Source organism: Medicago truncatula, chromosome 3 (assembly GCF_003473485.1).
Source record: "Medicago truncatula cultivar Jemalong A17 chromosome 3, MtrunA17r5.0-ANR, whole genome shotgun sequence".
Classification (NCBI taxonomy): domain Eukaryota; kingdom Viridiplantae; phylum Streptophyta; class Magnoliopsida; order Fabales; family Fabaceae; genus Medicago; species Medicago truncatula.
Window position 1 is genome coordinate 40895878 of NC_053044.1, and position 72089 is coordinate 40967966.

At 32.6% G+C, this 72089-nt stretch overlaps 7 protein-coding genes across 7 annotated transcripts; 3 read left to right on the forward strand and 4 right to left on the reverse strand.

Moving 5' to 3' along the window:
- Window positions 1-6120: 6120 nt before the first annotated feature.
- On the reverse strand, window positions 6121-7746 carry LOC11432726 (rho GDP-dissociation inhibitor 1). Its single transcript, XM_003601506.2, has 5 exons — window positions 7409-7746; window positions 7019-7085; window positions 6563-6781; window positions 6335-6459; window positions 6121-6192 (listed from the first exon to the last, which is right to left on the reverse strand). Exons 1-5 carry the CDS (start codon window positions 7604-7606, stop codon window positions 6121-6123), a joined length of 681 nt encoding a protein of 226 aa, XP_003601554.1. The 5' UTR covers window positions 7607-7746.
- A 14766-nt stretch (window positions 7747-22512) lies between these two features.
- LOC11438946 (F-box protein CPR1) lies at window positions 22513-24813 on the reverse strand. The gene is made up of 2 exons (XM_003601510.3): window positions 23463-24813; window positions 22513-22898 (listed from the first exon to the last, which is right to left on the reverse strand). The coding sequence occupies exons 1-2, from the start codon at window positions 24701-24703 to the stop codon at window positions 22859-22861; spliced, it is 1281 nt and encodes a 426-aa protein (XP_003601558.3). The 5' UTR covers window positions 24704-24813; the 3' UTR covers window positions 22513-22858.
- A 9241-nt stretch (window positions 24814-34054) lies between these two features.
- On the forward strand, window positions 34055-36438 carry LOC11429063 (uncharacterized). Its single transcript, XM_003601512.4, has 4 exons — window positions 34055-34473; window positions 34573-34710; window positions 34799-34997; window positions 36154-36438. Exons 1-3 carry the CDS (start codon window positions 34063-34065, stop codon window positions 34982-34984), a joined length of 735 nt encoding a protein of 244 aa, XP_003601560.2. The 5' UTR covers window positions 34055-34062; the 3' UTR covers window positions 34985-34997; window positions 36154-36438.
- A 2828-nt stretch (window positions 36439-39266) lies between these two features.
- Window positions 39267-40993, reverse strand: LOC120579608 (serine/threonine-protein kinase rio2-like). Its single transcript, XM_039832084.1, has 5 exons — window positions 40915-40993; window positions 40069-40214; window positions 39867-39920; window positions 39692-39758; window positions 39267-39310 (listed from the first exon to the last, which is right to left on the reverse strand). The coding sequence occupies exons 1-5, from the start codon at window positions 40991-40993 to the stop codon at window positions 39267-39269; spliced, it is 390 nt and encodes a 129-aa protein (XP_039688018.1).
- A 1862-nt stretch (window positions 40994-42855) lies between these two features.
- Window positions 42856-45091, forward strand: LOC11429064 (uncharacterized). The gene is made up of 4 exons (XM_003601514.4): window positions 42856-43189; window positions 43289-43426; window positions 43515-43713; window positions 44829-45091. The coding sequence occupies exons 1-3, from the start codon at window positions 42887-42889 to the stop codon at window positions 43698-43700; spliced, it is 627 nt and encodes a 208-aa protein (XP_003601562.1). The 5' UTR covers window positions 42856-42886; the 3' UTR covers window positions 43701-43713; window positions 44829-45091.
- An 8721-nt stretch (window positions 45092-53812) lies between these two features.
- Window positions 53813-54633, forward strand: LOC120579427 (uncharacterized). Its single transcript, XM_039831567.1, has 3 exons — window positions 53813-54110; window positions 54210-54347; window positions 54434-54633. Exons 1-3 carry the CDS (start codon window positions 53814-53816, stop codon window positions 54620-54622), a joined length of 624 nt encoding a protein of 207 aa, XP_039687501.1. The 5' UTR covers window position 53813; the 3' UTR covers window positions 54623-54633.
- Window positions 54634-64999: 10366 nt separating this feature from the next.
- Window positions 65000-67057, reverse strand: LOC11432729 (NAD(P)H-dependent 6'-deoxychalcone synthase). Its single transcript, XM_003601522.4, has 4 exons — window positions 66661-67057; window positions 66320-66563; window positions 66024-66200; window positions 65000-65432 (listed from the first exon to the last, which is right to left on the reverse strand). The coding sequence occupies exons 1-4, from the start codon at window positions 66984-66986 to the stop codon at window positions 65232-65234; spliced, it is 948 nt and encodes a 315-aa protein (XP_003601570.1). The 5' UTR covers window positions 66987-67057; the 3' UTR covers window positions 65000-65231.
- Between the last annotated feature and the right edge of the window lie 5032 nt (window positions 67058-72089).

Sequence of the window (72089 nt, forward strand, 5' to 3'; positions counted from 1 at the left end):
TATTTGTTGTATAAATATTTTATATATATTAGAATAGAATATTGAGATTTTGGTAGGCAATCTAATATATTTTTGTGCTGAATAATATATTTTTGTACTTAATATAATATATTTTGGTACTCAATTGATATATTTAATTACTAGATCTAATAGGTGCATTACTTGTTTCCAAAGTTTCTCACTTATTAGTTGTAAATTATCTCTATAAATAGAGAACTCACACAGTTCATTCTACACGCCGAAATTCACAGTTGATACTTCATGTGCTTTTCTTCTCTTCTCCCTCTTTTGACTTGTGTTGACGAGTCTTTCTTATTTTTCTACTCCTTTCTGTCCATTCGGAATTAAAAGTGTTCTTGAGACCATAATCCCTCTTCAGTTTAATATCCTTTTAGAGAAGAGAAAGCGGTAGAGTCCTTCGTCGATCAATCCAAAGGTAAGGGTGAGACTAACTTTGCAATTCTATTTAAGTATGTGAATCAATGGTTAGGTTTAAATTGATGTAGGATGAGTTTTTGAGGAATTGAAAAGTAGGTTAAAATTGTAGAATTAATGAATAAACGGTGGAAACTTGTTAAAAAGATGTAGAAACTGTCCTTAGACCTTAGATAATGATTAAGATGATTTGATGATATTTATAATGTTATATAATTAGATATATATTGCATGAATTATGTTTGATGATTGAGATGTTGATGACGTGCATTTGTAATTGTTATATATGATGATTATCATTATTGATTGATGCTATTTTGTTGTTGTGATGAATATGATTTACTTTGATGATATGATTAATGAGAGAATATTATATACTGTGAATTAATGATTAAATGCATTACTTGAAATATTATTGAATGATCAAGATGTTGAAATGAATTGTTATTAAGCTTGATATGAATTGATTATGCTACAATTGTTGTTAAACTAAGTTGCATGAGTTGTTGTTGATTATTATTTGATATGGTTATATCTTGAGATGTTTACGTGTCGCCTATGTTGCTGTTGTTGGTTATGTGAAATATTTATATGACTTATGTGGAAGATGTATGATGTTTAAGTTGTTGATACTTCATATTAATATTGTTATGTTGTGAATTGCTTGTGCTGTTTATGTTGCTGTTATGAACTGCTAAGTTGTTTGTAATGTGATTTAATGATTAAATGCATTACTCGAAATATTATTGAATTATATTAGGAGCTTTGTCCTCCGCACGATTATTAGTATGAATAAGTTGATGATGAACTCCAAATTATTGGATGTATAAGTGATAAGTTGATTAAGGTGTCTTGTCGATAGAGTCCATGCATTAGCATTCATTGAGCTTTGTCCTCACCACGATTAGGAGCTTTGTCCTCCGCACGATTAAAGTATATTAATACTTATGATGACGATTGGTACCACATGCATATAAGTGTCTAAGTTGCATTGTCGCATTTGTCGAGTCAAGGTCGTTGTTGATGAATTATCATCCATGAGTTGTTAAGTTGTCGATGAATTATCATCTATGAGTTGTCGAGTTGTCTTCTACCCATGTGTTGTTAAAGAAGTACCTATGAAGATTATACGATGTGAATTATATGATGTTGACTAAGATGTTGCTATGTTGTTTAAGATATTGATTATGATATTGTTATGTTATTGATTATAATGTTATGATGTTGTTTACGATGTTGATTATATGATGTTATTATGATGCTATATGTTGTGATGTATATAAGTGTTATTATTAAGTGATGAATATGTTGTACTATATATGATTAATTATTATTAAGTGAATATTATGTTATGTGTTGTTCATATCATTATAAGATGATGATTTATGTTGTGTCGTATATGATTATTATTGTAGTGAGATGTTGATTACATTGTGTTGTTTTAAAGTTATTAGTGATGATGATTACATGATGATATCTATGAGTTGTTAAGTGTACTTGATGATGGTTATGTTGTATATGGATTATGACTAAGATGTTGTTATGTTGTATATGAACTATGATGTGATGATCTATGTTGGTTATGATTTGGTTATTATGTGTTATATGATGATGTTTATAATGTGATGAATATGAAGTAAATGATAATTAGAAGTTGGTTGAACTATTAAGAATTATTACATGAAGAATTATTATTACTAATAGATGAAGTTATTTTTGTTGTTAAATATAATTATTGAGTTATATGCTTGATATTATTGTTTTGTGAAATCTCACCCCTTCTGCTTGAAAATGTTGCTCTTCGTATGAGTAACTTGCAGGTATTAATGATTAGTAGGAGTGGTGGCTCAAGTGTCTCTAGGTGCTCTGATACGTAACGGGATGGGAACTTTGTTATTGCTTTCTATTCCTTACGTATTGTTTTTGAAGAATTATGACTGTTTTTAGAATGGATTTTTATGACATAATTGTAAAGAGGCCTTAGTGCCAAAGACTGGTTTTAGTTATTGAATAAATTCCGCTGCGAAGTATTAAAGATTTTGTTATTAAATTTTAAAGGATAAATAGTTATTTATTCAGTTTATGATTTTAAGAAAAGAAGTGTAGCATTCCGTTTACGTGAATAACTTTGATTATTAAATGAAATTTTTATGTTGGAAAAACGGGGTGTTACAGTGGGTTCCCTTCAGGAGGAGGAGGAGGTGGCACCAGAGGAGGTGGCAGTGGTGGGTTCCCTTCAGGAGGAGGAGGTGGCGGCGGAGGTGGCAGTGGTTGGTGACGTGGGAGTATATATATCGTCGGAATAGGGTCACCGATCCTCAAGTTATTCAGAGCCGGGTTGTGCTTCTTCATCGTAGTCCATTTTTTCTGATTAAAAAATAAATACAGTGATTAGCATATAATCATTTAATTAAATACTGACTTGAAATTCAAAACAACTTTAAAACCATCGTAAGTATTTAATTAAATGCTGACTTGTATTTTGTTTGACTGTAAGACTGTGTGTCATTTTTATGACTGCAGTCAATCACAATCCCACAAAATCACCACCAAAAAAACTAACATAACATCACAGGCCAGGAGAAAACAGTAAATTTAAGCAAAAGCTCTCTGATCCCATGAGTCTAACAGCTTCAATGGCAAACCCAAAATCCTCTTCACCGAGTTAAACCAATTTAAAAATCAATTAATGAATGACTCAAAAACCACTTTAAAACCATCGTAAGTAATAATAAATCATAATCACAAAATTACCTCATTCTAATAACAAAAATAGATCACAGATTCTAACAAAAAACAAACAACAGATCACAAATATACATACATGCATTTTCTTATGGTCCAGCCATTCTGAAAATTGGAGGGATGGGTCCGTCTTCATAACCTTCCAATTCTTTCCCACCCGTGTGACTCCCTCAACCAACATGCATTCAACTTCTCGGGGGTAGCGATGCCCATTTCTGGCCATCCTAAAAAGCAAAATGAAAAAACAAACACATTACTTGTTCATATCATCCAAGGGTTGAAATGAAAAGAAAAGAAAAGAAAAGAAAAGAAAAGAAAAGGGTTGAAATTTTAACAACCTAGCAAGGAATGAAATGAAATCTGGGTGAGGGTGAGTTTGTTATAACGAAATGAAATGGAAAAATGAGTTCAGCTATTTATAGAGGAGAGGATGATAGAATAATCTAGAACAAAACTAATGAGGACAAAAAATAACCAACTTTGATATGGATGTATGAAAATCAGGTGTGTCATGTGCGTGTGTGATACAAGAATAATAAAAATATAAAATAAAAATGAAATTGTTAAAAAGGGATAAAATTTTGGAGGCTTCTCACATTTAGCAAAACTCTTATATTATTTGATTTTATAATTTTATTAATACTACTAAAAATAAAGCAAAAGTCTTATCGATGGTTATTCGTTTAAATCAATTTCGATTTGACGCGTTTATTTTCACTTTGATTAGATTTAAGTTTTTTTCGATTTCAAAACTCGAATATATGATACAGTTACATGAATATATATACTTATCATGAACTCGTACCCAAATTCATCAGAATTATAGAGAATTATTTTATTACCACTTTATTCTTCTTTATATAAAAATAAAGACTCAAATCCTAAACTATTTCACTCGTGAAGAGAAAGAGAGTGTGTATCCGTCAAACATTATTCACTTTAGTTCTCTCTTCTCCTTCACCATAACCATCAATATACATTATCTCACGCTCTCGGTCAATGAAATGTTAAAATGAACATATTATTGAATAATACATAACAAACCCTCTGCGGCCAAGAGAAAAAGGAAAGGGGAAAGCGGATCGCCTTGCCTTAACCCCCTTTTCATAGGAAACTCGTCCGTTGGGGACCCATTAACTAACACTAATGATGTAGCCGTGCCTATGCATTCTTTTATCCATTTCCACCACAAAACTGGGAAACCCATCTTGCACATCACCTCATCTAAATAAATTCAGTCTATAGAATCATACGCTTTCTCAAAATCTACTTTGAAGAGAAGCAATTCCTTTTTACATCTGCGAGCATCGTCGATACCTCATTAGCCACCAGGATACCATCTAGAATTTGGCGACCTTTAACAAAAGCAGATTGAGAATCCGAGATAACCAACCCAATAATAGAACGAAGTCGATTAGCCAGGACCTTCGCAAGAATTTTATACATACTTCCCACCAAAGAAATTGGACGAAAATCATTAAGCCGTTGCGGACTCTCAACCTTAGGAATAAGAGCAATGAAAGTACTATTGATGTCTTTGGTCAGCTTCCCATTTCTGTGAAATTCAATAAGAAATCGCATAACATCATCCCGCATAATATCCCAAAAATCCTTAATGAAGCCAAAAGTAATACCATCAGGGCTGGACATTTATAATTATCACAATCCCACACCGCGGCCTTTACCTCTTCCACAGAAAATGGTATAACCAAACTAGCACCCTCTCCATGAGTCAGCGACGAAAACTGAAGGCCCGCGATGCTAGGACGTTGAACATTACTTGCTTGGAAATGAGTAGAAAAATGAGAAAAAACTGCCCTTCTGACATTGTCAACACCCTCAATCAAAACACCATCGACAAGAAAACAAGACACAGCATTACCTCTTCATCTTAAGGCATTCGTTAACAAGATCTTCTAAGAAAAACCTCAAGAAAGACAAGACCTTTAAAAAAAAAACTTAAGGAAATTGAGTGTAATTTTCCCTATTATTTTATTACAATTTTTTCTCGTAAAAAGCCAAAAATAAATCTTATAAAAGGGCTACAAGATGTCTCATAAATAATTATAGTCAATGGGAAAAAGTAATATTTGAAAAATATATGAGCAACATTTACTCCTTAAAAAAAAGTCAGATACACATTTAAATTATTAAACTTTTTTCAAAGCTATAAATATAATAAGGGATTGTCTAACATGTGCAATATTGCACATGTTAAGGCAACTAAAAGTAGTAACTTTTTATTGAAATCAACAATTAATTATTAAAAATCTACATGGTTAATATAATAATATTGTACCAATAATATATGAATTTCTAGATGAGTTGAGCAAGCTACTATATCGAAGAAAATTATCATTCAAACCAAAATTATGACATTAGTTATGGTGAAAATAAGTTGTAAAATTGTGGTGATTGTGACTATAGCAGCAATACTAATGGTTGAGATGTCCATGCCATTAACATTCATTCCATCCTCATCAATGGTGCAACATCGGTATCTATAGTATAAAGAGAGATAAAGATAAAATTGTTAATGACTATAGCAGCAATACTAATGGTTGAGATGTCCATGCCATTAACATTCACTATGTTCTTAAAAACCTATATGCTTTTTTTTTCTCCTTGGCAAAAAAGCCTAATGCCAATCTTTTACAAATTACACCAAAAAAATTTGACTCACAAAAAGATTGTTGTCTCTTATTTTAGATTAGTAAATGCAATGTAGCTAAGAAAGTCACAAAATATAGACAAGCAAGGCATTTTCTAGATACACCAAATAATCTTTTTTCTCTATTGTTTCCTTGAGTAAATTATTAAAAGGAATTCAGTACAAGATGAAACTTGATACATAAGATATCTGAAAAAAATTAAAAATAAAAAATATTGACTAAATATGGTAGAATTACTATTGCAAATTGGGAAACTCTCCATGTATGATCAAGCCCAATCCTTCCTAATATCAAAAGTATAGTTGATCTCCAAGTAACACTTATTGTCATCATCCAGAAACTGCAAAAGAAAAATATGTATCATTATCTTACAACAAAAAAATTACACTTAATATTTTAAAGTTACCAATAAATAACTATGAGGAACATTTCATCTAATTAGTTCAATCAAAATCAGTGCAGTTAATTGTAATCTAAATTACCTTTGTTCTTGCAGAATATTGTCCCCTAGCAAATATCCCAGAGGGTGTGACTTCTTCTGGCATCTCATGTGTGTAAGGCTCTGGTTGAGGGCTGAAAGTTCCAAGCATCTCTTTTGAGCTATCCACTGAAATAATATTTGTTTTAATGCAATTAAAATTGAAAAGCATAAGTGTTACAAAATTGGAAATTTGAAAAACATTAGACTAGATGAATTAAATTTAACATACCCTTAACAGCAGTCTTCCAAACAGTATTGGTGTATTTTAACCCAGAAACAATGTTATTGCTCACAACAAAGTTGAATTTCAGACGGTAAGGACTACCTTCTTTAAGAGTAAACCACAATCCCTGTGGTTTTCCATCTTCAGGAATGGGAAGAACAATGTCATCTCTACCAGGAGAGATTATAGAAAGGCTTGTAAAATTCACTTCAGGTTCAAGGATTTCTACAAATACATAGAAAAAAAATAGTAAATTCTCAAAAGTAAGATCTTCGTCAACCATGTATAAACACATACTCTCTTCGTCCCACACTTGTTTATTTCATACAAATTAAGAAAGCGTAAATAATCATTTTGGTCTCTAAATGTGTATTATGTGAGACCATGTCACTATAGTCTATAGTAACTGTCTATATCGAAATTATAAACATATCCTCAAATGATTTTTTTTTTTTTATATACCTCCAATGTTGTTGACATCGACACTCCCAAGAAGCTGCTCCTTCCATTTCCTTAGACTCTCATCGTCCTATATTCAATCGTACAACCAAAAAACAAAATAATGAATAGAAAATAAAGCATGAAAAACAATGAGCAAATACTCAAATTAGTCTTTGAAATTGTAGGACGATATGTACAACAATCTATTCCTCACATTATTGATATTCTAAAACTATTTATGAAATTGCATAATTTTAATCAAATGACATTAAGATGATAATTTTGAGATGAATTTAAAACTAAGTTAATACTTTATATTTTCAGATACCATTCTAGAATATTGATAATGTGAAGGACTAGATTGATTCAAATATGAACAAAAAAAATGTGTAGTTCCACAAGAAACAAAACCTTATCTTTCTCAAGGTGTTCTTTAATAGTGCACATAGGACCTAGCTGTATTTTTGCTCCATATTCATCTTCTTCCTCTTCAGTTGCATAGACAGAAGATTCACTTGTATGCCTGGTAAGAGGCTCATGATGTTCATCTTTTTCTCCACCAGCCTCACTAGTTTGTCCTGTTTCTTTGTTTTCATCATCAGACCCCATCTTCTTGGAACTTCAACAGCTCCAATATCCAAGGTAGTTAACTCATCAACAGAGATAAAAAGAAATAACAATTGTGACCCAAAACTATGTACTAAAAGAATTTGACCTCAACAAAACAAATTCTATAGACAGAAATTTATGTCAAGAATGAAGAAGATTGTTGAGACAAATTAAAAAAAAAACTTTTGAAGAGAAGGGACTAGTGAAACCAATGAAAAAAACATAAAACAGTGACCGTTTGTGTTTCAGAAAACCAAACAAGAATAAATAAAGAAAAATGTCACATAATATAAACAAATATGAAAAAGTGATTGTTTGTTTTTGTTAATAGCTTTTTCTTCCTATCTATTTTATTCCTCTTTTTGTGGTGCTAGTTCAAAATGGGAGGAGGAGAGGAAAAAAAGATTGGTCATTTGGAGGAAAGTTCTATTGGTGATCCGAAATGTTTGTTAGAAGTGAATATTAAAACTGCACCACAAATATTGTAACATTGACATAGCAGATACTTTATATTTATAGTGGCACACTTATACATTTTTTTTTTTAGGAAATAATGGTACACATATACTTGTTTGTCAAATAAATATTATTTACATTATTTGTAAAATTTCATTTATCTATATCATCGCGACATGATAAATTTTACTTTGACATGATTAATTTGAGTACGAGACCAACAATGCATAGCTTTGCAATAAAGCACAACTTTTTTTTTTTTTTTTGAAGAATAATAAAGCACAACTTGATTAGCCTATATTAAAATTATCAAAGATATGTATAAGAGGCCACGACTAGTGTGAAAACAAAGTGCAGATCACATAAATGTTCTCCATAACTACAGAACTACATTAATGGTCCATTTTGGGTCTTTATCACTTTATCATATTTTGACTACTTGTTGAACACACTCAAGAACCAACATTGAGATTCATACTTTTTACAAATGATATAGTCTTGTTTAAAGAGTCGGGAGATGTTATAAATGGGAGCTTAAGCAATTTGAGACAAATTTAAGAAAGATGTGACTTTCGCTTGAATAGAAATAAAACAAAGTATATTAATATGTAAACCATCATATCCAAGAAGAGTGATTAAAATAAAGAAAGGTCTTGAGTACTTAATGTAATAACTTTATCATAAAATTATAAGATCGACGGTGTTGCATGAAACAAAATATCAAGTAGTTTAAAACAAACATAAGAGTAAAATGAGTGTAATAAAATTAGAATGTTACACTGGATTCACATAAATATCAAACTATAAAAGATTATAAGTTGGTATAGCATTGAAGAGAAAGTTGAAGAGTATCCTAGTATCTATCTATTTGTATAAAAGATAGTTGAATTTTGATGGTGGTTTGAATAATTTGGAGGAGACGTGCATATATTGTAGCAAGGAGAGTAGTTTAGAAGAAAAGTAGCCTAGCTACTTCATGCAAAAAAAGACTTAAAAATCATATAGTAGAAACTATTAGAAAGTATAGTGGTAAATTCTTCTCCACAATTTAATTGTGTGAGCTCTAACCATTAGGCTACTTGACAAAAAAAATAAAAAAATAAAAAATTCTTTGATTAGATATTATAACTCGTGATATAATGTTATGGAGTTATTTAATTTATGTAGCCAATCCCATGCCCAACCTAATGGGAGGTCACAAAGTCTTTGCTTTATGCCTCCCCGACAAATAACTTAGTATAAATGGGAGGTTAATTTAAGATGCTTAACCATATGATTCAATGAAGGGGAGGAGACAAGAGGGAAGGAAAAGAGACATATTTTACAATCGTTTGGAACGAGGGGATGATACATATAGTTGATTTTGTTGGATTCATTGGGGGATTCTAGGAATTCAGAATTTGGACGAGAGATAAATAACGTTAGACAAAAAAATATTCTACTAATGAATTAAATTCATGTTCTAACGATTTGTTTTAAAGTAAACTCATTAAATTACTTGGTTATATGTTTGGTTTAGTTTGGTTCAATAATGACTTGGTTATATGTTTGGTTCGAATTTGACAAAGATATTATAAAAAATGTATCAACTTTTTAAAATTTTATTTTTGGATTTGTTTGATTATTGATTACTCTCTCCTATCTCAATTATAATTATAGTTGATCCATATTACATATCAAATACATTAAATATTCAATAAATCTAAAAAGTGATTGTTTATTTATAAGATCGGAGGAATTAAATACTATGTCCAAAGTAAACGGAAGATTTTTAGAATTTAACATTTTTTTATATGTTTTTTAAATTTATAGTAAATAGTAGATTATATTGTCATTATTGTAGGATTATTGATTTTAATTTTAAAATAGATTTTGTTGAAATTTTAATTTAAATTAGTATTTCTTAAATATTAGAAATAAACTTGATACAAAATAAAACTATATAAGTAATACTATCTCTTCTTTAAAAAAAGAAAAGTAATACTATCTCTTTCTTAATTTATTCTTTTAAAAATAAAATTTATGTCGGTTAAACTTTGAAAGCTGAGCGAGACTAACATATACATTTAATAATCACCCATCAAGGTCATCATCAGGTCGGAAGTTAAACCACATCATATGAGTCAACTTCTTACCATTGAACCAAATTTTATAATTTAATGAAGCTTTTTTATTTTAGTTTTTTTTACAAAAAATTAACTGTATTATTTATTTTGGGTGGAAAAACAGAGCCTGCCCAATTAACTCTCTATTTAAACAGCTGGATTCAAATATTTAGGTTAACTGCGTAGTTATTTTGGCTGGCGGTGTTACAGTACAACGATGGAAGCTACCTCCTCACTAGCAACCACGTCGACAGCCACATTACCGCCGACGATGGAGCCAAAATCGGAGCCGGAGACACCTTGGGAATCGATACGCAATGAAGAACTTATGGAGAGTGACTTTTCTATCTACGACGATCTCAAAGATCCTTACATGTTTATGTGTTCTCGCTTTCAGATCAAAAAAGATGAAGAAATTAGAATCGCCATGGCTGAGCATAAAAAGTGCTCCCGTAATCTAACTGTAAGCATCTATTTATCTATCTCATTTTGTTTTCCAATTTTGCGTTTCACTTAATTTGTATGAAATAAACAAGTGTGGGACGAAGAGAGTGTGTCCTTTTCTTCAACATCACTTATTTTCTTGCTTCATTTGGAAGGTTAATTGTGTGTTTTGATGCTGACTTGGTCACATTTTGCCATTTTTTGCTTGATCCAAAAGCTCCGTGTCTTTGAACTAAAGGCACATCTCTGTAATCAATGATGATACTATCAGTTATAATATTGTTGTTGCTCAATTCATGTCTGGTAATCCTTGATTCTATTATGCTCATTTAAACATTAAGAGATTTTGGTCTTGCCTTTGTGACTTGATACTGGCGATGTTTGAAAAATCTCGAGTCTACGCAGGATTAGGAGGGGGTTGAAAGATTGTAACTCGATGATTGTAGCACGGATCCTACTAATAGGGATAAAAACAATATACTTATATATAGTTATATACACATGCATAAAAATTATGATAGGTGAAGAAAAGATACACACCCTTCCATGGTTGGTTCTCAGCAAAACTAAGGTGTGAGAGAAGAAATGAAGAGGTTTTGATGTTTTGCCTCGCAAAAGAGGACTTGTGCAAGGAAGAAGAAAGAAATCATTTCAATCTCTTCCTTTTCCACCGTTTAAAATCTGGAGTTCACGAAACCGATCTGGAACCATTAAAATTAAAAAAATTGTTTATTTCAAACATTTCTTCTCACTTTTCAAGATTCTTCTTTGCCTTTACATTCAAACTATACTTTATCGGTTGGAAACTTGGAAATACTTTCGCTGATAAATGAGAGCACCATGTTTTTCTCTTTATTTGGAGGTTTCTTCATTGTATTAGAGTTTTTGCACTATCAGAAGAGTAAGACACCGTTAACTAGCATGGCTAAAACCTGTTTTCCTCAGCAACTCTAGAGTTTGTTTTGATTTTGAGCATTGAAATAAATCTTAACTTGCTTTTCTACCTGCCCTTTGTAAAGAATCATGTTGCAGTCTGATTAAAAAAAGCTTTAAATTGTATATTAGTTGCTTTTACGCTAGTTTTTGACAAATCAAATCGTTAGGTATGTCATCAATAATTAGCTAGTCTTAAAAAAAGCTTTAAATTGTATATAGATTTGTATGCCTGTGTAAATTTCTTTTAAAATTTGTTCATGTATTTAATGAACAGATTAATTTCTAGACACTGAAAATAGCACAATGTGTGATTTGATTGGATCCATCTCTCCAAAACAAATTTACAGTGTCAATTTTGCTAAAATTAAATTTTTGAATGAACAGACACATTTGTTGAGTGTCAATATGTATTGAATGACCTATTTATAATCTTTAAATAGTTGATGTACTTCAATAGTAATTAAACCTATTTCTTTTGCTATCATTTTTATCTTTACAATTAGGAAACTATCTGCATAAAGTAATGCATGCATTTTTTCGTAAAAAAAAGAAAGAAAGTAATGCTTAAAGTATCAATGATCCTGTTGGCAAGGGGTATTAAAAATTAGCCTAATTGATAAAGGCAGAAGATGACTTTAAAGTATTACAGTGAAATTTACACATGCCAGGGCGGTGGGAATTAATTTGAAATCTCAGAGTTCCTCCAATGATCAAGAACCTTGTATGACGAGTTTGTCGAGGTTGTTTCCCTATGAAGGCCCAACTTAATAGCAGAGGTGTGTCATATCTATCTGATTGTGTAGTTTGTCGTGATAACTATGAAGATATTCTTCACTTTCTTATGGAGTGTCCGCACACAACCCAAGTGCGCCGCGCATCCACTTTGTGGGAAACGATTGATAATGCACTGCAGGAAAATTATAACATGAATGTTGTTATTTTCACGCTGTTGCACCAACTACAAGTATCACAGAGCGAGCTTTTTCCATCCTTTGGAGGAGCCTTTGTAAAAATACGAACTTGAAACTTTGGCGGCAAATTGAAGAGACAGGTGCTCAAATTTTTAAGTGTGCCACTTGTTTGTTGGAATAGTGGAAGCTAGCCAAGAACGAGCACCACAACAACTCACAGGAGGTTCTGACGAAAAATACTTAGGTGACTTGGGTGAAATACTGATGAATGATGAGACGAGTTGGCAAAAGAGCCATGTAATAGACTGGGCGTACCGAGCCACCCGATGCTGTGAAATATCACCAAAATGTTCAGGTCACAAAACAACATGTCAAACATGAACAAGCCACTGCTTGTCTCCTTTTATCCTCTCTCTCTTTTCCTTTTCTCAAACCCTAGCCGTCGCAACTTTTCTTTCTCCGTGATCTACCAAAGAGGGGTAATTTAGGGTCAATTTTGACCCGAAATCACCAGTTCAAATTGTTTTTCTTTCTCTTTTGGTCAATTAAGTGATTTTTCACATATTTTTAGCTTTTCTTTCGTTGGTTTTGTGATTTCGTCGTCTAACATGACTTTGTTTAATTTGATTTCCCATCTTTGTGCGGTGTGCTTTTGATTTTCCATCTTAGTGCGGTGTTTATTTGATTCAGGTTGAAAAATTAGTCATGATCAAGGGTAGATTCAATCGTTGACTTTTGCATCGTCGACGTTTGAGATCCAGAAACGTGAGTATTTTGGTGGCTTGAACATAGTCATAGCCATATATACTGTGCCGTGAGTTTGTTCGCAAATTCATCATTTTTCTGTTTAGAAAGTTTGAATTTGTATTGTATCGATATATCAATTTAAATGAATGAATATCGTTTATTTTTATCAAAAAAAAAATGTCAAATCGATGGTAGCGAGATGCAAAGTGCGAGGAGCATTCTATAATCAGTGGTTTCCTTTCCATGGAGGAGATTCGTATTTATATCTCCTGGTCTCATAGTTTACATCTTCTCTTCTTCAAGAATCAGTGCCATGTTCGATTTTGTGTCTCGTTGTATTGTTGAACCAATGTGGATTGAAGATGCTAATAAGCTGTTATTACTTTGATTCCTATAAAAATGAGCCTTTCATATCTCATTTTAAGCTCGTTGCTCTGTGAAGTGTGAGTGTGTGACCAAGGTTATTTCTTGTTACATTTTGTTTTAAGTAATCTCTGAAAATCAAAATAGCTTTATCCCTGGTCGGAGCATGATTGATAATGTTATTGATTTGCAGGAAACCACTTATTCTTTTAGGCATTTGCACGAAAAAAGCTTAATGATTTATTAAGCTTCACCTTGAGAAAAGTTATGACTGTCTTGAATGGATTTGTATCATGTCTTATATAAACCTGCTTGATAAATAGAATGCATATCCCATTGTATCCCATCTGCCTTTCTCCGAATCAAATGGAATTAATCAATTGTTGATCTTATTGAGTTTACTAGAGGCTCTATCTCTTTACTTTTTGTTATGTCCTTGGAGAGACTTGGTCATAAGATTAGAATCGGACATGGAAATGTCCCTTTGTTATCTCATAATAGTGCATGATATGAGATTTAGATGTGGGATCAACCCATGATGAGTTGCCTAGTTTACATACAAAACTCAGACTTTGCAAGACTAAGATCCATATTACAAATACTCGGTGAAGATATATATTTTTCCTCACAAAACAAAGACATTATTTTCTTAAGAACCAAAAGAAATAACAATACTATGAATAAGAAAAGAATGACAATATTATACTATGCTGTCAGCTAAATAACTGACTGAACCACCAGCAACTCATAAAGAAGCAAACATATTTAGTCATTACACAAATAAAAATAAAAATTAACTGCATACGTGGACAACTTGTTTTGCTTGAATTTCAAAGTTTAAATATAGAGAAATGATATTTGAACAACCATTTTTAACAACTTTGATGACAGTTCTCTCTACTTCGAAGTTTAGATATGGGAACAACCTATTTGTCTAGTTTCGATACAAAATTCAGACTTTGCAGGACTCTCTACCATTTACAAATTCAGTAATATACTAATCGATCTTTCTTTGCAGGACTCTCTACCATTTATAAATTCAGTAATATACTAATCAATCTTTCTTCCCATATGGCCATCTACTCCTTGGGACTAGAGCAAGTAAGTAAAATATACAGAATTTGATTCTCAACAGCTAAAATCGTTCTTTCTTCCCATATATGACTGAACTGAACTGACTGTATGAAAATCTGACTGCATCTAATCCATATCCGTACTCTATGATAGCCTGAATATAATAAATGTGATAGAACTGATCAGATATAACTAATTAATAAGGAAACACTGTAATAGAATAACGAGAGCATCAGAGGTAATTGGCTTCAAAGTTGCTGAGGAAATCATATTTTAGGAATGATGTTTAAATTATACTTCAAGATATCAACATTATTCAAACATACTAGGTATACGGTATAACAGTGTCTAACCACAGTGCAGCATCTACCAACACTAAGAAAGCCCAATTAAGAGAAAGAGAGAGAGACCTAATATCAAACTACAAAGGCAATATCAAATCTAGGACTGTTCACCTTGTAGACATTCGTGATATGCAAGCATGACCAAATGCTTTACGGTTTATTCCTATATTCATATTAGCAATGGGTTACCTCTGTGATATACAATATGTCTTAACTATTGTGAGTACATCAACTTGACACCAAAACCCTGATACAAGTTCAGTTATCAGTGCATATTAATATTGCTATGATGTTAAAATTTTGACAAAACTAAAGCACTCGAAGAATATTGACAAGAAATGGAAAACAAAGTCATATGAACATGTAAATAAAATACCAAAACAAATTAAATAGAAGATTGGCTTCCAGTTAACAACAAAACAATTGTATCTGAACAGAAAAAACAAGCTCAACCATCCCTAAAAAAGAAAATAAATGTTGAGACTTGGAACCCCTGAAAACACATTCCCAATAATGGTGTGAGTCTAACACCGTTAAGAAACCCCCAAATAAGAGAAGAGCACAGTTTCCCGCATTTATCACCAGCGAAGGTATTACAAATAGACAAGATATAGTTGAAGAGTAAAGCAGGGAATAACTTTGAAAGGTGAGAGGAAATGTTAAAGTAAAAATAATTGGATGCTGCTGCAATAATAACTAATTCAGTATTCCAACATGGAAAGAGAGGAGAAAGATCTAATAGATGTTGCAATAATGACTAATTCAATATTCCAACATGGAAAGAGAGGAGAAAGATCTAAGCATGTGTAATAGTAAAGAAAGATTATTACCATGGTGCGTTAATTAGAGGTTTTAATGGAACATGACTTGACCTTAGTTGTTCCAGACATCTCCTTTTCGACAGCATTTTTTCTAGCCTCTTCTTTTTGTCACATAGCTTTAGGGGATGTATTGGATTTTTTTTGGTTACACAAAATTTTAGGGTGAGGGGATGGTGCCCCAATCTAAGGTAGGGAAGACCTTCGGGCTCAAAGAGCACTTACAAAGGTAATTATATTTTTTGCATATTTAAAATTATCTTTGTGGTATTCAATCAAGATTCTTTGTCATTTTAAAAAAGTCTTGAGATATTCAATCAAGACTTTTCATCATTTAAAAAAAGTCTTGTGGTATTCAAAATCATTCAAATTTCGAATGATTGTTTAATAAATTGAATTTTGTGGGATTTTGTAGTGTAATTTTAACAAGAAAAAGTATTTCATGAAAAGATGAGATTTCTTGAGATTGTTTTTCTTTTAAAAGTTAGTTACTCTCTCTCTCTCTCTCTCTCTCTCTCTCTCTCTCTCTCTCTCTCTCTCTCTCTCTCTCTCTCTCTCTCTCTCTCTCTCTCTCTCTCTCTCTCTCTCTCTCTCATCCCTCATCCCCCCTCTCTATATCATTAAAAAATTGTATTGAGAATATTATGATAGAGAGTATGTCGTAATCAATGTTCCGCAAATCGAGTGTTAACTCTCCGAGATTACCGAGCTTACGTTTTTAGGTACAAAAATCGTGTTAACTCTGAGGTAAAATCGGTTTCTGGTAAAATTGGAAGGTTTAACGAGTTTGACTGAGTTAACACTCACTAAACTCGTGTAACTCGACCTATTTGTAATGGTTGACACAATATATTTTTTTTGAAAGATTTATAAGTGCTGACATAATTTTAAATATGTACAATTGAATTTTGTGGAAATAACATTTTTAACAAATAAAAAATGTGTATTGAGAATAATGTGTTAGAGTGTTTTTTAGTCCCTTAAAATTTTATAAAATTCTTAAAATTTGAAAATCAATAGTAAAAGAATTTTTTATTGGTTTTATTTTTCTTTATTCAAACGTTAGAATTTATTTGTTTATTATTTTTATCATTCACGCTTGTAAGTTTGTTCTTTTTCTCCTAAAATTCATTGAATCCATTGAAATTTTAAAATCATATAAAATCCTTTGAAATCCTTAAAAGTCAGTGCGATAAATCCTTTAAAATCTTGAGTGTATAAAGTCTTTTACATAAAAAGTCTTTTAAAATCTCACAGAATCAATAACATAGTTTTTTAAAATCTTAAAGACTTTTTTTATTTTATTAAAATAGTCTTTTAAAATCCTAATCCAATACACCTCCGTATTCTCATAAACAAAGTTTAGACACGTAAAATAGTAAGGAAAAGGATCATCTTCATAACGGCTAGCGAAATCACTCTCCTTCAGATCTTCTAATGGTATCCGTTCCCACCATAACGGGTCCAATTCAACTTTCACTTTCGATTCTACTTTCGATTCGGAATCCGAGTCAGATTCTGGTTCTGATTCCGCTTTCCGGAGGAGGTTGGGTGGCTCCAAACACGAGAGTCTCGGTCGACATTAGACAGGAAAGATGTATCGAATGAATAACAAAATTCACAGATCTATATATCCAAAAGGAAGGAAGAGGACGGCCCGTCCCCTTTATACGCAAAAAAAACTTGGGTTTTTATTTTATGGACTTGTTCATGACCCGACCCGTAATAAATCTAGTTAGAAATAGATTTTGGTTTCATTTGGATTAAACTTATTTTGAGCGTATGAAAAATGACTTATGTAAATGAATAAAATTTATTTTAATTTATAAATTCTTACTAACAAAAATTGTATCTTTATAAATTATTTTTTCATAAACTATCTTAAAAACTTATAAATAATACATAAAAATTTATTTATTTATATGAACTGTTTTTTATAATCTCTAAAATAAGCTTATACAAACGGGCTTTCTTTTTCTTACGGTCACTATTTATCATACTGTCACTATTTATCATTGCGGAAAGATGAAAATAAAATGTTATTGACAATCAAGATTAAATTTGTCTTTAAACTCTTTAACCATCTTAAACTCAATTGTTCATATTCTTGTGTATCGTTTATTTCATTGTTGTGGATTAATCTTCTTTTAATAAGATTTACCTAATTTTTTAATTCATAATTTAAATAATATTATAAAAGTGATAAAGTAATTGAAATGAAATGTAAAATTGAAATAAAAAGTTCAACCCAAAAAAAGTATATCCCCTTTATTTATTGGTATGAATACATAAATTAGAAAGCATTGTTTACAAGTTTGGAGGGGAAGAGAGAGAAGTGGTTTGAAAAAAATGAAGGAGTAAGTAGAAGAAATAAATGACATTGAAAGAGGAAGGCTGTGGATGTTCATTTTTCTTCATAATACAAAATTCTTTTTATCCGATGAACTCAAAGATTCTATTAGATGACATTTTTAGAGGATTTACATGAATTCTTCGAATTTAATCTATGTAGTTATAATGTTCTTAAAATTATAAATAATATTAATCATAAACATTAATTTTTCATTCTCTAAAAATTTTGTTCTAAAAAAAAAAAAAACTACTCTTTCAAAAAATGTGAAATATTTTACCATTTTTTTTATGTATTTCCAACCCTCCAAGGTCATCATTTCCCTTCCCTCCAAACTCCTAAACAAAGCCTAAGAGATCGATTTTTAGATGAACAGTTTTTTTAAGTTTAAATGCACTTTTCACCCCCTATGTTTCAAAAGTTAGGGGTCATAAAATCCATTTTTTTAAGGGGTCAAAATCACAACTTTTTAAAACATAGGGTGTGATAAGTGCATTTAAGCTTCTTTTTATTTCTTTTTTTATAAACTTTATTTATCTTTTTATGCTATCATTGTGTCTGAACAGCTGAAAACCGAGAACACAGACCAAATGAGGTCAAGACATTTGCACACTGATGAAAATTACATGACCAAATTATGACTCAAGGTTATTTATTTAACTTATTTGTTTGTGTTAATGCTTTACGTCAGTTCCTTCTACTTTAAAGAAAAGGATCAGTATTCCATGGCTGACTGTGAGCACAAAGAAATGGCTAGGACTAGTGAAGTCGGTACCGCTTCCAAATGAGGTGCGGCAAGAAGTGGTGTAGAAGATAATGATATAAACGATGATACTTCAGTCTCTTGGGAGTTAGGCTAGCCTGACCAACCATTGGTTTCCACTTATGTACTTCAATTTTTCGTAATTGTGAATTTTACGAAAAAGAAAAAGTCACTTTGAGCTAAAAGTTTAAACACTGTATAGGGTAATATCTCTCTGCATCATATGGGTAGAACTTAAAAGAATCAATTCTACTGTTTTTTACACAAGTAGCTTGAAAAATATTGTGAAATAACTTTGATCTTTAGTAAAGCAAGGATCTTTCTTTCCTATTCAACCTCCAAAAGCTATTATCTAGGAAATGGTATACATCAGCTAAACTTATAAATGGGAAAAGGTTGAAATTAATCAAAGTAGACGACAAAACGTTGTCTATGAGAAAAGGTATAGACAAGAAGGGTTTTAGTGACTTACAATAGTTAGAAAGGGGAAGTTCAGCTGCGGAACAGTTCAACCGTAGAAGAATGTCTTAGTCATACGTAGAGGGGTTCAATGTGGACGCAAAGTAACTCAATACACCAGAATAATGTTTTAACAATTAAACAAAAAGGGATTCAATATGCAGTAACAGAGTGATTCAAACGTGAGAGCTTCTACGTGAATTGTGTTTTGCAAGTCGGTTGTTGCAGCAAGAGAAGGGTTTCATGTTTTAGTCAGAGAGTGATTCACATGTTAATGTTAGAAGACAACACCTCTTGTTTTTTCTTTCCTATTCCACACTCAAGCACAAACTTCTCTACAATTATATGCTTCATCTTTTTACATACCTCAAATCCCCCTTACTCAAATACCTTATTGTTTTTATCTTGTTCAAACATTCTCCAAAGGGATGCTCGAAACGTGAGGAAAATGTTTCTCATGATCTAAGGTAATGTCTGCATCAATTATTATGTGTGATGTAACATGATAAATGAGATCTCAACAGCGAAACCCTGTTTTTATTCAGTAATGCCTTATTTGTCTTTTATATGATAGATTTTTCGGTAACTTGGACATAACTTTCAAGGCATATTCCAAACCTTGATAAAAAGAAGGGCCTTTATCTCGATATTTCATAGACCAAAGTCATTGCCACAGGTAAAATTTTCAATTTTATTGAACTCGTCGCATAATGCAGCAAAAGAACCAGGCCAGTATTATGAAACTGGGCCAGCAAACTGCAATAAAAGGAAAGAAGAAGGACACAAGATTTATCAAGGTTCGGGTCAATTTCTCCTACGTCCTCACTGATCATGTAGACCTTTATTCACTAATCAAGAACATAGTAGAGTACAAGAATTGCAAAATTTCAATCTTGAACTCTTACCATAATTGCAGGAAAATGTATTTTGTTTGCGTTATGAAGTAGCAATGCATGAAAATTGTAAGTTGGTATACTGCCACCATGTTGCATTGGATTTGAAAAAAAAATAGGACCTAATTATGCCCGCTCTTTGTTTTGTTCTGATTCATGGTTCTAAATTTTAGGTTGAAGTTGCAGAAATAAAAGTCACAGTTGAAAGGAACTGGTGGCGTGTTTTTGAGGATAAGGAGCAATCTCTTGGCATTTGATTCAAGTGAACATTCTCTCATTTCAAATGTCCTAATGATATGTTCTTATAATTATTTATTATTTATACCGTTTCGTTTTTAACAGGAACAAATGTGTACTTGCTTAAATTATTTTTTTTTTGCTTATATGAAATCTTAGCTAATATTTGTTCCTTATTTTATCAGACTAATATATGCTCCTTTAAAATGAACAAAATAATTCACAGTCTACACGACGATTCCCAAGCAAAAATTAGAGATCCATGTTCGTAGATTGGTAACGAGTGATCAACATGGTTCCCTCAAAAAAAAAAAAAGTTTCCCACGTCAGTGCTGTTTAGCAAGCCCAATCTGAATGCTACTATTTCTCTGATTTTTTTCCTTACCCAAATTCATTCATCTCTTCATTTAATACCACGAGCAATGTATTTTAAACTTGAAAATTGCTTTTTTGACATAGAAAACTTCACATTGACACAAGTAAATCACGTTAGGGCCCCTAGCAGTAGCTAATTACTATTGGGGGAACCGCCAGCGGTTAACAGCCGCTAGCCCCAGCGCTAGTTAACTGTCGTTGAATTAATTTTTGGTTCAAGGCAATATACACATTCAACACCCAATTGCTTTCAACTATCAAGTTATGTACCGCCCACTGATCCCCCTTTCTCTCTCTCTTTGATGGATATTGGATAATCACATGAGAATAACCGTGAAAAATTGCTGGAAGAAAACTCCTGAACTTGATGATTTAATTTTTTTTATGAAAAAATGGAAAATAAAAATTGAACTCAATTGTTCATTATACAATCGGTGAGTGGAAGTGAAAAAGGAAGAAGTGGCTTGGGCAAGAAAGATATACACTAGATGGTTGTGTACATATAGAAAATATAAATAAATCTTTATGAGTAGCAGCCATTGATGATTGTGGCGGCCATTAAAATCTTGAAAAATCATTATTTTATGATGTTGAATTTAATCTTCAAATGCTCACCCAAAAATGTAGTAATGAACTTGAATCATGTTTTATTTTTGTTATTTTTAATTCAATCAAAATAATCAACTGTCCAAAATTCTTGTCCATATTGTAACAATATGGTTGCTGCAGAATTGGGTTAAAAGGTTGCTGCAAATCTCATCTGATTGTGAGGAAGAAGACTCTGTACCAAGAATAAGAGGAGAAGATAGAAAAAGGTGTTTGTCAGCGGTAGTTACCTACCACTGGGTCCCAGCGGTACTGTTGCCTAGTTAACTACCGCTGGAGGTAATTTTGTCATTTACTTGTGTCATTAGGAAACATTTGATGTCAGAAAAGCAACTGTGTTTCTATAAAGATTAATATGGGATTTCCTCAACTGTGTTTCTTTCTAATACCATTTGTACAAGGTACAAGTTTGCAAGTTATGCATTGATATACCAGATACTATAGTAAGGATCTGAATTGCACAACTAGCTAGACTCCCAAAAATAGACAAACTCACTTTAGAATTACAAAACAATTGCAAAATAAATGAAATTAGATAAAGAATGCAGATACAATACATGTAATTGTTGTAATATGGTTTAGTTTGGAATAACAAAAGGAGCTTTTGCACCATGGCATTGACATTATGGTTTAGTTTAATAACAAAAGGAGCTACCAGCAAGTTACGATTAGAAACTACCAGTAAGTTACGGCTAGAATAATCCCTAAATTGAAATTCCATAATCACCACCAAACAATCATTATATCTTTTAGCTCAGGTGATTCAACAGCTTCAATAGAAATAAAACCTAGAAGAAGAATAAAAAAATCATGTTTATACTCGAGGATGTAATAAACAGTAAGCATGTGTAATATGATCGGAAGGTTGATTTTCTAATTCTAATTTGATAATTTCAAAATTAACAAATTGATAATTTAAATTGCATAAGTATGCTTTAGAAGTTTGGAATTAGAGAAAATGGAAATTACAAATTGAGAGAGTTGGGATCTAAGTAGCAAGTAGAGAGTTTCAATTACAAATATCATAAAGGGAACTATGGACTATTCCATATTTTCTTAACAGAAGTAGAAAGGAGAGTTTCAATTACAAATTAGAAATATCATAAAGGGATATATGGACTATTCCATATTTTCTTAACACTACTAGGAGTAAAAATAAAAGCAGAAGATCCGTTTAGAAAGGCCAGAGGGATAAGTGTGAGGGATAAGTGTAATATCAGACATACAATTCAAAATGAGAAATACAAATGCGTGCAGCTCCATTCATTATCAATTCAACCTTACCCACAAACCAAGGAGACTAATTCCATCACAAGAAACAACTTGAGCACCCTGTTTCAGCTGCACATTACAGGTTCTTCCTTCCACCCCTTACAATCTCAATTTAAATCCTCCGGACAAGAAGTGGTCCCTGTGTAGGAAAAACAAATGAATCTCATTTAAGTAAGTTCAACAATATCAAAAAAGAATGGTTGATAAAAAAACCATGTTCTTGAAAGGTACTATGCATATAAATTTGAAGTAATATCATGGTAGGCCATTTTCTAAACAAATGGACTACTTTCTTCTCTTTACATATGCAGATACCATACCATGGCAAGGTGGAATACATTCAGAAATAAGCTGGTCAAGATAATTTTTTAGGAGTGAAGATCTCAAACAATGAATGAAAAAAACAGCAATTCAAGCCAAAATTCTTTTTTTTAAGCGAATTCTTTAGCTAGTCACAAGGTCAATTCTTAAACTAACACATAGAATTCATTGTTGTCAATTTTTTATTTCTTTTGAAATCTAGCATACACACATTGTCACATATACATAAACAAAGGTAGAGACTTCAAAGTAATTAGAGAATCCTTGTCCTATAACAAGAATTCAATTTGACCTTTTAGCATAGAACTTAACTACATATATCATATGATGGGTCCAATGAACTAACAGAAACTTATACATAACAAAAACTCAAAAGAAATACCTTCTCTTGCTCTTGCTTGTCCTGTCCTCCTTCTTCCTACAATTATCAACAGGGAAAGGAGGTGATACAAGACTTTCAACACAAATCATAGCAGCTCCATTCAAATTAGGAACTCCTTCAATATAACTAACTTGTTCACTCTTCCAATCATACCAAAACAGCTTTCTGTGATCTACCTTCAACAAAACCTGAATGCCTTCCAACAAAACCTTACTTCCATCACTAGAATAACATAAAGGCCTCAAAGATTTCAAAGGTGAAGTGAAACACGATTTATCCACAGTACAAAGTTTACACCAACTATCTCTAGATCCATATTCTTTCATCACCCAAACATCAAATTTAGTAGTTTTTTTATAATTCACAGTCATACAAAGACAGCCTCCCAAAACAGCAACATCAAGTCCAAAACTCTTATTACTCTTAATTTGACTTATTTCAACCGGAAGAGGAACCTCGTTAAAAATCTCAAATGTTAGGTTAAATGCGAAAATTAAACGAGGTTCAAACAGTTCGTTGTTGGCAACCCAATGAATAGAATTAGAATTGTCGATAAAAACCCCCATGGTTTGACAATATTCAAGAGAGTAGGGAAAACTAGGAACTATTTTCCACGAGTTTGTTTTGGAGCTGAAGAGTCTCACATGTGGATCATAAAAAGGGTTTTGTAGATCGAGAAGCCAAGAGATTCTGAGGAGTTTGTAATCGCCGGTTAAAGAATCAAAACCGAAGCCGTGAACGCATAAGCAGCCGCGGTTAGGGTTGTTTGATTCCATAATGTAAGGGACAGGCATAGGGAGAAAAGGGATAATCAGATGTTTACGTGTGTTAGGGTTCCAGATTGTGATTTCGTTGGCGGCGTTAGGATGCGTGAAAGCGATTTGGCCATTGGAGATAGCGAGGAGGCCGTTACATGAACCGATAAGAGCCATGGTGCTGTCACGCCGTGTGTAAGGATCGATGTTGGGGCTGTTACCTTTGAAAGGATGGTTGAGTGGAATAATCGAATTGATTCGATTAGAGAAATCGTTATCATCGATTTGGAGTTGGTAGATATCGGAGTTGTTTCGAATGATTACGGATTGATTGAGGGGATTTTTGAGATGAAGGTTGATGAAGTTGTGAGAATCGATTAAAGATTTAAGTGATTTTGAAGTTGATCGGAATCGGAGAAGTGATTCTACTGGTAAACGGGAGAGGATTTCGGCGAGTATTTCCGGCGGAAGACCGTCATCCGCCATTGGAATCGGTAGGATGGGTCAGGGAGGTTCTAGGGTTTTTAGGGTTTTTCGTTTCTCCTTAGATTCTTTCTCTTTCTGCAAAATCAATAGGGTTTTGGGCCGAATATGTATACGACACGTTAATTTCTCTTTCTTGAAATATCTATGTTGGATTATATAATGAGTATATCTAACATGTCTAATATAAAGCAAAGTAAACCCTCGCTTGGGTTCCTGAAAGTGTTTCTCGCTATCAAGCACGTCCCTGGATCAATGAAACGATCCAAAAACTCATCTAATGTCTCTTCCATTAGTCATTTACGTCCAAAACGTTAACTTGGTGTTAACGATGCTGAAGTGTCCGTTGCATTTGCTACTTCACTCGCATTGTTGGCCTTCCACACTATCAAGGACGTAATTGCATGGGATACCAAACATTACAATAGTCATTTGTGTCCCTCCTTTATTCTCATTATTCTTCTTCTCTCCCTCATCAAACAAATAACAACAACCTCAATTCCAAACCCTAAAACCTCATTTTCAATCTCAATTTCTCCTCTCTCTCATTTTCAAAGTTAATACCCAAATTGAATTGAGTATGATGACAATCAGGAAAATGATTTGGAGATCAATTTGTGTCTATTCTTTCTTCCTTTTTCCCTTCCCCATTCTTTTTTTTTAAACAACAAATATTTAGTCAATTTGCAACAACATCACAAGATGAGATGAGTTGCTTGGCACAAACAAAGAAACAGAGGAACAAAAACAAAGAAATAGAGGCAAGACACAAACAAAACAAACGTCTAAGCCCCCATTATCACAGCCACCAGTACATAGAAAATTATCCAAAGCATCACAGTAACATAAAACTTCACTCGTGGCCTCTACCCTCAACAACAGAACAACAAAATTAAAAGCTAAAATCTTCCTTCATCATCAAATTCGTCGTAGATTCTCAACCCAAAATTCTTATCACACATAAATATTCAAAAGCATCTATTCAATCCCATTTCTAATTGACCGAGAGAAAAAATTGAGGTTATTTGAAAAGAAAAAAAATTTAATTAGAAATTTGTTGTTGTTGATATTGTTGGTGGTGATGAAGTTTCACTCTATGTTGTTCTTGTTGATCTTCGCTTGATTTTTTGAGGATTTTATGGATTTATTGATTTTTTTTTGGATTTAGAATTTAGAGTTTTGTTTTTTGTTGATTTTGAGTTATCTCTATGAATATGAAAAATTCTGGGTAGAGATGTTGGAGAATATGAGTTTATGAGTTGTGTTGGAGAAGAAGGAATGAGATGTGTTGGAGAAGATGAAGACAGTAACATAATTATGGTCAGTTTGGTCCCTCTCGCCTACATGGACATCCATCAATTTAGTCTTTGCATGTGTGGAATGCCAATACAGCAACTGAAGTGGCAAGTCTAGCAGCCAGATCAACACAATTAACGTTCAGTTAACGTTTTGGACGTGAATGACAAACGGAAGAGACATTCAGGGAGTTTTTGGTTTGTTTCATTGATCTAGGGATGTACCTGATAGCGAGCAACACTTTCAGGGACCCAAATTAGGGTTTACTCTATAAAGCAATTAAAATTAGTATGTTTGTATTGAAAAAATTATTTATTATTAAAAAGTTATATAATTAATATAAAATGTATAAGTTTTAATGGAAAGTTACTATTTTAAACTTTTTAATATGTGTATATGCAAATTTGCACATGATACAAAAACTTTTATATAATTTAAACTTTTTTATATAAATTTTCAAATCATATAAGCCGAAAACTTTGTCCAAATTTTTAGAACAAAACATTAACATATAATATATATTTTAACAGCACGTTGACACTTATGATGTGTTATTATATCAATTAGCGAGTCTGTTCTGTGAGCTTAACTCAGTTTGTAACGATAATGTATAATATATGCAAGGTCCGGAATTCGAATCTCAGTCACCACAAAACAAAAAAATATCAATTAACGAGTCTCCTAGTATATAATTATTTTACATATCTATCTAATTATTCGTCAGTATATTAAATATTCTTTTTTACAAGTATACTAAATAAATTTTATGTATAATATATGTGATAACACATCATAAATTATTTTACATATTTATTTAATGATTCGCTAGTATATTAAATAAATTTTATGTATAAGATAAAAGTTGCAATGATCGTTAGATAAAAGTTGCAGAGAATAAAGATTTTCTTTAAGTTCTACCGAAAAGATGCAGAGAGATACTCAATAAATTATCTAAAGAGATACTATCCTATACAATGTTTAAACTTCTAGCTCAACGTGAACTTTTCTTTGGAAGTGTTGTACAAAAACCAACCTCATTGTGCTTTCATACGGATGTCAAACAAGAATATGCAAATCAGGGGCCACAAAATTCAAATAAATCAAAAACTAAAACCAAAAGTATATACTTTGCAACTGTAATCTGACTATACACTGCTAAACTTCCATGAGATTAAGCGGGTATCCAGAACAGTATAACAAAGTGAACATGCATCCAGAAGATTGAAAACACAAAGACGGAATGAATCGCTAGAAATCTGACCACAGAAAAATCACATTCATAGAAGTAGATTTGAATGAAATGGATATGAACATAAATCTATGTTGTGAATTCGGACAAAATCACACCAATAAATAACAAAGATGTGAGGAGCAAAGGAAATGGTAATCAATGGATTAAGTGTCTCCAAAAAAAAAAAAAAAAAACAGACATTAATCTAAGTGTAGAGCAACATTACAAGCATAATCAAAGCAATAAAGATAAGCAATGAAAGAAATGAACAAACACACCAAGATTGTTGACACAGTTCGGTCCAATATGACCTAATCTGGGGGAGAGAGTAGCCCTCCAATCCACTAAGATGAAAGTGTTACAATGAGTTACAAGAAATTAATTTATAAGCTTACAAAAGAACAAGTCCTAATTTCTACCCATTTTTCATATCACTCACCCGCACTCTCAATGAATCCTAAAATAAAACACAAAAGGAAGCTTTTCGATCTTTCCAATGGTGAAATCTCACAACCCAAAGTGTTTACAATGTTTCCCAACCTAAGAGAACCTCACTACAAAGACACTCAGCTCTAAAGTTACCTCCTTTGTAATCCAAGTTTCTCTCTCTAAAACCTCTTCTTCAAAATCTCCAAAGAAACACTTACATAGTACACAGTGACAGACAAAATCGTGTTGCGCCTGTCAGAATCGCGCCACGGTATAAACATACGACTCAAGGTACAACGACTTTATCCACAAATCGCGCCACGCCAGTACTAAATCGTGCCGCGGTTTGCCTTCAGCAGAAACCATCCATTCTGCCATGAAAATCGCGTCACGGCTCCCAAAACCGCGCCACGATTTTGACCTTTACAAAATCAGAAATTTGAAGTCAATTTCAACATTTCTCCACCTTGACTTCTAATTGGTGATGATGTCAGTTTAACCATCAACCACCATGCTGCTCTCTCCAAAAGGGAATTACTCTTCAACAAATTTGATCAAGTCCAAACAATGCTTGAACCTTGATCTCGGTAATGACTTGGTAAACACATCTGCCGGATTCTCTTCCGATACTACTTTTTCCACCACAATCTCTTTTCTTTCAAATTGTTGTTGAGTCTTGTCATTCTCGAAGTCTTCACTCCTTTATATAGAGGTGTGAAAGAGACGTTGTGAATTGTCAGCACATCAAAATAGAGTCGTTTGAAGCTTTAATCAATCATAAATGATCTTTTGCCTGATATGGTTATTGTCTTATGAATGATCAATTTCAAATCCATTCCCAGTATGCAGGAACATTGTTGCGGGCAGAGCTGTTATCCTTGTCTTGTAGCAGAGACACAAACTGGGTAGTGGAGATAGTGGTTGTACACTTCGTACAATTGTACTTTGTCAACGCTCTTCAAAGAACAAGCATCCAATGCCTTCAAATCCTTTCAAAATAGTCGTTGCTTCACTCTTCCAGTCTTCTACAATGCTTAGATGAGATTAAATCCATTGAACAAGCTTTGAAGATTTAAGTTTTGCATCTCCTGATGAACTACTGCTTCTGGTGATCTTGCTTCTGATGACGTCATCACTTCAGGAGCTCTTTGACTTCAGGAGCACTTATCTTCAGATGCTTCAAGCTTCCTTTTTGTTGATTCCATTGTTCTCTTTTGTTCTTTCAGAACCTAATAAAGATATCACATTTTTGTCTATGTTCCTGTACACTTGAACAAATATTAGCATATTCAATTAACAATTTTAATACCGTGTTATCATCAAAACTCTCAAAAGGGTAATGTTAAACAAATTTTGTTCTAACAATCTATTTAATTAACTACAATTAATAAATATGTTTCAATAAATAGTAAAAATTGTACGGTTAAAACAACAAAGAAATTGTAACCAAAAAAATAAATAACAAAGGAATCATTTCATTAAAAACCGTCCCCATCATTTTAAAATGAAAATGAGACGGATGGAGTTTAAAAGCAAAGGAATCATTTTTTTTTCTCCTTTTCTAGTGTGACGTTACCTTTGACTTATGAAGTAAAAAGGAATTAAGATATGATACCTCAATTTTTGACTTAAGAACTTATATTCATACACCCTCTGATTTAGAATATTTTTTGGCTTTTTGGGAAAAAAAAATCGACAGAAAGGTATTTTAAAATACCTCATTTTTGTACCGATTCCGACCCATCTTCTCACTTTTTTTCTTAGTCTTTTAGTTTTATCTTACTTTTTATTTTACATCTTTTAATTTAATTTTACTTTACATAATTTATTTTAATTTGTTTTTATTTCATTTCGTATTAGATTTATTTTATTTTTTATTATGTCTTTTTTTTATTTATTAATTAGTGTAAAAAAAAAAAAACAAAGTGTCAATAGGTCCAAAAATAAAATGTCCAAGGTCTAAAAAAAAAATTCAAGTCAAGTGTCAACTTTAACATTCATTTTTCAAAATTCATCATAATTGTCCATCATTTCCATTAAACCAATTTTCCATTTTTCATCAACCTCCTCACCTATAAATAGAGTCATCATTCCACACAATTTCACACACCAAAAGTTCTCTTGAATTGTCAAAGAACTTTTCTCTCTTCTCCCTATTTAGCTTGTGTTGACGAGCTATTCTTTTCTTCTCCCTCTTTTTTCTGTCCCTTAGGAAAAAGTACCTTCGGAAAAGTCCCTTCGGTAATTTTGTCGCTTTGGAATTTTGTCCATTCGGTTGTCCCTTTATTTTATTTTATTTTTATTTATTCCGCTTTTATATATATTTAAAAAAATGCAAAAAATATTAGGTTAGCAAAGGTTTTTTCATGGTGATCCAACGTCACTACGGAAATTCCTCATGCTTTTATTTTCTTGTTACGTTAGTTTACTTTTAGTTTTTAATTAATATAAAAAACAGTAAAAACATGCAAATAATAAAAATCAAAAAAATATTTTCATAACAAACCTTGATTCCAAAATCAAGTGATCCTTCTTTCTTTTATTTTTCTTAATCAAATTTTCAATCAATTTAATCATACCTCGGGTCCATTTTCTTTTAAATTAAAAAAATACAAACCAAATCTTATTTGCCACTTGACTTTTCTTTTAAAACCTTTTTCAAAACTAATAAAAATCACAAAACCAATCAAACGTCAATTTCTACCCCGAACTACGAGATTTTGATCACTTACGGGTACGTAGGCAAAGGACCACGTCCTTCCAAATCAATAAAAAATGTAAAAAAAATGTTCCTTTTCTTTTAATCACTACTTTTTAATTCCTTCTTTTAAACAAAAAAAGCAAGCAAGTTATAGCACGAAAAATAAATAAAATCAAGAGGTTCTCGCAGAGTACTACGAATATTTAGGGTGCTAATACCCTTCCCTAAATATAATCAACCCCGAACCCTTAATCTTTAAAAATGTGGTATTTGAACATTTTCCACTTTCTTTTGAAAAAATTAAATGTTCAGTCGTGAAATAATTAGTGAGTCAAAAGCTAATCAAATAGTCTTGATCTCCGAAAAATGACGAGACAGAAATGACGACTTCACTAGGGAGCCCCCCCTAAGAGGGTTGAGCCTAACTTGGCTTGATTTAAATTTTGTGCTACAACTTGCTTAAAAACAAAAACAAAAAATAAAGGATGGAAATACGTGTATATAAGTTCTCCCTCTTCTTTCTTCTTTCTAACGTGAGTGGTGAGATAAAATGCCGTCACCTTTACTTATGTTCAAGAATATGTGGCGGTGTCATTTTATTAAGGTGTAGAAAAAATGCCGTCACCTTTGTGATTTTAACCTCGTATGTTGTTATCGAATGCCAGTTATGTTTGTCATTTACCTATATAATCGGATGATATTTCCCAACGTTTGATATGAATATTTCTTAGTCTTAAATCCTTAAGGGTCTATTTGGAAGGACTTGATTTTCTTTTCTAAACCACGCTATCGGTAAATTGTTTCTAAAAATGAATGAAGTGTCATTGAATTGCTATATAATCTTTAAGTATTTCATAAAGTTCTATCAATGTTTTTAAAAATCTCAAATATAAATTTAAGATATAGATCTAGCCTTTCAAAACCCTCCAAAATTCTTCTCTCAGACATACCTTTAGTTTCTCTTAATTTGACTCATTCACTTCTATGAATTGGTAAGTATCATACCCCAATTTTTGACCTAAGGCCCCACTAACACGTGTCACTTGACCCTGATCGGACTTTAACATTTCAAGAAAAATTCGGCAGAGAGGTATTTTAAAATACCTCATCTTTGTACCAATTCCGACCATCTTCTCACGTTATTTATTGTTAGTCTTTTTCCATCTTTTATTTAGCCTTGATTTCATTTTATCTTTTTTTTGTTTTATTTTTCATTTTTTGTTAGTTCAAATTACGTCTACTAGTTTTTTTATATAACCTTTTTTTTAATATGTCCAAAAAATATGTCCATGGGGTCCGTTTCATCAGCGCCTCAAAAGTCAGAACTTTTTTCTTTCCTTTCTCAACACCAAACGCGTACCACACCATCATGCCCCATTCAAGCCATTCAATTCACCATTCAATTCCAATTCAAAACTCATTAATCTGTTTCTTATTTCATTAACCTCTGATTCTTTAAAAGAGGGGGAATTTTCTACAACCAAAAGGGGACAAAAAATTTCAAACCAGGAAAAAACAGACAAAAATTTTCAACCAAAAGAGCATCATCAAACCCTAGCCGCAAACCTGCATTCAACAAATTTCCGAAACCCACACAAACTCCTCACAACCGAACCAACATTTCTCCAAATCCCAGCAACCGATTCGCAAAAACACGTAACCTCACCCTTCAATACAACAACGCCGAATCCGACTCAACAACACCGAATCCGAGCCAAAGGTGCAACCGACAGATCCAGATCGAACCAAACCAACAAGTTCCGATCCAAAACATCACCGTTCCAACAAAGGTAGGTCGAATCTTCTCCCTTAGATCTAGGTTTATACGCTGGGTTTTTGAATGTTTTAAAGTTGAAAACGGAACCAGAAAAGAGAATAGAAGTAGAAAGAGTTTTTTTAAAAAAAAGGGGTAAACTTTAAATTTTCCGGCGGCGGCGCCGCCACTCTTGGCCAGCCACCACCGCCGGAAAACTCATGAGGATGAAGAACAATAAGAGAGAGGAGAGAGCTTTTTATGAGAGAAAGAGAAGTAAGAGAGAGAAACTTGTGTTAAAAATGAAAAAAACCGGCTCTACACATATATATACTATCAGGGCTATTCTGCTTGCGGTCAGCGACATCAAGCAAACGTAACAACTGCAATCTCTCGATCGATTAACGGATTCTAGCTTTTTAAACGATATTATCACAATCACTCGACAATATCATTCGTGTCCAAATGATATCGTTATTTTTAAGGGATCGTTTAAACATCGATTTCCCAAACATTTAAACGATCACAAAGTCGATTGGATAATTTAATCGACGATTTCTCAACTGATTAAATTATCCAAAAGAATTAAGTTCTAGATTAAAAGTGATTATCAAATATTAACATTCATGTCTAGAGTGATAACTTAAGATAGATTGTTATTCTATTTCTAGATTCAAAAGTATGTGTCCATATCATTTTGAATCTCAATAAAACAATAAAAGCAAGAATAACAACAATATTGAATAAATAGCTAGAACCATATATTAAATGATCAAAAGATTACATAATAGCTTGTTTGAATACATCAAAACCACAAGAGTAGATATAGCTACATATGTCTATGATAGCTTTGCAAAGGATGAAGAAAAGATGAAGATTCCATGACAAGATCCATGTCGTCTCAACAAATTTTGGCTTGAATCTACTCCTAACTACTTTGCTTTGTGTTTCTCTCTCTAGAAAAGGGTAGTACATTTCTTTTTTATATAAAAGAAAATGACTCTAAATAATAAATGACAAAAAAACATATAAAGTAAATCTATAATTTCATACGGGGCGGGTCGTAATAAAAGCAAAACGAGCCCAAACAAAAACAATGCACTCAACTTTTGGCTTATAATAAGATTTTTTTTTTCTGACCCACTTTTCAAAAAAAAATTCTAGTCTGACCCCCTTTTGAAAATTTTTTCTAAAATGACCCACTTTTTTTTTTTTTTTTTTTATTGTCTTTTAGTGGCGTTCCCGCCACCTGTAACGGCGGGACTGGGCCGCCGGTCTGACACATGTCACATCGTGACTGGTCAGCTTTTTTTTTTATTTTTTTTGTTGTCATTCCCGCCATTTCAAATGGCGGGACCGATTTTTTTATTTTTTTTTTCGTTTTTGCTTTTTTTAATTTATTTGAGAAATAAATTTCAATTTTAATTTATTTGAACAAAATCTAGATTTTATTTTGAATATATATATCTTGAAATAATATATATGTCATTTCGTCGGATAATTTATCGGTGAAAAATATATATTTCGTCGGATAATAATAATATATATATATATATAATTTATCGATAAAAAAAATTATTTCGTCGGATAATTTTTCACCGATAAATTATATATATATTCGTCGGAGATCCTAAATTATCCAATTAAAAAAACAAAAATGAAAAACTGGATGGTTTGTGGTGTGTGAAACTGATTTAAAAAATGGTATATATATTATTGGATGCGAAAAATTAATATCAAATGTACATTGGTTTAGTGGTAACACTGAATGGCAATGACCCGTATGCGCCTGGTTCGATTCCCCCTGGGTGCAAAATTGAAATTTTTTCAAAAGTGGGTCATTTTGGAAATTTTTTTCAAAAGGGGGTCAGACTGGAATTTTTTTTTTGAAAAGTGGATCAGGAAAAAAAAAAATTCTTTTATAATAAAGAGGAATCGCGTGGGTTAGGTATATGTGGAATTGGGATTCTTCTTTCCTTCCATTTTGCAGAATGTCGAAGGGATCCAATACCTGTTTGTTCGGCGTCATCCGACCTGCTGCGGATAGCTGTGATGAAAGAGGGAAGTCGGTGAAATCCAAACCCGAATTGCAACCTGAACCGGAATTGCCATCGGAACTGAAGTCGGAACCGGAATTGCCACCGGAACTGAAGTCGCAACCGAAACAGAGAGAGAAATATGAATGGGAATCGAAACGCGTTGAAGATCTTGAGATGAGTGACTTCTCTATGTTTGACGATGACATTGAGCCTTTTATGTTTATATGCGCGCGCTTTATTTACAAGAATAAGGCCCAGATTCAAAAAGATAAGGAGATTGAAGTAGCCATGGCTGAGTATCGTGAGTGCTCTCGCAACCTAAGTGTAAGTAACTCATCTATCTATTTCAATTTCATTGTCTTGTGTTTCACTCTCTTAATTTTAATTTTAATAATTCATTCTGGACAACACAACACAACACAGGTGTTCGATGCTATCCCCGTTCCAAAAATCTCAGGAAAATGTGGGGGTGTCGGTCCCCTTCCTATGACCGATGATCGTCGCCTTTTTCTCACTCCCGCCTGCCACCTTGCCTTAGACAATTACAATGCTGAGAATCAGGCAGGTTTCAATACTTATGTTGATTATAATATGTTTATGTTTATTCATTCATTCATTGATCATCTAATATACTATTATTATTTTTTAGGGTCCAAATTTCGTTTTTGTTGACGTTGTCAAGACAACCTATAGACCCGGTGGTTTCTATTACATTACCTTTCAAGCACAAGAAGAAATTCCCAACAGCCCTGTTATAGCTTTTCAGGCCGAAGTCAGGATTTGGAGGACTGACCCACCTATCATCATCAAGTCGTGTGCCATTAAAACTACTTAACACACTCACCATGGTAATATAATTGCTGATACCAGAGTTTATAGTTGCTAACCTTCACCCAGTTTCTGTTTTTGTTTTTCTTTCATCAAATTCAAATTTACTTTTAACTTCATCATGTTTCTAGGCTACCATAAATCGTTGCTAAATAAATCATCCGAGAAACAGTTCCATTACTGTTTATCTCATTTTGCCCAAAAGATATGGGAAAAAAAGGATTTAGAGGGATTCAATCCCTATTATGCTGCAAAAACGATGCTTAACCACTGTTCCATCATTTTTCTAATAACACATGTAATCTATGTATATTAATGCGATCTTATGCTGATTACAACATTAAGTTGTGTGCCATTAAAACCTAATAACACCATGGTAACAATATTATCCATTCCTTACATCATGTTTAATCTTTTCTTGGTTAATATACTATTATAGTTCCTTTGAAATTGTATTTGATTTTGATATTGATAATAAGCGTCAATCATTTTATTTCTTCATGAAATTCACAATTATGAAAACTTCAAGTTTATAACTTATATTTTCAAGACAGAGAATACAACTTTTTTAACTGACATGATAAATGGTGATATAAATGCTTAGGTTTCTGCTGGTCTATCTGCATCCCATGTAAATTTCTTTTGTAGTTTGCTCATGTATTGAATGAATTGAATTGATTGTATCCTGTTTTATCTATCTCCGAGAGTAGGTATCAAATTCCACTTGCTTTTGAAGTGTACGAAACACAAGTATAAACAGTTAATTCAGCCTAGTAGAATTTTTTATTAACGATTAAAGAATGCATAGGAAATATTGAGAATTGAGTAGATATTATTGTTTATTGAATTAGAAATTTTAACATTGAAATATTGAGATTTAGCATGTGGAATTTGTATCATCAATTATTTGTGTATTCTGCTTCCTTGTGTGAACTAAAGGCACCTACTCTAATCCATCATTCAAACGTTACCATCAATTATTATTGGCGTTTTAAATTCATGTACGGCAATACTTGATTCTGCAAAACTGAAACAGAGCATTAGATCTTATGCTGATTTCTGCAATGCAAGTCATGCTTGTAGGGACATGTAACTTTTCATTTTACCTTCATGAAGCTCACTGATATATCCCTATGGTTTACCCCCTAACCCTAATTTTTTTATTCAATTTTACAGGAAATTATGTCCAATGCATCCACCTGCTGTGAATTTACCTTCCATGAATCTGATTTTGGTTATGTACAAACCCAAGCTAGCCCGGACAAACTTCTGGGTGTAGTGAATTAAACGTGGTGTTTATGTAGATAGTATATTTGCTAGAAAATTTGGGATTTTAACGTCGCATGTCATGTTATTTCACACCAACGAATGTCACTAACACTAATGTTTGTCATTTATCTTTATAATCGGATGACATTTCCCAACGCTTGATATGAATATATGCAAGTCTTGAATCCAATAGTTTCATTTGTTTCTTAATTTGAGCTACACCGTACATTAAATTGCTTCGGACAAGAGATATCATTTCTCATTTTTGGAATACTGAACATTTGAGGCAATTTGTCTTATTACACACTAGTGAGAAATGGATATTAAGCGAGGAAGAGGTCTTACTGTTAGCCATTACATTAAAATGAAGTGCTTAGAATAAAACATCATTTATAATTGATAATACTATAGTTGTTAAGCTTCAGCCAGTTTTTCTTTTAACACCACTTTTTGTTGTGCTTTATTTGGAAGCTGCTTTATGTTTTTTCCTATTGACTTCATAAGTCAGCCTTTTTTCGCCTCACAGTAAAAAATGCTGACCATTTTCTTTAAAATAGATTGAATTCAAGTTAGGCATTAACACATATAAGTTTAATAAATAACCTTGAGTCGCAATTTGTATATAATAGTGTTCTTTTTTTAAACAATGGTGTTTTTTAAATAAGGGTAAAACTTGAATGAAAAAGTTACAACTTATTTCATGGAATTAGAATTTGTTAATTTACATCATGACATATCCAAACAATAACAGAATGGACATCTTTCTATTCTTCTTTATATCACTCCATTCACTTTTCTTCCTGCTCCCCTCCATTCATTTTAAAATATCCAAACATAACCCAAGTTGCAACTCCAACGCCCACAATGTAAAAGTCCCATTTTACACTCAACAACTTGTATGTAGGCATGTCAATGGGATGGGGTGGAGAAAGGTTTCACCTTCTACGTCCTCATATCCCCGACTCACATATACTTACACGTGTTACCTTATCTATATCCAACGGACATGAGTTATATTTCCGTCTCCAACGAGTTTGGGTATCCTCGTCCCATTCTCATCTCCACATTGAATATTTTTTTAATAAAAGAAGTTTTTCCCAACTCCAAATGCAATGATGTAATGCATTATCTATCAATATGACCACTTTAACAATTTCTTTGACGGGATAATTTTGCTGCTCCTTTAAATTTCAATGACTTTTTTTATAACATGGCAAGTCTCAATTGGTAATAAAGCAATTTTCTACATTCGGGGTCGGTTTGTGTTTGAGTTTAGGGTGGTGCTTTAAAATTGGAAAAAACTCCAACAGATGCCTAAATCCAATTAAAACGGGAAAAATCCATTAAATCAGTGTGGATTTGGCCAGGTAGCTGCGGTTACTGGTTTCACTGCCAAGTCTACTTGTATGTTATATGAGGAACATCACAGATAGATTGTTCTAACTTTTTCAATGATTACGAAGGCATTACCCTTAACCTCGTGGCAGGGACACTTTCTGGTTTATATTAAACAGCCACTTTAATTAAGCAAAGCATTGATCGCTCTCTGATTAGTTCTTAAATCTTTAATTCAAAAGGCAATGATCAACAAGATATAAACAAAATTACGTTTGTATCATAAGGACCCAATGCATTAGAGTTGATTCCAGAACATAAAACATTATGGGGTAGTATAAGTAAACGCGACGCTTAATTGATTCTTACAAATGTTTTCTTACACAAAAAAAATAAAAGAATAGTTTTCAGATATAATTTTATCATAGTGTAACACTTGTTTAATCATCAAGGTATCAACACTTGTTTGAAAATTCAAAAATATTATCATCTGTTCGTTAAAATACAATATTACTATTTTTTTTTCTTTCGTTTTTCACTAAACAATCACAAAAGTAAAGGATGGGTTAAGTTTTTTTGGTAATAAACACAAGAAAAATTCTGGATTAAAAGGGAACACAAGAACACTAAAACTTTCTCGGAAGTTATCGGAAACTAAACACCAATTTGAGATTTAGAAAAATTGAAGGAAAATTCGCGGAAAGGAATTGAAAGAGTTGGAGGGAAATTTACAACTTATTTTATGGAATTAGAATTTGTACATTTACATCATGACATATCCAAACAATAATAGAATGGACATCTTTCTATTCTTCTTTATATCACTCCATTCACTTTTCTTCCTCTTTGCTCCCCTCCATTCATTTTAAAATATCCAAACATAACCCAAATTACAACTCCATTCACTTTTCTATATCGAAGTACAAAAAAGTAATTCGGTCCGAGTTTTTTTAGCAAATCTAGCAAACCCTAATAGTAGAAAATGATGAATCAAGTATGCAAATAACCTCATGTACATGTAAGCCACATCATATCATAAAATTAAAAGCGTTTTGAAATCCCGAGGGTTAGCTGAAAGAATCACTTTTACAAACTTAAATCAAAATATAGCCTAATAGTAAAATAAAACATTCAAGCTTTAGTACCTTGTGCATATTTAAGTCTTAAATAAAATACTAGTAGTACCTTATAAAACATTCAAGCTAAGTACCACACACTTTATCAATTTTCCTTATAAAATAACCTAGTAGTTAATTAAGATAAAAGTCCACTCCATTCAACGGTTATGGAAATGACAACCTTGATGAATCTTTCCTTTATCAACTTCGCAGCAAACTTCTCTTCCCCTAATATGTTTCTCTTAGCCTGCATCATGAGAGGAAAACACAACTATAATTTTATACTTGAATATACACCTCATGCACCAAATAGAAATAATAATGTGATTTTTTTTTGTAGTAGTAGTAAGGAACCACTTTCCGTACTATGCACCAAATAGAAATAAATAATAATAATACTATATACTTAATGGATGGAATGTGAAGACCGAGGAAATCATGTATCTCACTCACCCTCAAGTAAAATTATATATAAAGCTAATGGGAAAGAAGATGAAATATAAGTAAATAAGCTAATGGAAGAGTTTGTTAAAGAGGGAACTTGTAGGCATAACTTACATGGACTATTCACGAACAAGGAGAAGGACTCCATCGACTGTTGGGATCATCAACTACAAAGTAATTGGAAACAACATTATTGATAAACAACCAAATATATTGAAATAGAGCAAGTGTGGTAAAGTTGTTCTTTATGTAGCTTTTGATTGTATGTCACATGAGGAACATGACATACGCAGCTTCTTTTCATTGTTCTAACTTTTTCAATTGATTACGAAGACTCTACCCTTAAGTTAACCTTGTGTCAGGGTCACTCTCAGGTTTATATTATTAAACAGTCATCATAACCTTTAATTAAATTTTTCTCATTTTCTCTCAACATATGATGATCCCTCCTAATAAAAATACTATCAAATTTTTAACCTTTAATTATATTTTATTTTCCTTTCATTCATTTCTATAAAACAAGAATTAGAAACAGGATGTGCACATACCAGTTGAAGTGCTTGGAATGTCTTCCTGATGATGCTCTACTTCTTCTTCTTCTTCTTCTTCTTCTTCCTGCAGTTGGCAAATCCAGTGGAGAAAACAAAAAGCAAAAGGTTATTATTGAGTTTAGATGATTAAAATATAGAGAACAGAGTATGAAATAGAACACAACACACACACCTTCAGCTCTGAAGTTGTTGGACAAAAGCGCTTCCTTAAGAGTTTCTTATGCTCCTGTTGAATGATAATAATAAATTAACATCAGACGGATTGGCTAAATTAATTAAACAGAATGTTGTGTTGTTTTGTAGGGATCATTTACTTAATTAATTAATTAACCCTAATATAATAAAATAAAAACAAGGAAGGAGACATATACTACCTCAGCTCCCAAATTCTCAATTTCTTCGTCACCATCCTCCTCATCATCGTCATCGTCATCACCATTCTCCTCCTCCTCCTCGCCGACATCCTCCTCATCATCGTCACCATTCTCCTCCTCCTCCTCGTCATCATCATCATCATGGCCTTGTGGTCCATGGTGGTGCAAAGATTCAATTGCCGCACAAGTGGCAAATGCATAACAATAATTTACATAAATTAATATATTCTATTAAATAATAATAATAATAATCCTCTCAAAATAATAATAATAATAATAGTAATAATAATAATATACTATATATAAATAGTGTAACTCAAAAGCGCTTAGATAAAATGCCACAAGTCTTTTCTAACTTAACCAAGGTCGTAAGGAATTTAAAAACCAACTACATTTTTTAATTGAATTTTTTTGTTTTTTTTTTCAAATTCAAATTTAAAAAGATCCAAATTGAATATTGAAATTGAAATGTTAAAGATATTAAACAAAATAATTATATTAAGAGTTTAATAGTGGTGGATTGACGGTACAAAATAATTTTGCACACACAACCAATCAAAACTTTCTGAATCGCCACATCAATTAATGTTTTTAATTTAAGTAGGCCAAACTTGATAATTCAAAACTTGATAATCACACACTCACACTTCACAAAGCAACGAGCCTTGAATGAGATATGGAAGGCTCATTTTTACAGGAATCAAAGTAATAACAGTTTTATTAGCATCTTAAATCCATATTGGCTCAGCAATACAACGAGACACATTTGTAAAAAAACATACGTGAGCTTGATATTATGCCACTGATTCTTGAAGAATGGAAGATGTAAACTGAGGTTTTTCATACCGAATAAAACACTACGAATCGCTTCCATCGAAGGGAAACCAACTTTCCGAGCATATCTGAAATTGCACCTTGAATACATGGAAACCTGACCTAAATACTAGTAGTGTGCATTTGCATCTATACTATAGCATGTAAAGAGAATAGTAAGAGCTGGTTTCTTACTGCATTCATCAATTCCATATGCGTTCATTTAATTTATACGTATAAGTGTTGTTTGTTTCATTATTAACTTTTTATGTTTTGAAAACTCTATTTCCATGTTGATTACTGTGGGGAATATTTGTTTAGAAGACGCAGATGAAAGAAGCTCCATGAGGAAAAACTGAATAAGACTTGGAATTTGTAGGAACTATTTTAAAGTTGAATTTTGCTAGGAAGCTTGTTTTGTTTAGTTGTTTTAGTGCTATAGAATTTTAATCGATTTAATCTCCTTTTGTAAAGTGGTATACTTGGTACTCTTAAGTGCAGTCAATCTTCTTAGTAACCTCCTTCAAAAAAATAAAAAATAAATCTTCTTAGTAAGCATTTAGTATGAGATGTCACAAATTTTCACGCATACATTTTGCAAAAATTGTCTCTGGCTCTCTGCAATACAAAACATTGCAGACTTCACATGATTTTGACGCATGTTATCATTTTGATATTCACATGAGAGGGGAACTCTGGTTAATGAGTGGAATAGATCAAGTGCTCATTTCAGAGGAATACTCTCAAGTGTGAGGGGAGATATCTCTATGGGCACTTCCGAGAGATTTTACGATCATTGTCCTTTGGTGTTAAAGGTGGGAGAGTGGGATTGGGGGCCTAAACCGTTTCGATTTAACAATTTTTTGTTAGAAAATATGAAGTTTAAGGGAGTAGTGGAGGAGGCATGGAGGAGTCAAAATGTGAGTGGTTGAATAAGTTTGTGTTGAAAGAAGAGCTCAAAGGTCTTAAATCTAAGATCAAAAAGTGGAATACGTAGGAGTATGGAGGAAAGGGTTTGAGTGATAGTGAGCTTTGTTTGCGGAAAGACAAATTTTTTGAATTACGGAGATTACTTAAGCAAAAGACTTGTCGATTGTGCAAAGGTTTTCATTATCGGATTAAATTATAGTGACTCTTCATTATCTAATATGAATAAATGCTAACTACTTAAGCTCTCTATCAGATTAAATGATCAACCTTTGGTATGATGATTGATTGATACTTTCTACCATATGTTAAAGGTTATGTTGTACCAATATGTTTATCTAATGCTTCGCTTACGTCAACATAATGAAACCAATCAAATGATGTTTAATGCTTGACACCAAAGTATTCGAATGTTCTTATGGTGTGATTCATAGATGATGTTCAATTGAAAAATTCTGATATACAATTTTGGATCCATTATTCAAAAGTGTAACTACTTTCTTTGTCGTGTTTAAACTCTCATGTATAGTTCACTATGTGACTAGTTAACATGATTGATCATAGCATGTGTTTGGAAACACATTTGTCAATCCCATACCGCATCCTAATGCACTTTCGTCGAGAAAATTCCAAAGGACGGTGGAGTACTGGGGAGGAAATTTTTGCGGAGGAACTTTTAGTAATGTTCTTAACACATCTATAAAAAATTGTTAAAAAACATTAAGAGTTTAAGCATAAATTAAACAAATTTAAATTGAAGAGAGACTAATTCTGAGTGCATGATATTTTTGTAAGCACTAAAACAACTATTAAAATTAAATAAGGATTAAACTTAAAATGCCTCAATTTTATAGGGACTAAAAACATATTTAACACAATAAAACAAAGTCACATGTGACATCCACGTGTGCGTCACCGTTTACTCAGTAACAATTAACAGACCTATTTTGCTAAATAAAATTTAAGTAGGAACCGGTGAAAACGCGCCTAACCCATAAAATAAATAAAGAGGAAAGGTGTTTTGGTTTAGGTTAGATATTTGTGAATTGTGGTTCCTTCCTTCCTTCCGTTTTGCAGAATGTCGACAAATTTCGATACCCCCTTGTTCGGTGTCAGCCGACCTGCTCCAGAAAGCTGCGATGAAAGAGGGAAGTGGGTGAAATGTGAACCAAAACCAAAACCGAAATCGAAAAAATATGAATGGGAATCGAAACGCGTCGAAGATCTTGATATGAGTGACTTCTCTATGTTTGACGATGACATTGAGCCTTTTATGTTTATATGCGCGCGCTTTATTTACAAGAATAAGGCCCAGATTCAAAAAGATAAGGAGATTGAAGTAGCCATGGCTGAGTATCGTGAGTGCTCTCGCAACCTAAGTGTAAGTAACTCATCTATCTATTTCAATTTCATTGTCTTGTGTTTCACTCTCTTAATTTTAATTTTAATAATTCATTCTGGACAACACAACACAACACAGGTGTTCGATGCTATCCCCGTTCCAAAAATCTCAGGAAAATGTGGGGGTGTCGGTCCCCTTCCTATGACCGATGATCGTCGCCTTTTTCTCACTCCCGCCTGCCACCTTGCCTTAGACAATTACAATGCTGAGAATCAGGCAGGTTTCAATACTTATGTTGATTATAATATGTTTATGTTTATTCATTCATTCATTGATCATCTAATATACTATTATTATTTTTTAGGGTCCAAATTTCGTTTTTGTTGACGTTGTCAAGACAACCTATAGACCCGGTGGTTTCTATTACATTACCTTTCAAGCACAAGAAGAAATTCCCAACAGCCCTGTTATAGCTTTTCAGGCCGAAGTCAGGATTTGGAGGACTGACCCACCTATCATCATCAAGTCGTGTGCCATTAAAACTACTTAACACACTCACCATGGTAATATAATTGCTGATACCAGAGTTTATAGTTGCTAACCTTCACCCAGTTTCTGTTTTTGTTTTTCTTTCATCAAATTCAAATTTACTTTTAACTTCATCATGTTTCTAGGCTACCATAAATCGTTGCTAAAAAAATTATTTAGAGGGATTCAATCCCTATTATGCTGCAAAAACGATGCTTAACCACTGTTCCATCATTTTTCTAATAACACATGTAATCTATGTATATTAATGTGATCTTATGCTGATTACAACATTAAGTTGTGTGCCATTAAAACCTAATAACTCCATGGTAACAATATTATCCATTCCTTACATCATGTTTAATCTTTTCTTGGTTAATAAATCTTCTCGGAGTTTAGTTTATAGTTCCTTTGAAATTGTATTTGATCTTGATATTGATAATAAGCGTCAACCATTTTATTTCTTCATGAAATTCACAATTATGAAAACTTCAAGTTGATAACTTATATTTTCAAGACAGAGAATACAACTTTTTTTTAACTGAGATGATAAATGGTGATATAAATGCTTAGGTTTCTGCTGGTCTATCTGCATCCCATGTAAATTTCTTTTGTAGTTTGCTCATGTATTGAATGAATTGAATTGATTGTATCCTGTTTTATCTATCTCCGAGAGTAGGTATCAAATTCCACTTGCTTTTGAAGTGTACGAAACACAAGTATAAACAGTTAATTCAGCCTAGTAGAATTTTTTATTAATGATTAAAGAATGCATAGGAAATATTGAGAATTGATTAGATATTATTGTTGGTTATTGAATTAGAAATTTTAACATTGAAATATTGAGATTTAGCATGTGGAATTTGTATCATCAATTATTTGTGTATTCTGCTTCCTTGTGTGAACTAAAGGCACCTACTCTAATCCATGATTCAAACGTTACCATCAATTATTATTGGCGTTTTAAATTCATGTACGGCAATACTTGATTCTGCAAAACTGAAACATAGCATTAGATCTTATATGCTGATTTCTGCAATGCAAGTCATGCTTGTAGGGACATGTAACTTTTCATTTTACCTTCATGAAGCTCACTGATATATCCCCATGGTTTACCCCCTAACCCTAATTTTTTGATTCAATTTTACAGGAAATTATGTCCAATGCATCCACCTGCTGTGAATTTACCTTCCATGAATCTGATTTTGGTTATGTACAAACCCAAGCAAGCCCGGACAAACTTCTGGGTGTAGTGAATTAAATGTGGTGTTTATGTAGATAGTATATTTGCTAGAAAATTTGGGATTTTAACGTCGCATGTCATGTTATTTCACACCAACGAATGTCACTAACACTAATGTTTGTCATTTATCTTTATAATCGGATGACATTTCCCAACGCTTGATATGAATATATGTAAGTCTTGAATCCAATAGTTTCATTTGTTTCTTAATTTGAGCCACACCGTACATTAAATTGCTTAGGACAAGAGATATCATTTCTCATTTTTGGAATACTGAACATTTGAGGCAATTTGTCTTATTACACACTAGTGAGAAATGGATATTAAGCGAGGAAGAGGTCTTACTGTTAGCCATTACATGAAAATGAAGTGCTTAGAATAAAACATCATTTATAATTGATAATACTATAGTTGCTAAGCTTCAGCCAGTTTTTGTTTCTTATCATCGAATTCACTTTTATGAAAAATTTAACTTAATCATGTGTCCAGGCTAGCCTAAATCCAAAGAGACTATTACTGTTTATATCATTTTCTTTTAACACCACTTTTTGTTGTGCTTTATTTGGAAGCTGCTTTATGTTTTTTCCTATTGACTTCATAAGTCAGCCTTTTTTCGGCTCACAGTAAAAAATGCTGACCATTTTCTTTAAAATAGATTGAATTCAAGTTAGGCATTAACACATATAAGTTTAATAAATAACCTTGAGTCGCAATTTGTATATGTAATTCAAATCACCCCTTTCAAATACGCGTTGGGATGTGCTTGAAATACACAAATTGAGATAATTTTAAAGGTAAGATTTTTATTTGGATTTAAAGAAATTTGAGATTTGGTGTTCTGAAATTTTTATTTTTAGAGAGAAATTTGAATGAACATGGCTGAAATCGTCTAATGCAATTACAATACGTTTGTACACGTGAATAAAGGTCAGGTCGTGATTGAGGTATGATGTTGTTGAGGAGGCAAGCACAACAATTTTGTGACCACGATTGCTGATGAGAGCCACAATTTGAGAAACACCACTTTAAAACTTACAAGTTTGAAGTGTTTTTCTCATTCCATGTACATATGCTATGGCTGTAAACAGGGCTGTAAATGTATGTTGAGTCAAATTTGGTTCAGTTCGGTCCGATAATTTGATCACAAGAAGAAATTCCCAATACATGTCACCTCCAACTCAATGGTCCAATTTGACTTCTCAGCCTCATCGGCCTGCACTCATGGATGTGGTCCTGTGGTGGCTGCACTTCACAGCCATAACTAGGTTCGAAAATCATGTCGCTGTCAATAAATTTGATGCAGGGTTCAGAATTTAGTTTCGTGTCTCTCCCTCTCACTCTAAATTTTGTATATCCTCGCAAACTATGATGATGACATTTGAGTGAAAACTTGTGCTTTTTAGTAATTTTTCTTTTTTCAAAAATTGTAATCTCACTATAATGGTGTTACATCCTTGCCATTGTCCCCAACCATTTTGTTTTTAACATAATGCACTTTATCTTTGAATAATTTGTTTTTTGCTAAAGTATAGGCACCTCATGCTACTTAGTTGAATGCAAGTTTTATATTTACCTTCATTGGATCAAGATGTCATTCATAGTATATCCCTTCCCTTAATTATTTATTCCTTTTGTAGGAAATCATGTCCACTTTATCCACCCGCTTTGAAACTGGTCTTGGTTGTGGCAGAAAGCTATGGTAATCAGAGAAAGATCGGACACACGTATGTGTATGGACAATGGTTAAACTGACTGTTTCTATGTAATTTGGAATCTTGTGGACAAGTGGCTTACGTTGCTAATTTGATTTTAGTGTTCATAGACATTTTTTGAGAAGAGGCTTACAAATTTTAGTAATAGTAATTATTTGTGACAATTTGTTTTAGAATTAAAACAATTGATATCTATCTACCAAAAAAAAAAAACATTTGATATCCATCATTATTGTTTCTAAAACAGTTTCACTCAACAAAATTCTGTAATTTGTAAGGTTTTTTTTTTTTTGAGGGTCGTCGCAGAAAATCCGCTTAGAATGCTGATGTTTTAAGATAACTCAAAAGTGGGTCATTTGAAAATTAGTCATTTTTATTAACCGTATTTGATCGTAATATGAACTTAGGTTGATGCATATGGATAATTTAGCACGATTGTAGATTAGAGTTGTTAAAATGAAAGTTGGCGCGAATGTCTTTTTCATGGGCAAAAGTTTTGCCAACAACCCAGAAACTAAAAAGCATACTCACAATGATTAAATCCACAAAATCTGCAAGGAGAATGAAGTGAATCTGAATATGAAAGTTTGAAATCTCTTCGCGTTTTCAATGTATCGTCCCTTTAAAATCGCTTCTTCTCATAATCGATTCCTCTTCACAACAACTGAACAAGAATGAGAAAGTGAGAAAAGTTGAGGTCGATTTGGGTAGTTGAGAACGATTTAGAGTTGAGATTGATTAGGGTTCATCAATTTAGGGTTGAGATCAATTTAGGGTTCATCAATTTGGGAATATATTCATCGATTAGGGTTCATTTGGTTTCATTTTCATTTGGTTTCAATTTGAGAACTGCTATGAAAAATAAGAGGTATTATGGTTATGGTTCGGTTCGGTTCGGTTTGGATAACTGTGGTTATTAATGGTTCGGTTCGGTTAATTAACTGCTATCAAAATAATGGTTCAGTTCATAAACTTGTGAAATGGTTCAGTTAATTTTGATATGGTTCGGTTCAGTTACTGGTTAATTTTGCCCACCCCTGCAAATAAGCATAAGAAATGCTCACAATAGGCACAATTTAATACACAAACTTGCAGCAACAAACAGATCACACCAATATACTTGATTGTATCACAGAATACAGATGCACAATCATCATATTGTCACATTCATCATTCTGTTAAAAAGTACGAGTATATGATATACAACAATGCTTTATCTTACCAAGACTCTTCACATGAAACGCCCAAAGTGTGACTTCAAGCGCAGTTAGATGCCTCTGTAAATATATAAAATTGAAATGATCAAAAGTATTTCAATCACCTTCTCAAAATTACCTCTAAATTAGAAAAAAAAAATCCTCCCTAGTAACCGTAATCTTTGACGACTCCTCATCACTTGTACAAATTGCTATCGGCATCACCTTCGCCTCCACTCACATTACTTTTGTTGATTATATTACTGGTAATACCTTTGGAGTTTGTTGTTGCCAGTATCATCTCACCTTTCTAATAGTCGTTGCAACCATCACAAACACTTCTTCTACAACCTAGTACAATACATGGATGACCTCGTCATGCATTTTAAAGTAGCACCGCATTACAAGATAACCGTGTCTTTGCAAATGCAATGTTAGAAAAAGAAAATAAAAACTAAAAGTAAGTAGCAATCAAAACCAATGGTCTCTTTTGTGGCATACACTGGTTTCCCTTGTTCACAGTATGAGTGGATGGTGGAACCATATTTTCTACATGCCCAAACCACATAGGTCTAGTTTCTAACATATTTTCTACTATATGTGTTACTCAAACTCTCTCTAATATCGTCATTTTTTAAATTTATTTTTCATCGTAATAGAAACCAACGATGATCTTCATTCAAAACAATGGACTGAACTTTTGGCTTATAATAAAGAGGAATTGTGTGTTCATTAGGGTCCGGTGTATGTGAATTGGGATTCTTCTTTCCTTCCCTTTTGCAGAATGTCGAAGGGATCCGATACCTGTTTGTTCGGCGTCATCCGACCTGCCCCGGATAGCTGCGATGAAAGAGGGAAACGGCAACTTAAATATGTATGGGAATCGAAACGCGTTAAAGATCTTGAGATTAGTGACTGCTTTGTGCATGACGATGACATTAAGCCTCTTATATTTAAATGTGATCGCTTCGAGTATAGGAATAAGGCACAGATTCAAAAAGATAAGGAGATTAAAGTCGCCATGGCTGAGTACAAACAGCTCCGTCGCGGCCTAAGTGTACGTATCTGTATCTATCTATCTATCTATCTATCTATCTATCTATCTATCTCATTTTGCTTTCGGTTTTTCGTTTGGCTTTCAATTTCATGTTTCACTTGTGATACAATAATAATAATAATAATCTTTTAATTGATTTTGTTACTGGACAGAATTTTGATGCTATTGCCCCTCCGAGAATTGCAGGATTAGTTGGTTGTATAGTACCCATTCCCATCAATGATGATCTTCGCCTTCAACTCACTCCCCTTTGGGAGGCTGCGTTGGTGAAATGCAATACTGAGAATCAGGCAAGTTCAATGATGATTATAGCATATTTACTCATTCATTGATCAAATAATTAAGTATTCTTCTTAATTATTAGGGTGCAAAATTTGTGTTAGCTGACATTGTGAAGACAACCTGGAGACCTGGTGGTATGTATTATATTACCTTTCAAGCAAAAGAACAAGATCCTCCCAACCGCCGTCCTGTTACAACTTTCCAGGCACAGTTCTGGAAAAGGAGGCCTGAGCCTGAGGTCATATCACGTGCCATCAAAACCTAACACACGCACTATGGTAACATAATAATGCTGCATTAATCTTATGCATGCTTTCAATATGCTTGGAGATTAGTTTACAGTTCCTTTAAAATTAATTATATTTGATTTTGGTATTTATAATAAGCTTCAGCCATTTTACAATTATGTCAAATAGAAGTTTCCAAGCCTAAATCCAAAGATAAGATATTGTGGTCAAGTAGCCTAGTGGCTAGAGCTCACACAATTTAATTGTGGAGAAGTGGAGTGTCCGGGGTTCGAACCCCGGCCCCTGCATATAAAATGCGATATCCCTACCAACTGAGCTAAGCTCACGGGGATCAAAGATAAGATATTAGAGTAGAGTATGTTTATAAAAACATCATTTGGAAATTGTGGATCAGTTGTATTATCATTTTCTAACACACTGCTTTTTGCTGCACTTCATTTGGAAATTGTGGTTTTTCCTGCTGACTTCACTAGAGTTAGCCTTTTGGAAATACAACACTGATTTTTTTTTTTGTTTTAGATACAATTGATATGCTGTCATTGTAACTGAAAGACATTCTTCTACTGAACTTATTTTGGTATTTTATTTATATGTCTATATCACTCTGTTTTTCATCTCTTGTCAATATATTTTTTTTCTTACACAGTCCCTCGTCTGGGTAAGCACTGAGCAGTACTAGTATCTGATTGTCTGGCATATTCGAATGTCTTTCAATCGAGAGAAAATTCGTACTTTTGGTCATTTTACTTTGTTGAAATTGTAACCTCACTTTTCTGGTATTACATCCTTGGCTTGCAAGTATTGTCCCATGTATTTTGTTAATATAACACCTTTATCTTTGAATTATTTGTTGTTGTTTAAAGTATATATGCAACCATTGTGCTTGGATGTTCCACATCTTTCTTTTGGTATGAAAGAATGTCTTTTTTGTATGATAAGGTTGTAACACCCCTACTAAAATTTTCCTAGGATATCTAGCATGTGTGTTAAACTTGGCATTGGATACATTAAAATTACAATACTAAAAATTTCCTCTGAATAAGATATAAAAAATTCTCCTTATATACCTCTGCAATAACACCACTGATGTGAACTTTGTATGGTCCAGCGACTTCAGCTTCTTCATCACGAACCATTATGACGTTTTGTAACCTGAATATCTGAAATAAATAAAAGGGATTGGGGTGAGACAAGATGTCTCGGTGAGTTCCACCTATCCTAGGTTGTAGGCAATCTCAGGAAACCTAGGATCGCCATCCGTTCTAAACTAGTTGATAAATGTAAAATTATATAACAAGACATTCTTAATTATAATAAAAGTATTAAACTATATTCATAATATATATTATTAAATTATCATTTTTTTCTCTCAAAAAACATTACTTTTTGTAGAAATTTTATTTTAAATTAATTCCATTTCAATTTTTATAATTTACAAAAAAAATTCAAGTATAAAATTTTATTTTAAAATAAAAATTGTTACAATATAAAACAACAACAAAAATATACATTAGAACTGGACACTTGTAACAAAAAAACTGGAAACATCTCGTGAAAAAAATTATATATATATGGAACAAAAAAAATGTATGCCACTTACGTATATACGTAAGAACTTGTAACGTCTCGTGAAGATAGAGGCAAAGCAGTAATAAAGGTGTTTTAATATTTAAAGGTTAAAGTTGGTTTTAATTAAAATGATAAGGGTTAAAATGGAAGAAAAAATGAGAAGCTATAAGCTCAAACGCTACTTGGAATAGTGTCTGAAAAATAGCTTATAAGCTCGTGAAATAAGCTATAAGCTCGTGGTGGAAAATCTTTAACAAATAGAGCTTTTTTTGTCAAACAAGCTTATAAGCTATCAGCTATAAGCTATAAGCTAACTTTTTAGTCTTACCAAACAGAGTTTTGTTGCTAATTTGTCTTAGATTTCCCCACACTTTGCATTTTGCTACAATCGGTTTGGCCTGTTGTTTGGTCACCTTAACCATGTTGGTAATTTTCACAGTGCTTAAAATAATTTTAGAATTGCTAAAGTATCATTCGTATTGTTCACCACCTAAACCATCTACTATGGTGTTGCGTATTAAAGTTACAGTGCCCATCTCATGACGATAAATAATCCTAAACTTAAAGAGCATAGATTTATTCTTTTAAATTATTGCATACCTTTTATGACATGCATTATTTATTTGTCTTCTGTTCATTACGGGGTCTGTTGAGGATGCTCACAAAGTGTTTATAAGCCCTGGGGAAATTAATTGGTTTGTTGTTTGTAGTTAAATCTGACATATAGCTGGAAAGTAAACCGTGTCATATAAGTATGCTCTGTTTGCTGAATATTCATTCTTGCCATGATTAATTTGTTTAATATACTAATGTTCCTTCTTCGTTAAATTTTCTTTACTATTGAGTTCTGGCTTTTCATTTTTCTTTATGCTTTTTTGTCAATACTTATTCAGATATATCTCCGTGGGTGTATTCCTTATACTTTATTCTATTCACCTAATACTTCTTCTATATCTTGATTCCTGCAGGTTTATGTACGGTTTTAATATAGAGTCAATAGTAGATGCGGATGATGACCGTTTTAATTATTTTGTTAAGAAGGTATGTATTCTGGAATTGTGATTTTAAAAAAATTGTGTCGAGTTCAGGTAATTTTAGTTGTAATTTGCAGTCATTGCTAGTCTTTGTCTAGTAATTTGGTAAAGTCTGAAGCAAATGGACATATTTTTGTAATTATGTGCGTGTTAGTTAAAATTTATGACACCAAATCGTAATGAGATACTATGTGAATCCTTCTTGCAGGTTTTTCCTAGAATAAAAGACTCGTATCAGGTTAACTTTTTAATAAACTTCATTTTTTTTCGAACATGGATGTTTGTTATAATTTAAATTTATATGCAGATGTAAATGATTTTTTAATGAAATCTTTGACGCAGGGAGGAATCATGATATTTGCCAGTTCTTACTTTGAATTTATTCGAATCCGAATTTTTTTGAAGTCCCAGAATGCCTCCTTCTGTCTGCTTGGGGAGTAAGGAACCATTTCCTTTATTTTGCCATTACAGCTCTAATCTATGTAGCTCTCGTGTTCCATTGTAATTTATGTGTGGATCTTTTTAATCTAGGTATACGACCGAATAGGACATTTCTCGTGCACGTGGTTGGTTCTTTGGAGGGAAAGAAAAATTATGCTTTACACAGAGAGATCTCATTTTTACCACAGATTTACGGTTGTGTGCAGTGAAATAGTTTTTTTTTCCTCCCTCCCTTTCTTTCCTATAGTTAATTTCTTTTGTATTTAATAGTGGTATGTTATGGTAGTTTTGAAATTATTCTTATGATCTTACTTTCCTCTTACTCAACAGTTATATTGATGCAAAATTGACAAATTTAGTTTATTTCTTCATGGCAGATTCGCGGGGTTAAGAATTTAATCATGTATTCACTCCCAGAGAGGAAGGAACTTTACCCTGAGGTAAGCAGGCTTGTAAATGAAGTAGTAATTTCTCTTCTCTCGCAATAATTCATTAAGGAAAGAGTGTAAGACAGATGTAGTAGGAATACTCTTAGGCTAACAATAAAATCAGCGGGAAAAAATAAAATTGTCTCAAAAGAGTAATCATGTTCTTTTGCATTTCTAGTCATGAAAAATCCAACAACAAAAAAGGGTGTGCAAAGACTCAAGTGGGAGATAAGAAGACAAGCCTGCCAAACAAAAGGTTTAGAGGAAGAATCTCATGCTCGAAAAAGTTTTTGAATTATTTCCAGCCAAATTCATAGGTTTTTTGTATGAAAAAATTATTTTCTATCACCTATAATTATAATAACTAAAATTATTTACCAAAAACGTCAACGCAATAAAATTTGATTTTTCTGAATTCTTATTACTCGTAATAGAGAATTTTGATTATTTTTTACAATAAAATGTAAAAAAAAAAATAGTATGATTTTTATAAAAAATGAAACTATATTTTTTCTTATAAAATGATATTTTTTAAAATATATATGTCAACAAACACCTATTTTCTTCATAAAAATTATAAGCGAGAGTACCGGTACACCGTAATTTGCGGATGTACCGTAGAAGTTCCCAATTCCCTATATATCAAGGTTTAGGATTCAAACCAAGAGAGAGAAAAAGATGGACTAAAGAAACCGCTAAGTACACACCCTCAGGTCACAAATATAAATAAAAATTTATTTTTTAGATACATTCAATTAACGATGTATATGACATATAATAAAGACGGCATATATCATTAATTAAAAATATTTAAAAAATGGATTTTTGTTTATATTTGTGATCGGATGGTGTACTTGCTTAATAAAAAAGAGAAGAGAATTGCGTTATTTGTAATTTCCTCCTTCTTCGTTCCTTGTAGCAGAAAATGTCGACGGAATTCAATACGGTTTCGCACGGCGTCACCCAACCTTCTCTGAAAAATTGCGATGAAAAAGGGAATCAACCGGTAGGATTGCAACCGAAACGGAGAGAGAAATATGAATGGGAATTGAAACGCTTTGAAGATCTTGAGATTAGTGACTTCTCTATGTATGACGATGACATTAAGCCTTTTATGTTTATGTGTGGGCGATTTACGTATAAGAATAAGGCTCAGATTCAACAAGATAAGGAGATTAGAATCGCCAGGGCTAAGCATAAAAAGCTCTCTCGCAACCTATCTGTAAAACATCTATCTATTTCAATTTCATCCTGTTGTGTTTCACTTATAATAATATTAATAATCTAATTTCTTCATTTTGATTTATTCTGAACAACACAGCCTTTCGATGCCATCACTCCTCCAAAAAATGCAAATCTACATTTCAGTGCTATACCTATCAGCTTAACTGATGATCTTCGCCTTAGACTCACTTCCCTCTGCAAGTTTGCGTTAGACAAGTACAATGCTGAGAACCAGGTTCATTAAATTACAATAATTATTATATTTATATATGCATATACGTTTGTTTATTCATTATTGAACTAATTTTTGTCCTGATTTAGGGTGCAAATTTTGTGTTTGCTGACATTGTGAAGACAACCTGGAGACCTGGTCGTACGTATTACATTACCTTTCAAGCACAGAAACAAGAAGATCCTTCCAACATCCCTGCTATAATTTTCCAGGCACAAGTACAGAACAAGAGGCTTGGGCCACCTGTGGTCAAGTCGTGTTCCATGAAGCCTACCTAACACATAAATCATCATGGTAATAATGTTGCATTAATATTATGCATGCTTACATCATGTTTAATCTTTTCTTGGAGATTTATAAATGCTAATCGTTTATAGTTCTTTTGAAATTGTTTTTTATAATAAGCTCCAACCAGTTTTTTTTCCTTCATGAAATTCACTATTATGAAAAATTGAAATTAGCAAGCGGAAACAAAGAAACTAGAGTAGAGTATGTTGATTGAAACATCATCCGTACCGGATACATTCTATTATTGTTGTTGTGCTTCATTTGGAAGCAGCATTGTGTTTATACTTCATGAGTTGGCCATTTTTCGCGCCCTCACTGCAGGCCATGGAATGCTGACCCTTTTCAAAATAAACTGCACTTGTGTAAGGCATTAACACAAATAAGTTAAATTAATAACCCCATTTCAACCAAGGCTGACATGCAAATCACCCATTTTAATTTTCCTTCAAACAAAAGACAATTTGGTTATGTAATTTTCATCCATGTGCAAATGTACACTGGTTTTTTTTATTCAATTTCCAGAGAAACATTGTGATTCTTAGTCATTCTACTTCTGTCGAAATTGTTACCTCACTTTTCTGGTCTCCATCCATAACTGCTGCGTTGTGCCGTGTCAAATTGTCGAAGTTTAATGCAGTTTGAATTCCAATTGGCACTGGTCTTCTTTTGTCATTCGGTCTCGAGCCGTGTTTGCAGAAGTATTTTTTAATGGCGATAGCTCTTTTGTTTTTTTGGGTTGCCGTGCTTGTTTTTTCTGTTCAGCACAATTTCTAGGCTGTCGATTGGAAGTTATTAGCCTGTTGAATTTATTTTGGCATTTTATTTATATGTTCATCTCACTTTTTTCCATCTTTGTCAATATTTTTTCGTTGTCTAGTCCTTTGTTTGGTTACATAATAGCTGTGTATATGATAGTCTTATGTTAGAAGATATAGTCTCTGTTGTATATGATAGTCTCTGTTGTAAATGCGGAAATGCGGCGCGGCCAACTCAATAATTGGCGCGGTGCGGGAGCGGGGCGGGTAGTGGGCGCTATTTCGTTAGCGTGGCCACTGATAAATTTAATACTAGATACCATACTATCAAAAAGAAATACTAAAATACCTTAAACATTACTCAAAATTTCATGAAGTATTCATAATATGAAATAAAAGGGATAGCAAAATCGAAAATGGCTAATACCAATTATATACAACCAGTACAAGTTATTGTTTTACTATTTATAGGTCCGCTTTGGCCGCTTTCAACTTTTGACACGCGCTGTCGCGGCCTGAGACGCGCCGACATGGCCTGGTGCGGTGGTCCTGATTTTTCCGCTATAGCAGTTGGCGCGGCCGCTATTGACAACAGAGATGATAGTCTTATGTTAAAATACTTCACATCTTGTTAGAATGTTTCTCACAATACCTTTCAAGTACAAGAAGAACAAGATCCTCACAACTGCTGCCCTGTTACAATTTTCCAGGCACAAGTCTGCAATAAGAGGCCTGAGCCTACCTAACACTACATCATCCTGGTAAGTTTAATCTTTTCTTGGAGATTTATAAATGCTAATAGATCATAGTTCCTTTGAATTTGTTATTTATAATAAGCTTCAACCAGTTTTTTGTTTTCCTTCATGAAATTCACTGTTATGAAAAATTGAAGTTATCAAGCGGAAACAAAGAAACTTCACTAGAGTATGTTGATAGAAACATCATTACGATACATTCTATTATTGTTGTTGCGCATCATTTGGAAGCTGCATTGTGTTTTTTCCTACTGACTTAATGAGTTGGCCATTTTTTGCGCCTCATTTTAAGCCACGGAATGCTGACCCTTTTCTTTAAAATAAATTGCACTTAACATCATTTTGCAACATTGTCCCTGCAATACAAAATATTTAGACTTCAAATGATTTTAACGAATGTTATTGTGTATGGTGCTATATGCAACTTTATCATAAAACTATCCATTTGATGGGCAACTACAGTTTTGTGAAATCTAATGGTGTCGCCTTCTACAATATTACTACGTCGTATTCATTTGCTAGAGCGCGGGTTTGAACTTGCAATACTCCATTAATGTGTGAGTTTTTGTGCTAGACTCCTCAATTTTAGGTGTTATAGTTTATTTTTAAATTATATTAGTAGAGTTAATTTTAATGGTATAATATATTTTATGTACTAAAACACCTTGTTAATTATAGTTAGTGGTATTGTTAGATGATTGAAATACGTTAAATAATGATGTTAGTCGAAAAGAATAATAAATATTGTATTGATACTATAAAATGACAAATAATTTGAGACAGAAAAATAATTAAATTGACACTTAATTTGAGACGGCATGAGAAATGAAGATGAAATGGACACCTAATTATATTTGTCAGGTTGTAAACAAAGCAAGAGAAACCCAAACTTAAAAGCTCAAGTTTGCTTATAAAGATGACTGACCTCTTCTGTCTAGACAAAGCAAGAACCGAAGCCAGAACCGAAATAGGAATATGAGCCGGAAACGGAATTGGAACCGCCAAGGGATTGGGATTCAAAACCATTTGAAGAACTGGTGTATAGTGACATCTCTGGCCGGTTTGACGATGACCCTGATCCTTACTACTTTGCGTGTCCGCTCTATGTCTATAAGAATAAAATAAAGCCTTGAAACAACAAGAGGATGCAAAAGAGGCATCGACTAAGTATTTCGAGATCTCTCGTAACATAATTGTAAGTCTCGTCTCTTTTGCTTTTAATTGTGTTTCACTCAGTTGTAATATGATTCTGGAATAGCATATTATGTCTGTTAGTTGTTAGTCTGTCATATATTTTCTCGCACTTTGCATTTTGCTTTGATCTCTTTGACCCGTTGTTTTGCCACCCTAACCATTTTCGTAATTTTACAGGAACCAATTGCTCATTACACCGAATCTATCACACTCATATGGTTTTTTGGTAACTTGCCTCATCACTTGTACCTTGGCTTCTCATTAAGGTTCATTTTGCAGTACCCTGTCAATTATAATTACCAGTGGCAGGAATCTCAAGCCTCTAGGCCACTACTTGCCTTACCAGCTCAGCCAACTACCCACACCTTCAGCAGAATGGTCCAGTCTTTCTACTTGACCTTCAACATATATTATCACCGCAGGTCGAGTAAATCTGTTGCAGGGGTCAAAGTTTAGTTGTTTGTTTCTCCCTCTCACTCCTCTATATAAAGTTCTGATATCCTTGCGAACTATGAGAACATTTGACGGAAACCTTCAAACCTCTTCTCTTCTTTTTAGTAATTTTTCTTTTGTCAAGAATTGTAATATCTCTGGAATTTTTCTTTTGCTCAAAAGAATGGTAATCTCTCTGTAATATTACATCCTTCTCATTGTCCCTGAGCATTTTGTTTTTAATATTATATCCTTTATCTTTGATGGCTCTGGAGAACTGTGCATTAGATCTTATGATGGTTTTGAAATTAAATAAATGTGATCTTACATTTGTGTTCTTTCTCTTGTCTTTTGATATTTATTGAATAAGATATCTCTCCTCCCTTTTCGTATCTGAATATTGAATTAGGTATTATTGCAGCGTCCAATTGTCATTAATTTATAATTTCTTCTTATCTTACAAAGTTACAAGGTTATTCCTTGCTCTACTTTCGAACTACATGTTTTCTATTAAAAATGATAAATTATTTTTGAGGGGGTGGTTCTTCTTGGTGTTAGACTTTGTACTATGTTGATAACACACTGGTATACCCTGTATTTTCAATAATAAAGATTACTTGAAGCATGGATTAAATTATAGTGCTAAAACCTGTTTTGATTCATGCTTGTGATGATTCTTTCTTGCATGTTGTTTTAATTAACCCTTGAAGTGAGTATTGAATTTGGGAGATTTGGAATTGATAGGCGTTCTGATTTTGGTATGAAATTGAAAACCCGTGAAATTTGATTTCAACGTAAGTAATTCGAATTGAAATATGGGTTTTAAGTACATTGTTTTAGGAACTCATCTCTTTATCAATTTTTTTTTTCTCTCAAAATAATTGTCACTTTATAATACCAATACAACATTTATTATTATTTTTTCATTATTATACGTTTATTTATTGAATTTCATCCAACTTAACTACTCCACTAACTACAGTTAACAACGGTGTTTTAGTAAATGATACTAATTTTACCATCAAAATCAACACAATAAATCATTTCCTTAATAATCGTGCATAAATCTTAAACGATTATTATTTAGAGACGGATGGAGTATTGAAAATATAAGTCAAATGCATGTAAATGTCATAACTACACAATTTTCAAAGTAAAAAATTATTATTTTTAAGATGTTTAAACAATGTCTAAGGACACTTGTGAGAATTTTTCTTAAAATATTTATAAATTTTTCTTAAGATAGAATTGAATATTAGAAGGACTTTAGTAATTTGGAGTTAGATTGAGAGGTTTTTAAAATTTAACAAAAAGTATTAATGGTAGATAAATGGGCATGATAATAGTATCCTTAAAAAAATAGAAAACTAAGAGTAAAGAAAAATAAACAAGTAATAATCATTTTAGTGCTTAAATATATAATGAGCAGCAACAACAGTCTTTTATATAATAGAAAATAAGTATAAATATGTTGAAAGACTTTACATAACATTTTATTTTATGGAACTATCTTGACAAACGTACGACACAATAAAAAATTATTTTACATGAAAAAATTATCATGGTTCCACCTTACATAAGACTGCAATGACTTTTTTCTTCGAAGGAATAAGACTAAAATGACTATTAGGCATGTAAATAATTATTATTTTTTTGAGGAAAGGCATGTAAATAAATGATAGCACAAAAAAGAGAAAATATATCTATAAAATAAACAAATCTACGTAATTATAATTAGGAATCTATAATTCGTTACTGGGTCGGGTCGTGAACATAAAAACACAAGTTTGTTGTTAGTTCAATTCTTCTTTCCTTCCTGTCTAATTTCGATGGAGACTTTCGTCTTTGGCGCCATCCGACCTCGTCCAGAAAGTTGTGAACCCGAAAAAGAACCAGAACCGGAATCTGAGTCGAATTCTAAATCGAAAGTGGTATTAAGACCTAACTGGGATTGGCAATTGAAACCATTAGAAGATCTGACTGTGAGTGATGACTTCTCTAGTTTTGAAGATGACATCGCTCCTTTTCTTTTTTCGTGTCCGCGCTTTGTCTATAAGAATAAAGCACATAGAGAAAAAGAAGCCGCAAGTAAAAGGGACCTTTTTGAAGATGACATCGTTTTGTTAATATATGTATTCTCTTTTAATCTGATTCTGGACTGCGCAGCCCTTCAATGCTATCCCTGTTCCATTCTTAGCAATGACATGTTCAAGTAACTTTCCCAGACCCATTGACATTGACGACGACGACGATGATAAACGCCCTCTCCTCACTCACCTCTCTAAATTTTCTTTAGACAAGTACAATGCTGAAAATAAGGTTCTAAACTACTTAACCGTCGTTATATATATGTTTATTTGTTGATCATTATTCTTCTAATTGTCCCCTCGCTAATTTAGGGTTCAAATTATGAATTTGAGAAACTCGTCAAGGCAGCCCGTCGTCCTGTTCCTCGTGGTACTTATTACATTACCTTTGAAGCAAAAGATGCTACGGACACTGATGCCTCCAACCGACCTGCCACAACTTTCCAGGCCCATGTCTGGAACAAGAGTTCTGCAAGAAAGAAGTTTGAAAAGGAATTGCCTGTGGTCAAGTCGTGTTCCATTAAAACCTAACACAGACACCATGGTAATAACGTTTCTTTACTATTATTATGCATGTTTTCATCCTATTTTATCTTTTTTAGGATAATCAACATTCTTGGAGATTCTATGTTTTTGAACTTGTATTTGATAGTTGTATTAAAAATAGGTGAACAGAGTGGTACCCTTGAAACTTTGTATTTAAAATAGGTGAACAACCTATATCATCCAATTATTCAATGTCATGTCATATTTTTTTTTTGTATTATTTTATTTAAAAATAAATCAAATTTTTTAATCCTACGGGTACTCCTACCCATCCAAACCTAGGGTACTTAAGAATTTACCTTACCTTAAAAAAAATATACTACTTCTGTCAATTTCTTTACAAGAAAATCACAAAAATTAAATTTTAAAGTTTAAAACAAAAGCAGAAGTTGGTTTTAGACCAGCCAGGCACGCCTAAGTTTAGCTATTAACTTTTTTGCTTGATCAAAAAGCGACTTATCATGAGCCATGCAATGCTGACCTTTTTTTTATAAATAGGCTGGAGTGAAAGATGATCTTAAACCAAATAAGTTGAATGAATAAACGGGAGTCACGATTTAACCAAGGGTGACATGCAAATCACACATTTCAACCATCCCTTTAACAAAAAACAATGTAGTTGTGTATTTTTTCATCCCTATGCAAAAGTCCATTACCGCAAATTACCACAACTTAGAAGCCCTATTTGAAAATGCATTTTCCCACAAACAACTGATAAGCACAATTGTTCAACCAAGTCACACACATCACCTCTTCAAACATGACCCTTTCTTAGTAAATCAATTATTATTGCCATTGCTAAATTCTTGGAAGGGAAGACCCTCTTCTTTGTTTTGCCTTTGAAAGCCATGAAACATCAAAATATGAACAACATATTCTACAACAGAGCGCTAAAAATGTTAAAGGTAATGAACATCTTTTCAAAATTAGTTCTAGACAGCATTTGAAATATGATGATTTTTTTGATGAGGTTCATGATGGCGAACTACATAAACATAAGGTTTGGGTTCATAAAGGGACACTGTCCCGGGTTCTTCGAATAAAAATACAAAGGTGGGAGGGAATGGACAATGGAGGTGTCTGACGATGAAGATCTTGCTAATGATGATGAAGAAAGGCAAGTTGGAGGAATATGATTGTCTAACTTTACATCTCTCTGATAAAGAAGAATTTTGTATCTATCGTCCTTGGAAGTGCAATGCCATTTTAACATTTGAGGAGGAAGATAGACCATAAGGCATTGGAGAATTGTCTGAAGCCGATTTGGGTGTGGAAGGGAGTAATCAACATTATATAGATCACAGCAATGACTATTTTAAGTCACGTTATCAAAAGGAATATCAGTATAAAGCAGTGATAGACGACGCTTGGTTGAATGAAGTTCTAACTTTAATCTAGTGAATGATCAGATTGACAAGGTGGTGGTCTATGCACATTTTTTATGATTACCAATTGAATATTATGATGTCAAGGTTCTAAAGTTTATTGGCAATAGGATTGGTAGAACTGTTAAAGCGGATATGAATGCTTTGCTTCAAAAAATACAGAAGTATGCAAAAGTATGTGTTGGAAGTGGATATGCCCAAACCTTTGCTAGCACCATGCACAATGCGTGCTATGAGCTACGCATCACACAAATTGAAGTAATCACAAAGTGTACAACCTCGTCGCAATGCACGATGCACAAGGAACAACATGTGTCGTGCTTCGGCAGCTACCTAAAAAGGTGGAAATACGCGCCTGTAAATATAGAAACCCTAATTTAGTGCAAAACATTATCTAGATAAAATGTGATTTGGGAAGGTTAGGAGCGACTGGAGCCATTCGAAAACCAATGAATCATCAACCAATGATCCTTTAGTCACGTATTTATTTTCATACTCAATTGTTTATGTTTAGTGATCATGAGTAGCAAAATTTCTAGGTTAGGTTATGTGGAGAAACTTTTCTGTAATTGTCTGGTCATGTAACTCTTTATCGTCTTTTGATTACAATTGATTGTTTGATTTTATTTTGCTATAATTTATTCTAAGTGTTTTTGACGCACTTACGAATATTCATAAATTGATTATGGTGTTGATAACTACTAACCCTAGCTTTGAGGTTTGGCCTAATGTTAACCGCTCAAATTTTAATAGCTTTAGAAATATTATATTACTGCTTTGTGACAATATTTTGCTGCGCATTTAAACCTTTTATAGATGTGGGTTCACCTAATACATTAAGGGGTCGAAATTAGTGAAGATGGTTAGTGACCAAAAAATTGTCCTAACTATTTTAATAAAATGTTGTGAACCAAGTTATTTGCACAATTGTAACCATATGACCGAGTTACCAAGTAATGAAGAAAAGGGAATTTAACATGACTTAATCGTTGTTTTATCTGATTTTTTAAGAGTTCAATTAATCAAACCATTGTGTAACCCCCACTTTTATATATTCTAATAAGGATAATGATACAAAGCACGACATGATTTTTCATGCAACATGCGCGACAAGATTTTTATCTTCTATTTGATCAAAAATCACAAGCATATATCTTCTAGAGGTGTTGTGTGCTATACAACATATGAATCTCATTGCCACAAATCAATCATATAATATGATATATTTAAATAAACTCTTTGATAGATTACACTTTGATCTTTATTCTATTGAGAAAAAAAACACTGATTTTAACTCTGGTGGTACCAACTATGGCCGTGATTATAGCAACGTTATTTAAACTATGCTTACTTTTTTTGTTTTGGTATTTAGTTTATAGTAGTTGTATTTATAAAAGGATAAACTAGTATTCAAAGCCTAATAGAGAAAATTGTGTGTAGATTTTTTGCTAGTCGTGCAGATTCGTGGGGAAAGAGCGTCGTGCTATATAGCACCGCTCAATAATAATTATCCTCGTAGTTAAGTTAATTTCAAAATATGAACTTATAAATATTATCCATCAATCCAACTGTGTATACTTTATCTCTCTCAGTGGCCTCCTTCGTCACAAGCATTTGAGAAGATGAAATCAGGGATACAATTGTCTTTTTGCGTTTGTCTGAGATGCCCAAGGGTATTTTCGTCCATTCATATCAAGTTTTGCTGAGTCAGACTTTCACTTAACCAATCAGCACCGCAAACTCATCATATTAGTGATGTGACTGTCATTAAGTGGGTTGAGATTTGTTAGGGATAGTCGGACTGAACTTTGAATCTCCTAGACAGTAACGTCTCAATACATACAACAGAACAACTCACCGAGCTCTAATTCAAAGTTCATGTTATTTAACTAAGTGAATACTTTTTTTCTTCACTTTTATTCTAAAGAGCGGGCTGTAAAACTCATAAATAAGTGATGAGAAATGAATAAATCAAGGATTTGAACTCACACCTCAACTTATTAAATGAAGTAATGTTGTTTGAGCAACAATTTTTAGGACAACGGAAAATATAAATATATATATATATATATATATATATATATATATATATGTATTGATATAAAAAAAAGTCAAGCAAAAGAAGAAAAAAAAAGAATAAGAACACAAAAAAAAAAAATAGTTATTACAAAATGATAGTACATATTCATTTCTCTATTAAATGTTCCTATAGTATAAGTTGTAACTTCTACTTATAGGACATTAGATGATCACTTTTTTCTTTCTACAGAGTCTAATAGCAAAATTCATACACTTAAGAAGTAGAGAATCACATGTTGGAACGCATACCCCCAACAAATCAAATAATTGGTACAAGTAGCTACAAGTCAAGTTCTTATCTAATAATCACATGTGGGGCATATACCTAGGTTTGGACTTGGCGAGGAGGGAGAATATCACTCATTTTATAGTGGAGAGTGACTCAAAGATTTTGGTCGACATGATTACTGAAAATTGCAATGTTGGTGGAACGACTCCTACCTTGGTCAAGCGTATTCGACAACTTTTGAGTTTGAGTTGGATTGTCAAAATTACCCATACTTGACGTGAAGGCAACAGAAGTGCAGATTGACTTGCTAATTTTAGCATTTCGATGGATTCTCTAGATTTTCATATTCTAGAGAATCCCCCTAGTGAGCTTCAGAGTCCTGTGTTTGATGATATTTTCGGAACTTGCATGTCTAGAAACGTCCGTTTAATCTTTTAGTTTTCTTTCTCTTTGGGCTTTGGCCCTCTTTTGTACAAAAAAAAAAAAAAAAAAAAAAAAAAAAAAAAAAAATCGATGGTATTTTTCAATTGGAAAATTATGGGAGATAATGCTATAGGATCAAGTGTCTCATAAAATTATCATTAATATTTAAAAAAGCACAACATGTTGGATTGGGTGACAATTATTTTTTTTATTTTTAGCAAAGGATCGGGTGACAATTATTATTATTTTTTTTTTGAAGGATTGGGTGACAATTATTGATTATATGTATTTGGTGAGATATTAAAATTTCACAAGTTCATGTCTACAATATGAGTTGTGTTATTTGAACATTTATATATGTGATAACTTTTGTGACAACCAAAATTTTGCAAAGGAAATGAGATATTGACACAAAAATCAAAGCAATAGAAAAAGAAAGTAAAAAAGTAATGTGAGTATGAAAGATAAAGTTGTCACAAAAATTATAAAAAATGATTATTCAAATATCATTTCTCAATGCAAGAAAAGTAGGAAGATTCACTCCAATTAAAATTGATATTTTGACAATCCGTACATGTAGAATCAAAACTCTTGAAAATAAAATACTTGCAACTGCACCTAACAAAGTGTACTCATAATAACCACTATGATGAGACAGACTTGCTTTATTGAGAGTAAGTAGCAAAATCCAATGTTTCAAATTGAACTGATTCTTCATTCTTCATCCCATAGATCATCAAGAAGAGGCTTGGTTGGTCCTTTGATGAGTCTCTCTTGATGGATTTCACTAATTTTCTTGTAATCATCCTCAGTCAATGACCAATCAAAGATTTGCAAGTTTTGGTTCATCCTCTCCTTGTCATAGCTCTTAACCACAAAAGTCAATCCTTGCTCATATAGCCATCGAAGACAAATCTGCAAAGTATTGGAACATTAAATTTATGCAACTTTATGAACAAATAAATTATGCTAGTTCTTACTGCTCATAAAAAAAAAAAAAAAAAAAAATCACAAATTAGAGGTTTTTCTTTTTAAAAAGTTAAATTAGCCCACTCAAATTGGTTTCAGAGATAATCGAACCTCAGACCTTAAGGAGAGACATACTCCCAAGTTTCAAGCCAATACCACTAGGCCAATTCACAATCAGAATCATATCAACCTAGAAACCGACCAACTTCATATATATATATTGGGTTTGCTAGAACACACCCACTAGTTTTTATGTGGAAGTGTTTTAGCAAAGCTACACCTTAAGGTGTGTTTAACCACTTTTTAGTTATTCACTTTCTAAAATACTCCTTCTAAAAAATAAGTGGGTGTATTCTAACAAATGTCTATAGGATTTGCTAGAACACACCCACTTGTTTTTTTAGAAGGTGTGTTATAGCAACATACACCTTAAGGTGTATTTATTAACTTTTTAGTAACACTCCCACATAAATAAGTGGGTGTGTTCTAGCAAATCCCTATATATATATATACACTAAGATCATATTATATATGTACCTGAGCTATAGTCTTGCCATGAGCATCAGCCAATTCTTTGAGTATATCATTGTCCATCACTAAATTAGCACCCCTGCTAGCACCCTTCCTAAGGGGTGAGAAGGCAGTTACCACAATACCCTTTTCCTTGCAGAAGGCTCTAAGTTTCTCTTGTTGCCATCCAAGGTTGACTTCCACCTATTAGGATCCAAATTAATTTAATCAATAATTAGTAAAGTGATTAATACCAACAAACATGAAATCAACTAAAATAGTTAAATTAATTTCAATATATGATCTTATAAATTATTAATTACTTGATTCACAGCAGGAGGGATGGTTGCAAAGGATAGCAATTTTTCAAGCTTCTTGATTGAGAAGTTGCTGGCTCCAATGGCTTTCGTGAGACCAAGTTTTTGACATTCTTCCAATGATGTCCACACACCTTTCATATCAAATTCCACAATCTCTGATACTTCAATAGGGTATTTAACTTCACCTGGTTTAGTAGTAATTGGCCAATGGATCAAAATGAGGTCTAAGTTTTCTAGTTGAAGAGTCCTGCAAAAAAAAGAAATGTATACATTCAAATCAATATTCATAATTCATGAATAAAACTACAAATATAGCTAATTATTGAAGATTTTTTTTTAATTACCTTAGAGATTTCTGCAGAGCAGGAACAATGAGCTCAGGATGATTATCAGTAACCCATAATTTAGAAGTAACAAAGAGTTCATCTCTAGATGAAATAAGTCCAAGTTTAAGTGCTTCTGCAATAGCTTCTCCAACAGATTTTTCCACACCATATGCAGCAGCAGCATCAAAATGTCTATAACCTTGTTTGATGGCTTCAAGGACAGCATCTTTTGTAGTAACCTTACTGGTTGCTTCGGGTGCCGTGCCGAGGCCCATCACCGGCATTTTCCGTTGTCCGGTGGAGGAGGGGAGGACTACTTCAGGGACTGTAGGTGTAGCAGCCATTTTGTTTGTTCTGTTAGGTTGATGTGATGATAAGAATGTTGAATTATTGGATGTTGTGAAATAAAGGGTGGCTAAAGCTTCTATTTATAATAGAATTTTAGGAATATTTAAAATTGCATTATGGGGTAGGTGAACTTAGGAGTAGTACTTATTTGACCATCTACTACTATGTGGTAGCTGCACTTTGGATTTTAAGAGAGCCAGAGCTACTTAGATTTGAAATGTTTTAAGCACTTTGTTAGAGATCGATTTAATAATTTGGTCTTTAATTTTAATCCATTTACTTTCACTTGATAAAAAATAAAAGAAAAATATTAAAGAAAAGAAAAACATACACCAATAGACTAAACTTAAGGGAAAACTTAAGTGCAACTCCTTAAGTGTTTTTTCTATGGTTCTTAACTAAATTTACATGATTTTCTTAAATTCATAATTTTCTCAAAGTTTGTTATCTCCAAAAAAAATGTATTTTTAGTTAAGAACCACACGAAAAACACCTAAAGAATTGTACATAAGTTTTGTCCTAAACTTAATTCTGCTTTAGTCTCGTATAAGTGACTTTTTTTTTTTTTTAAGGAAAGTGACTTTTTTTTCTATCACAATCCTTAAAAGGCTTTAAAATTAGTGTAAATAAATAATCATCGTAAACTAAACTATCTATTTCTTTTTTATTTAGTCTCGAATCTAGACAGAGTAATTTTGGATACATATCGTTATCAGTTTCTAACTTTATTTTTTTATATAGATCATGATTGAATATGATATAATATCATATTTACAATTACATGACATAATTGAAAAGTGATCACCTTCATTACCCCATGACATGTTAGCTAGCTAGTTCCTTAACATTTACTATCTCTATCTCTATGTTTAAATATCTTTAAAATTTGAATTTTATCATTATTCATTCTTATTTAATAAAATTAACACTCTCATCACTAAGCTACTTGACCAAAAAAAAATAAAAATTAACACTCTCAACTGTCGAAACAATTTTTTTTAATGTATTATAGGTACGGAGTTGCTACCACCACGGTGATCATTCTTCATTCGGAATCTATAGTGCAGATAATTTGAATTATTTTTTCATAGGCTAAAATATGGTTTTAGTCCCTGCAAATATGCCTCGTTTTGGTTTTAGTCCCTGGTAAAAAAAAAATTGTTTTTGGTCCCTGCAATTTTTTTTGTTTTTGAAAATAGTCCCTGACCCCACTTTTGTGATGATTTGCATACGTGGCACATTATAACTGAACCAATTTTGTAGTTTTTGGTCCCTGCAAAATATTTTGTTTTTAAAAAAGGTCCTTGTAAAATTTTTTGTTTTTGAAAATAGTCCCTGAAGGGACCAAAAACAAAAAAATTTGCAGGGACCAAAAACAATTTTTTTTTATCAGGGACTAAAACCAAAACGAGGCATATTTGCAGGGACTAAAACCATATTTTAGCCTTTTTCATAATAGAATGTTTTTTATATGAAGGAATGAAGTACGGAACATTTGACCATTTTTTTAAGGGGTCAATCGCTCGTTAAGATGTGATGAAAATTAATTTTATTTGAAAAGGAAATTGATGTAAAATTATAAATTATGTAAATATAAGGCGAGACGCACAAATAATTTGAGGATAAATATCAAATTTTGCAAGTTAAAACTTTAAATAGAATTGTTTTTTTAGTTAAAAAGAAAAGTTAGAATAGATTTTGAAGGCAAAATTAATTATATTTCGATACTGGTAAATCGAAAATGTTCGAATCATAGCAAATTATTTTAAAGGAAAAATATTTTACTATGCAAAAGTGAAACTAAAAGTGATAGATGATTTATTTAGAAAAGGATTTAAAAGGTGGGAGTTTGAATTGAAGAATGCAATCATCACTTAAATAAAGAGCAATGATACATGAACATTTTAAGGTGGCATAGACCCTTATACCACCACATAAAAATGCAACACGTGTCCTTCTCTCTTACTATTCAGCCGTCGTCACTTCTATCCTCTTTCTTCCTTTTCTCCTCACCGCACCCCTCCCCTTCTGGCCTCTGTCACCGCCACCGCCACCAATGTCACCGTACTTGTCCATAGAACTCACCTCTTCCCTCGTCGTCTGCCTTCTCTCCCTTCTCTCTCAACCGTCGCCGTCCTCTGCTACACCATAACCGCCCGTCTTCTGTTATCGACGGCGACAAACGTTCGTCCTCACCGTTCTCATCTCTCTCGTCCCTGTTGTCATATCTCTCTCTCTCCACTCGCCGTTGAATTCCTCTTCCTCTCCAGTCTCTATAATTTTAGATCGGTGACGGCAACGTCGCCGGAAACGCTAATCTAAGCCACCGACTACGGTAGTGGCTGACTAGGAGAAGGATGAGAACAATGGTGGAAGTGGTGGTCGGTGATGGGGGAGGATGATGGTGGTGGTAATTGATGTGTCGGAGAAGAAGAAGAATGAAAGAGAGATAAGAGAATGTGAGAAGGAAAGGACATGTGAAATCTCAATTTTGCCCCTGCATGTTCAACGAAATTACAAAACTGCCATCCACATGGGCAGGTGTACAAGAGTGGTACCGGGAAAATAGTGTCCATGTATCTTTTTCCTAAATAAAAGCATTTTCATATGAGGAGTGTTATTTGAACAACCAATTTGATGACAACTTATTTGACAACCATATTTTACAAAGAAAAAAGTGGTATTGGCACGGAAACCATAGCAATAGAGAGATAAAGTAAAAAGTAATGTGAGTATGAGAGAGAAAGTTGTTGCAAAAGTTATCACTAAATGGATGTTCAAATATCATTTCTCTTTCATATACACTTGATAAAATTATACTAAAAGTTTGATCGGATTGGTATGGTATGTGACATGTGTGAGTCAATTGTTGAAATTGAAAGAACTTTTGGAGTTATTAGACAAGCATCTTTAGATAGCATCAGCTCTGGGGTCATATAGGCTTTTTTTTTTCTTTGATTTATTCATTATACTACGTAGGTAGGAAGAAACCTCTTATGTGAAGAAGAGACGGCGGCATACCGGATATACTTGGGGTAGAAAAAGTATAACTTTTTGTCTTTCTTTTTGTATGTCTACTAAATAATGGCAAACTAAAAAGATTGTCTTAACTCGTGCCCCGACACTAGTTAATAAAGTTAGAACTACTCCCTCCGGTCCTATTTATAAGAGAAATTTAGGTCAACAAAAGTGAATGTATTTGGACTGAATTTTTAACTAGATACATCAACTTTTGTTGACCCAAAATTCTCTTATAAATAGGACCGGAGGTAGTATAAATTTTTTATGGATCTTATTAACCATTGTCGACAATGGTTAAGGAAGTCAAAAGTAACATATTTGCATTGGTTTCAACAATATTTTGACTTTTAAAAAGTTAAATTTATCACTTTTCACTATTTTCCAATGCTGCATTTCAATTTTTATCCCCTTATCCAATGCCCCAAAGGCAATGGTTAGCATTCTCAATTTTTTATTAAAGACAACAACTCTTTTTGACTTTTCTAAAATGAAACATTCCACTTTTCATCATTTCTCAATTCAAAGTTTTCATATAATCTTCTTAATTAGGGGCATTAGTTAACATTTCCCAACCAAAGATGCTCTATTTTTACTCTATTTAGCATTTGTTGTCACTCTTATTTTGCTTTTTTCTTTACTAATTTTCTACGGCTATATGAATTTAGATTTCATAAGTAGTAAATACTTATAAAAAAATTAAGTCTTAAATCTTTGACAAATAAATTGGCATAACTTTTAAAATAAATATTTTATATTAAATACTTTAAATGTGGGCTTTGCCCTCTTTTGTACGAAAAAAAAATAAAATAATAATATTTTAAATGTTATCTAAGAACACTTGTGCACTAAAGACACAAGGTTATGATTTCCCTATTAATTTTAAGGTCATGCTAACTTGTGTCATTAGAGCACATGTTAAAATTTCACAACATATATTTAATTTGTTTTATTTAGGGAAGCATTTATTTTAATTTGTGATCTGAATTTTTTGTCGCGGTAAGAGTGCCGAGTCATTTTAATTTTTAATGGTACCATTCTCTTAATTTTTTGACCCTAATTTTTTTTTAACAATCAAAAATAAAATATATTAGATCACCAAAAGTAGCTCATCTCGCACAAGGCGTGCAAAAGAGAACCATCCAACAAGATGCAAAGTTAGTGTCTGATGCCAAAAAATAACACAACATAAGAATGACGGAAAAAAAAACTACACAATAACACTCATACACAGTAGAGAGTGCCGCCACCAGTTGGTGTAATCGAAGGCGAAAGTGGACATATTTGTCTTTAGCCAAGAAAAAGACAGAAATTTGACATTATCTGCTAAATGATTCAGATCATCATTTTTCTATTTAATGATCTTGTTGTTTCTTTCTTTATAAATGACCAATTTGACTTTTTTTTACGGCGAGTTTTAGCATGGGGCAATTGTCCCATCTTAGATCAATTTTGGCACAAGTTAATTGGATTCGGAGGCTTTTTTTCTAAAAAGAAAACCAAGGAATATTAAATTAAACTTTGAAATACACCTCCCATTTAAAACAACACTACAATCTACACCTACCATGCATGGTTTTTAAAATAATGTTCTTTTGAGTTGATTTTTATGATAAAATTTAATAAAATATCTTTATTAATTAATTAGCGGAGTAGTTAATTGAAGTGGTATTCAATATATTCTATAATGTTGATATATTTAAAGAAATAAAAAAAAAATATATATATTTTAAGACATTAAAGAAAATTGACAAAATGCCAAAAAAATGACTATTAGAATGAGACGGAAGGAGTGGCTTATTTTATTAAGATAACAAATTATTCTAAACTGACATTATATTAAGGTAAAAAAATATAAATTATTTCAGAATTATCATTTTAGAACATCTATACAATAATTTTTCTCGATGTCAATTTTAATGAGCTAATTTTTCTTTTCTAATAAAAATAGTACTCATTAGTTACTGGTAGTTTAATAAAAAAAAAACTATATACAAATACAAAAATTAACAAAATCAACCTTTTTTTTTCCATTTAACTGTCAAATTTTGATATTTTATTTTCCATTTTATAAAACTGGG

Bases quoted from the DNA above. Each gene is read 5' to 3' on its own strand.
- LOC11438946 (XM_003601510.3), bottom strand. From the start codon at position 24,703: ATGGCGGATGACGGTCTTCCGCCGGAAATACTCGCCGAAATCCTCTCC. The intron at 22,899-23,462 runs GTATTTCTTTTG...TTTCCTACACAG, and splicing joins ACAAGCAAGAGCAAGAGAAG to GGACCACTTCTTGTCCGGAG.
- LOC11432726 (XM_003601506.2), bottom strand. From the start codon at position 7,606: ATGGGGTCTGATGATGAAAACAAAGAAACAGGACAAACTAGTGAGGCT. The intron at 7,086-7,408 runs GTTTTGTTTCTT...GATTGAATATAG, and splicing joins AACACCTTGAGAAAGATAAG to GACGATGAGAGTCTAAGGAA. The intron at 6,460-6,562 runs GTATGTTAAATT...ATATTATTTCAG, and splicing joins TTGGAAGACTGCTGTTAAGG to TGGATAGCTCAAAAGAGATG.
- LOC120579608 (XM_039832084.1), bottom strand. From the start codon at position 40,993: ATGTATTCAAGGTGCAATTTCAGATATGCTCGGAAAGTTGGTTTCCCT. The intron at 40,215-40,914 runs GTATGAAAAACC...ATGGACCACAAG, and splicing joins GATTCGTAGTGTTTTATTCG to GCCATGATGATGATGATGAC. The intron at 39,311-39,691 runs GTATGTGCACAT...ATTACTTTGTAG, and splicing joins CATTCCAAGCACTTCAACTG to TTGATGATCCCAACAGTCGA.
- LOC11429063 (XM_003601512.4), top strand. From the start codon at position 34,063: ATGTGGAATTGGGATTCTTCTTTCCTTCCATTTTGCAGAATGTCGAAG. The intron at 34,474-34,572 runs GTAAGTAACTCA...AACACAACACAG, and splicing joins AGTGCTCTCGCAACCTAAGT to GTGTTCGATGCTATCCCCGT. The intron at 34,711-34,798 runs GCAGGTTTCAAT...ATTATTTTTTAG, and splicing joins ATTACAATGCTGAGAATCAG to GGTCCAAATTTCGTTTTTGT.
- LOC11429064 (XM_003601514.4), top strand. From the start codon at position 42,887: ATGTCGACAAATTTCGATACCCCCTTGTTCGGTGTCAGCCGACCTGCT. The intron at 43,190-43,288 runs GTAAGTAACTCA...AACACAACACAG, and splicing joins AGTGCTCTCGCAACCTAAGT to GTGTTCGATGCTATCCCCGT. The intron at 43,427-43,514 runs GCAGGTTTCAAT...ATTATTTTTTAG, and splicing joins ATTACAATGCTGAGAATCAG to GGTCCAAATTTCGTTTTTGT.
- LOC11432729 (XM_003601522.4), bottom strand. From the start codon at position 66,986: ATGGCTGCTACACCTACAGTCCCTGAAGTAGTCCTCCCCTCCTCCACC. The intron at 66,201-66,319 runs GTAATTAATAAT...GGATCCTAATAG, and splicing joins TCCCTCCTGCTGTGAATCAA to GTGGAAGTCAACCTTGGATG. The intron at 65,433-66,023 runs GTACATATATAA...AATACTTTGCAG, and splicing joins ATGGCAAGACTATAGCTCAG to ATTTGTCTTCGATGGCTATA.
- LOC120579427 (XM_039831567.1), top strand. From the start codon at position 53,814: ATGTCGACGGAATTCAATACGGTTTCGCACGGCGTCACCCAACCTTCT. The intron at 54,111-54,209 runs GTAAAACATCTA...TGAACAACACAG, and splicing joins AGCTCTCTCGCAACCTATCT to CCTTTCGATGCCATCACTCC. The intron at 54,348-54,433 runs GTTCATTAAATT...GTCCTGATTTAG, and splicing joins AGTACAATGCTGAGAACCAG to GGTGCAAATTTTGTGTTTGC.